This window comes from Eretmochelys imbricata, chromosome 28, assembly GCF_965152235.1.
Source record: "Eretmochelys imbricata isolate rEreImb1 chromosome 28, rEreImb1.hap1, whole genome shotgun sequence".
In the NCBI taxonomy this organism is placed as follows: Eukaryota; Metazoa; Chordata; order Testudines; family Cheloniidae; genus Eretmochelys; species Eretmochelys imbricata.
In genome coordinates, this window is record NC_135599.1 from 2,788,837 (window position 1) to 2,859,767 (window position 70,931).

Sequence of the window (70,931 nt, forward strand, 5' to 3'; positions counted from 1 at the left end):
GTCCCATTGGTAGGGGTACCTATCCGCCTTAATCGAACACTCCAAACTAAGCTATGGGCAAACACTACATTTAACTGGAATGTTACAATCCAAATACGGTCTATTGATATGGTGGCCCAGGGTAATTATGCTTTGTGTGTCACGACGTAAGGGCATAGAAAATTCAATTTTTGTAGGAAATTTTGGATTTTCTACACTATGGTTCTGTTCTCATCGAAAGGTCATTTCCAATTGTTTGCTCAGACCAGCTTACCCAGCACACTCGCCTCTGTGCAGTTCTGTAAGTGTGGCCATGGCTGAACAGCGAGAATTTCTGCCTGTTTCCCTACTGGCTGGAGCATGGTTAAAGTGTGTTTGTGGTTAATGATTTTGCTGTAGATTGTTCACTCCCTGCTTTAACAATTCAGACAGTCCCTTTTCTTGTTGTATCTCCAGTAGCAGGGACGGGTTTTCTTTGGGTCACTGAGATTTTTTGGGGAGTTGGTGGCTCCTTTCTTTCCTCACCCTGAAGTAAACACTAGCTTTTTATTCCATCGGTCATGTTTCATGGAATAACAGCAGCAGCATGAAGAAAGAGGAGAGGGAATATCTCACTGTCAGGGCTGAAGGTGGCCACGTCCCCTCTGTCCGACAGTTGCCATTGCAGGAAAGAAGGTTTCAATGCAATTGAATGCCCTCGCTCAGACTAGAGACACAGAAAAGTTTTGCTGTTCATGGATCTGTGCAAAGGAAATTGTGTCTCTGGGTGAAACTGAGGAGGGAAGTGAAATGCCCACGTGGTGACGCAATGCCCTACGGCATGACTGGAGTGGACTCACCTGGGATTGACATGACATTTCTTTCTGTCAAGTAGTGAGAAATGTGACATTAATTCAGATGCGGAATTGAGACTTCTTTCGCTCCTTGTAAAAACTTGAACTTGATATCCCAGAAGGGAGAGAGGGAAAGCCTGGAGCTGCCTTTAATCCCAGTCTGAAATACAACGGAGAATTCTGGAACTGAAGGAATGGGAAAAAATGGAGAGGAAAGAGAGAGAGAAAACACCTCTTTTCTCTTCTTCCCCCTCCCAGGAAGAAATGTTATCAATGGGGAAATTCCTCCCCAGAACCAGCCTTAGGGAAAATGGCACCCTGGGCAAAACCTGCACTTTGGCACACCCATTGCCCCAGGCCCCTGTGGGCTCCCCACTCCCCCTTTGCCCTTAGTTCCTGCACTCCTAACCCTTGCACCTCCTTCACCCCTAACCCCTGCCCCCTCCTGTGCCCTAACCCCTACACTGTGTCCCCTTTGCTCTTAATTCCCATACTCCCCTCCTTCACCGCTATATGATGTACCCCTCCTGCACCCATGTGGGGAAACTGACCTGTGTGCATAGGGCACCTGGCATTGCTGCCTTCTTCTCTCTGGAATGCTGCTCTTCCGGGCACCCCTAGGGGTTGAGGGTTGTGAGGAGTGACTTCTGAGCTCCTTGCACCCAGGACACTTTCCTCCCCTGGTCTGTATAAGAGGAGGGCAGAGAGAAGCAGCTTCTGATGCTCGCCTCTGAGCACATCCCAGGTGGGGAAAGTGACCAGGATGCATGGAACACTTCATGTTGCTCCTCACTCCCCCGCAACCCTCTATGGGGCCACGGAGGAACATTGTGGGAGGGGTTGAGCTGGGAAGAAGCAGGGAGAAATCTGGGAGCCACCCCACAGGAAGCAGTTTCTGACACTACACTGGGAGAGTGCACAGCCTCCCCAAAGCTGTGTTGCCAAGGGGGCAGTGGCAGGTTGCCACATGGGCCAATGGGGCCCATGATTAGGGCCCCTGGCCAAATTAGACCCCCTGGAACAGTCTCCCCTATGTCAGCCCCAGGGCTGGAGGTGCTCTCACTCCCTGCTATGGCCGGGGGACTGCAGACAGCGCACAGAGCTTCTCTGTTCTAAGGACCATGTTGGGGTTAAGGAGCGAGCAGGGTGGGGCAGTGGGGGAAGGGGTGGAACAGAGATGATGTAGTTGATGGGGCCATGGGTGGAAGGCGTGAAGAGGGTGGGGCTTCAGGCAGAATGGGGGGGCAGGGCCATGGTTCCAGTGCTGGGGTCCCTGCACTTCTTCTACCTTTCTCTGGGCTTTGGCATCACTAGTCTCTGCTTAGCGAGTTGGGTCAGTGGTCCCCAAAATGTGGGGTATGCCTCCTAGGGAGGCACAGAGGAATGTTCATGGGGGCACCTCAGGGCCTGAGCAAGCCCCCATGGAGGGCAGGGAGGGAGCACCACTCAGCTCCACTCTGCCCCTGCTCTTCAGATTCATGATGTGACGGAGGGACTGCCGAGACTCATCAAGCCCTCGGATCGCTATCCCTTCCTGCTTCTCCACGTGAGCACCAATGATACTGCCAAGAATGACCTTGAGCGGATCACTGCAGACTACGTGGCTCTGGAAAGAAGGATAAAGAGTTTGAGGCTCAAGTGGTCTTCTCGTCCATCCTCCCTGTGGAAGGAAAAGGCCCGGGTAGAGACCGTCGAATCGTGGAAGTCAACGAAGAGCTAAGGAGGTGGTGTCGGAGACAAGGCTTTGGATTCTTTGACCATGGGATGATGTTCCATGAAGGAACTGAGCAGAGACGGGCACTGGGCAGAGATGGACTCCACCTAACGAAGAGAGGGAAGAGCATCTTTGCGAGCAGGCTGGCTAACCTAGTGAGGAGGGCTTTAAACTAGGTTCACCGGGGGAAGGAGATCAAGGCCCTGAGGTATGTGGGCAAGTGGGATACAAGGAGGAAGCACAGGCAGGAACGTCTGTGAGGAGAGGGCTCCTACCTCATACTGAGAATGAGGGGCGATCAGAAGGTTATCTAAACAATATACAAATGCACAAAGCCTTGGAAACAAGCAGGGAGAACTGGAGGTCCTGGTAATGTCAAGGAATTATGACGTGATTGGAATAACAGAGACTTGGTGGGATAACTCACATGACTGGAGTACTGTCCTGGATGGTTATAAACTGTTCTGGAAGGACAGGCAGGGCAGAAAAGGTGGAGGAGTAGCACTGTATGTAAGGGAGCAGTATGACTACTCAGAGCTCCAGTAGGAAACTGCAAAAAACCTGAGTGTCTCTGGATTAAGTTTAGAAGTGTGAGCAACAAGGGTGAGGTCATGGTGGGAGTCTGCTGTGGACCACCGGACCAGGGGATGAGGTGGACGAGGCTTTCTTCCGGCAACTAGGAGAAGCTACTAGATCACATGCCCTGGTTCTCATGGGCGACTTTAATCATCCTGATATCTGCTGGGAGAGCAATACAGTGGTGCACAGATAATCAAGGAAGTTTTTGGAAAGCGTAGGGGACAATTTCCTGGTGCAAGTGCTGGAGGAGCCAACTGGGGGGGCGCTTTTCTTGACCTGCTGCTCACAAACCAGGAAGAATTAGTAGGAGAAGCAAAAGTGGATGGGAATCTGGGAGGCACTGACAATGAGTTGGTCGAGTTCAGGATCCTGACACAGGGAAGAAAGGTAAGCAGCAGAATATGGACCCTGGACTTCAGGAAAGCAGACTTTGAATCCCTCAGGGAACTGAAGGGTAGGATCCCCTGGGGGAATAACATGAAGGGGAAAGGAGTCCAGGAGAGCTGGCTGTAATTCAAGGAATCCCTATTGAGGTTACAGGGACAAACCATCCCGATGTGTCGAAAGAATAATAAATATGGCAGGCGATCAGCTTGGCTTAATGGTGAAATCCTTGCGGATCTTAAACGTAAAAAACAAGCTTACAAGAAGTGGAAGATTGGACAGATGACCACGGAAGAGTATAAAAAGATTGCTTGGGCATGTAGGAATGAAATCAGGAGGGCCAAATCACACCTGGAGCTGCAGCTAGCAAGAGATGTTAAGGGTAACAAGAAGGGTTTGTTCAGGTATGTTGGCAACAAGAAGAAAGCCAAGGAAAGTGTGGGCCCTTACTGAATGAGGGAGGCAACCTAGTGACAGAGGATGTGGAAAAAGCTAATGTACTCAATGCTTTCTTTGCCTCTGTCTTCACGAACAAGGTCAGCTCCCAGACTGCTGCGCTGGGCAACACAGCATGGGGAGTATGTGCCCAGCCCTCTGTGGAGAAAGAGGTGGTTAGGGACTATGTAGAAAAGCTGGACGTGCATAAGTCCATGGGGCCGGACGAGTTGCATCAGAGAGTGCTAAAGGAATTGGTGGCTGTGATTGCAGAGCCATTGGCCATTATCTTTGAAAACTCGTGGCGAACGGGGGAAGTCCCGGATGACTGGAAAAAGGTTAATATAGTGCCAATCTTTAAAAAAGGGAAGAAGGAGGATAATGGGAACTACAGGCCAGTCAGCCTCACCTCAGTCCCCAGAAAAATCATGGAGCAGGTCCTCAAGTAATCTATCCTGAAGCACTTACATGAGAGGAAAGTGATCAGGAACAGTCAGCATGGATTCACCAAGGGAAGGTCATGCCTGTCTAATCTAATCGTCTTCTATGATGAGATTACTGGTTCTGTGGATGAAGGGCAAGCAGTGATGGATTGTTTCTTGATTTTAGCAAAGCTTTTGACACGGTCTCCCACAGTATTCTTGTCAGCAAGTTAAAGAAGTATGGGCTGGATGAATGCACTATAAGGTGGGTAGAAAGTTGGCTAGATTGTCGGGATCAGCGGGTACTGATCAATGGCTCCATGTCTAGTTGGCAGCCGGTATCAAGTGGAGTGCCCCAAGGGTCGGTCCTGGGGCCGGTTTTGTTCAATATCTTCATAAATGATCTGGAGGATGGTGTGGATTGCACTCTGAGCAAATTTGATGATGATACTAAACTAGGAGGAGTGGTAGATAGAGTGGCACATAGGGATAGGATACAGAGGGACCTAGACAAATGGGAGGATTGGGCCAAAAGAAATCTGATGAGGTTCAACAAGGATAAATGCAGGGTCCTGCACTTAGGACAGAAGAATCCAATGCATCGCTACAGACTAGGGACTGAATGGCTACGCAGCAGTTCTGCGGAAAAGGACCTAGGAGTGACAGTGGACGAGAAGCTGGATATGAGTCAACAGTGTGCCCTTGTTGCCAAGAAGGCCAATGGCATTTTGGGATGTATAAGTAGGGGCATAGCCAGCAGATCGTGGGACTTGATCGTTCCCCTCTATTCGACATTGGTGAGGCCTCATCTGGAGTACTGTGTCCAGTTTTGGGCCCCACACTACAAGAAGGATGTGGATAAATTGGAGAGAGTCCAGCGTAGGGCAACAAAGATTATTAGGGGACTTGAACACATGATTTATGAGGAGAGGCTGAGGGAACTGGGATTGTTTAGTCTGCAGAAGAGAAGAATGAGGGGGGATTTGATAGCTGCTTTCAACTACCTAAGACGTGGTTCCAAAGAGGATGGTTCTAGACTATTCTCAGTGGTAGAAGAGGACAGCACAAGGAGTAATGGTCTCAAGTTGCAGTGGGGGAGGTTTAGGTTGGATAGTAGGAAAAACTTTTTCACTAGGAGGGTGGTGAAACACTGGAATGCGTTACCTAGGGATGTGGTAGAATCTCCTTCCTTAGAAGTTTTTAAGGTCAGGCTTGACAAAGCCCTGGCTGGAATGATTTAATTGGGGATTGGTCCTGCTTTGAGCAGGGGTTTGGACTAGATGACCTCCTGAGGTCCCTTCCAACCCTGATATTCTATTCCCCAACCCCACCCTCAGCCTGGGCCCCTGACTTCTGGCCCAGCCTCGTCGCCCTTACCCCCGTCCGCACCGCACTTCCTAGGAAACAAGAGCCCCACTCCCAGCCCTGGTTCGCGACTGCAGCTTCCAAGGGGCCGCAGACATGAATAAGAGGGCACAAGTTTGGGGACCACTGGTTTAGGTGAAGTCCTCAATCTCTTTTATGCAGTCCAATGAAAAGTATTCCTCACCCATCTAGCGCCTCCATCAGGATGGACTAGGTATGTTCTGCTGCCCTTCACTCATACAGGAAGGATAATAACATGTCATTTCACTGAATGCTAAAGTGATTTGTAACCTGACACCAGCCAAAACGGGTCATTCTGGCAAAGCGGCTCCATCAGGCTGTGTACCTAGGCAGAGTAGGCGTGTCTATGCAAACGGTCTGTTCCTGAAGTCTTTCCTCCCAGCTCCTCACGAGATGTGAGGGGGGAGCTCATTCAGACCCTGCTTACGCTTAGTATTTAAAAACTCCTTTTTGGCCCTATCTCTGCTGGCCTTAGATTTCTCCTCCTGTCCTTTCCCTGAAGGCTCAGATGAGGTGGGCGAGTGGTTAAGGTGATGGACTGCTAATCCATTGTGTTCTGCATGCATGGGTTCAAATCACATCCTCATCAAAGGCGTTCAGTCTTCTCTCTTCCTTTACAAACAACCATATCCCGCTTTGGTACAATGACAGACCAAACCATGGTGCTTCCTGCATACAAAAACCTTCTCAGGAACTCAGATCCCCTGCTTTAAATGAAAAGTGGTGCTGAAAGAATTGTCTAGCTCTCTATATCTTATCTCAAAAGGTAACATCCTCATAACCTCCCCCAAACACCCTGGGACCTCCCCAAATTATTAAAATGCCCCCGTCCACAGCAAGGCCACGACAGTGACCCACAGCTAGAGTGTCCAGGCCAAGCTGTTCTGAAGGAGGCAACTCAAACATTTTCTCTCTGCTTCCCTTGGCAAGGTCTGACTGGGAAAACAAAATCCCCCAAATTGAAAATTTTCTTCTGAAAAACCAATACTAGTCTCTTTGGGGACTTTGATTTGAGTAAATTATTATTATTCTCTTCTGATCTCTGAATTATTTCAGTTCAGTCTTTGTCCTCCTGATGTGTTTCCAGGTGTTGAGTTGTGGGGGAGCGAGGCCAAGTCGTGATGTCTCTTACCCTCTTTCATAGTTACTTCCAACTTTCTAGAAAGCTCCTTTGCTAGGATTTGGGGGTTGGACTATATGACCTTCAGGGGTCCCTTCCAACCCTGATATTCTATGATTCTATGATTTGAGTCAAGCAGTGTCCATTGTCTCTGTGCTATCTTGGAGAAGTCTGCATTATACACGGTTCCTGGGATAGACCTTGCGAGTGTGGATTCCTTTAATGGGTCAGCAGCGAGCCTAGCTTTTCCATTGTCGCACCTGAAAGGCTGGTGGAGGGCACTTCCCAACCTCAGAACATATTTCAATAACGCACCCAGAGGAAAACTTCATCACTTCCCAGACAAAAAGGTTAGCACACACCATCCAACCAGGTATTAATTTTCAACAAATCACAACTTTTACAATGATACCTCACAAGACACATTTTGTACAAACCATATCATCATTATATTACAGTGGTAACTATGGGGCTTCCTCCTGACACAATTGTTGTCTTCTACCGGAGAAACGGCCTCATTTCGATCGTTTCTATGATTTAAACTCTCCAGTAACATTACAAAACCAACTGCTTAGTATTTTATGGTAGAAGTTGGAGGGAATTCAAAGATCCTCCAAAGCTGTGCATTCAGGCCACCTAGTTGGGTAAATTTCATGCTCCTTATCCAGAAGAGACTTGACATGGCTTGAGGGGAGGCAGGCTTAGCTGTTCAATATACAGGTGGAGGGAGAAGGGCGCAGTACATTGACAATGTAGAACGTGAGACTCATAATCGGTGGGTTTGAGTCGTAAGTGGGTGCCCTACCTACTCTGGCTGTGTGCTCTGAGAGTCATCTCCTTGCTTTCCATTTAAGGTCAGGGTGGGATATTATAACCAAGGGTTCTGGCAAAACTTTTCACCTGGCCTGCTCAGTGAACCCTTTGCTGAGAAACTTTCCATGTATTTGACTGCATGTCGGTTTCCTATATTGTTGGATGAGGCCGAAGGTGCTGGACGGGAAATGTCCATGGAAAACTCAGATATTCCTGTTCTCCGAAAAAAAGGCAGGTATTAGTTAGACACCATTGCTTCTAGTCTTCCTGTGGAATCCAAGGCTAGCTGAGGAATTTCTGTCTATACTAGAAAGAATCATTCCATTGTAAATACAAATGAAATGAGATCTGCAGCTCGAGTCAGTGCCCTTTAAAAATATTTGCTAAGAAAAAAGCCATTCTCTCCCATGTTGATAAGGAAAAGGAGCCCTCTTTTGCTCCCAATTTCAAACGCGGAATGAATGGAGATTTTTGTTTAAAAACTTTCATTGCCCTATGGGAATCGAACCCACGACTCAGCTGTTAAAACCCCAGAGCCCACCACTTAAAGGACCAGGTAGGGCCATTTCTTTCTGACAACCAGCTTTGGCTTTCTCAGGCTCCTACTTCGCCAATCTCAGACGCTGCTCCAGTCTCCATTGCCCTGAAGGGACAAGAAGAGAGAGTGAAGGATCCCCTGTGCTCAGTGTCACAAACCGAGCCCCAAAAATGGACGACATGGCCTCCAATCTCAAATTATTCTTCCAGTTCCTCCATCAGCTTCACAGGAGCAAAACAAAGAAATCACCAGAGGAGCAATTTTCCTCCGCTTTCATTGACTCCAGTGCACTCCTCTCAGCTTCTTCTTCTGTTTATAATCTGGAGCCTCTGTCAGGGGAAAAAAATATTGAGCTGAAAGTATTTCTGGGATAGAAACCGAGAGAGGGGAGTTGATGCCACCTGATGGAAGGCTGATCCATTTTCACACGTCTCATGGCTTTAGCTGCCCCTTAGTATAGCTCTCATTTTGTCAGCGCTGCGCTCTCAGGAAGCTGACAAAGTGCTGAACCCTGCTTCTTTTGGGCCACTGGGAGCGTGTGGATTGCACACAAGCTGCAAGCCCTTCTGTCCTCTCTTTGTCCTGCTCGGCTACCCCAGACTCTTTCCCACAAATGGTTTCATCAGATGCTGGAGGGGTCTAAGGACCTACAGGTTTCCCTCACCTACCTCGTAAGGCAAACTGTGATTATCTTCTCTGACATTCCTCGGGCCACATATTCTTTGAGAAGCTTCTCCGCAGGAGGTCTGATGTCCTGCAAAAATGTGTGTGTGGCTTGGGGGGAACTACTTGTCTACCCCCTCTCTGGGAGCTGAGAAGCTTTTTCTGACTCTCCCCCACTATCTGAGTAAAAGAGCATCTCCCCATGGTGGGAGAACATTAAATTCCACCCTCCCGTGCTTGTTTCTCTGACCAGCTGGTAAATCAACCCCAGCTCTCTGATGTAGAAACCAGCATCTAACCAGCCTTGTAATAGCCCCTGCTTGCTAGCTGGAGAGTGAAGGAATGAAGATAGAAGGCGAATGTCAGAAAAGGAATCTCAACTCACACTGGGACTGTGCCTTTGAAGAAGTGCTACAGACAGCCTGGCTAGCTCAGTTGGTAGAACATGAGACTCTTATTCTCAGGGTCGTGGGTTTGAGTCCCACGTTGGTTGGATGGTTAAAGAAAACTTAGTTTGCCAGCATCCTGTCTGGCAAGAAATCACTTACCAGTGGTTGTGAAACCCTCATTTCTGTATGTTTTATCTTTATGCCCCCCAGTTTTCTATTGTTAATCTGTCTGGTTTGCTAATTGTTTCTGTCTGCTGTATAATTAATTTTGCTAGATGTAAGTTAATTAAGGTAGTGGGATATAATTGGTTAGAGAATTATGTTACAATATGTTAGGATTGGTGAGTTAAATTTCAGTAAAACGATTGGTTAAGGTATAGCTGAGAATATTATTACATAAACTGGGGTCAAACAGGACAAAGAGGAGAAATTGGAATCATGCTTGCTAAGGGGGGGAACGGGAAACAGGGACACAGGCAAGGCTCTGCGGCATCAGAGCTGGTAAGGGGGATACAGGGTAAATGCTCTGTGGCATGAGAGCTTGGAAGGGATCACTGGGGAACAGACTCTATTGGCTTATAGAGATAAGCCCAACTGGTGTGAAGGGCTCCGAAATATGAGTGCTTGGAAACTAACCCCAATAAACATTGCATTGTCTGTGCTTTGGACTTCTGGCCTTTTGCTGCTTGCTGACAAGAACCAGGGAAACGGGAGGGTTGAGGGAAAGCTCTTTAACATGGACCATAGCGTATCCATAGTGTGTCACAGCATGTTGTTGGCCAAGTGATCACAGCACCTGGAGGGGTTTTGCTACTTGTCACTAGCACAGTATTGTAAGAGGCAGCCCAGATTCAACAGCCGTGCATGCAAGATGAGTTACAGGAACCTGTACCTTGTTTCCATGTTCATCCGATGCCTCCTTTCAACACTTGTCAGCAAAAGGACCTGTTCCTTTTGCAAGCATGGGTATGGCTAGTCAAAGGCGGGTTTCTCCGTTAACAAAAAAGATTGACCAAAAGGTGACAAGAGGAGGCATGTTCAGCAAGGCAGCATTGGATGCTGGATCCTGAATTTGCTCTTTATCCAGCAGGTTTATTGGCAAGCTCTGCCACGGTGCCACTCTCTGGGACTTCTCCCGTAACTGCTCCATCTTTCATCAACAATAAAATGAAAGGTGAAAGGACAGTAATTCTCCATTTCCTGCAAGCCCTACAGGGAACCCTCTAGAAGGGTCTCTGTGCATAGACATTTCTAGTGAATTGCATGGGCATGGGACACAAGCTCTGGTGTCATAGCAATTGCAGTCAAAGCAACCTCCTTCCCAAGACCAATAGCCTTTTCATCAACTCCAGGCTGGTGATTTGATTCTCTCCAATGCTCCTCTGCAAAGAAGCCTTTTCCTTAGGAAGCAATTACTTACATGGCCAAGGGAGGTCTCTTCTGTTTCCTAGGAAGACAGAGGAAAACATAAGCAGAGGAGACAAAAGCTGTACAACAAAGCACTACTGGGAGTTGAACCCAGGATCTCCTGTTTACAAGACAGGTGCTTTAACCTACTAAGCCATCGTGCCTTCCTCGACTATCTATTTGCAACTGTTCCCCTTGATGGTCCAAGACAACACCTTCAAATGCCAAAGTACAGACGTTCCCCATTTCCCACAAAACTTGCAGACCTTGAGCGGGCTGGCTCTCTGGATTGGAAAAAGTTCAGAAAAGGGCAACAAAAATGATTAGGGGTATGGAGCATCTGCCATATGAGGAGAGATTAATAAGACTGGGACTTTTCAGCTTGGAAAAAAGACGACTCGGGGGATATTCTAGAGGTCTAGTAAATAAATCATGTCTGTAATAATGTAATATTATAATTATTATAATATTGTAATATTATAATAATGTAATATAATAATGTAATAAATCATGTCTATAAATCATGTCTATAATAATGTAAATAATGTCTATATAATATAATCAGTCTATAAATCATGACTGGTGTGAGTAAGTAAATAAGGCAGTGTTATTGACCCCCTCTCCTAAGACAAGAACTAGGGGCCACCAAATGAAATTAATAGGCAGCACGTTTAAAACAAACAAAAAGAAGTATTTTTTCACACAACCCACAGTCTACATGTGGAACTCCTTGCCAAAGGATATTGTGAAGGCCAAGACTACAACAGGGTTGAAAAAATGAACCAGATATATTCATGGAGGATAGGCCTATCAATGGGTATTAGCCAAGATGGATAGGGATGGTGTTCCTACCCTCTGTTTGCCAGGAGCTGTGAATGGCCGACAAGGGATAGATCACTTGATGATTACGTATTCTGTTCATTCTTTCTGAAGCACTTGACATTGGCCACTATGAGCTATAGGGACCTTTGGTCTGAGCCAGTATGGCCGTTCTTACGTCCTTATGGCCCTATGCTCCTTCCATATATATTCCTGGGATTCTGCCTTACAATGTGTCCCTGAGATCTCACTCAAAATACCCCAGACAGGCAAACACTCTGGGATCCTGAAGCCTCTGCCACTCATGTTGTACCTTGTCGCTCATCACTAAGCCTTGATGCTGCTCATTTCTATAGACTGTGAAAAGCGGGGAGGCAGTGCAGGAGCCTTCTGGGGATGCAGATCCAACACTTTGGGAGAGACAGATTGTTTGAGGCATCAGATTCCTGTAAGCCAGGGGAGGCCAACGTGTGGCTCCAGAGCCACGTGTGGCTCTTCAGAAGTTAATATGCGGCTCCTTCTATAGGTGCTGACTCTGGGGCTGGAGCTACAGATACCAACTTTCCAATGTGCCGGGGGTGCTCACTGCTCAACCTCTAGCTCTTCCACAGGCCCTGCCTCCACTCCAACCCTTCCAGCCCACTCCCCTGAGCCTGCCGTGCCCTCACTCCTCTCCCCTCCGCCCAGAGCCTCCTGCATGCCATGAAACAGCTGATTGGGCGGTGCAATCATATGCGGGGAGGGAGGAGGAGGCACTGATCGGCAGGGCAGTCGGTGGGCAGGAGGTGGTGAGAGCTGGGGGGGTGGAGTTGATGCAGGGCTGCTGACATATTACTGTGGCTCTTCGGCAAAGTACACTGCTAAATTCTGGCTCCTTCTCAGGCTCAAGTTGGCCACCCCTGCTCTAAACCATGCAGCCTCCCCATAAAACAGGGGCTTGTTCCAGCCCTGAGTCTGGGCTACCGGGATCACTCCCACAGGGCAGGGTGACCACAGATTACAGCCTGAAAATAGGTATGTGAAACTAACTCCTGTTCTCCCTGACAGGCTTCCCCTATATCAAAAGGCACCCCAGGCAAGAAGGATCTGCGATGCCCCCCGTCACATGTTAAACTTTGGAATATTTTATTTTTATTGCATTTGCAACTCATTTCATGGTTTTGATGCAGAATTTGTATGCATGATTTTCTCTGTCATATAAGGTGATAAATTTGCAGGCTAGGATCTGTACATCTGTTTTTATTCATGCCAGAAATAATCAAATACAAAAGTTTATTTCCTTTAAGCATACAGAATTTTTTTTTTTTAATTTTAACAGTAACTGAAATGTACTAAGATCTAGAAAATGGCCACCAACACAGGGTGGACCAGTCTTAACTAGTGTTACAGTGAGAAACAGCGTTTGACTGTTAACCCGAGTCCTTTAGTTCAAAGGTCACTTTCTCGACTTTATCCTCATGAACTGAAGCGCAGCATTAGAGAGATCCAAAGACTGGCATTTTCAAGTGATAAAATAACAAGTGATGTCGGTCTCTCATTGGCCATCATAGAATGAACATATGTTTTAATGAGCCTGAACTTCAATGCGAGGGTGGCTCTGTCCACTTCCTTCCCCTTTGCTGCTGGGCACCAAGTCCCTGGCGGCCAGTAGGTAAAGCCGGGAATACAGGGTGGGGTGCCAAGTGGCAGCAGGATTCTTGCCACCAGGGTTCAGCTGCCCAACTTCCTCCCCGTGCCGCTAGGCCCCAGTCGCCTTCAGCCACCAGGTAACCCAGGAACTAAGGCAGGAATGGGGTGAGGAAGCAAGTCAAGCTGAGCAAGGCAGGCAAAAATTCATTTTGCCTTCGTGGGCCACTCACAGTGATGTCCTTTTGGTGTGCCATGGCTGATAAAAACATCCCAGACAGAGAAACAGCAGGCCAAACAGAAACCTCGTAACTCTCAAAGTAGCTCAGCTGGAGCGCATTAGACTGAAGATTTAAAGGTCCCTGCTTCAATCCCAGGCTTCGGCATGTTGTTTTGTCCCTCTGTGTGCGGGGGTGGGCTGTTTTCTGGAAGTGCAGTGGTGCCTTTACCCGCCGTGAGTCCCTCATTTCGGGCTCTGGAGCAGGAAAAGACAGCATTGGCTTGTGCACCCAGGTGGCCCACCTGAGCTTTCTTTCTTCTCTTGCTCTTTCTCGGCAAGGGGAAGAAAAAGAAGCTCTCCTTCAAGCTGGAGTCACAAGGACGACATAAAGACGACTTCCTGAGCGCCGGCTCCAGTCCTTTGCTCTCCCAGCTGACCTACCGAAGGGCTGCCGCCACTTTCTCCAGTCTGCCCATCAGTGTGTGCCAGGGTGAGAGCCAGCCAAGTGGATGGAATTTGAAAGGGGGGGGCAGAGCTCTCTGACAGAGTTTCTGTAGTGTAGTGGTTATCACGTTTGCCTAACACGCAAAAGGCCCCTGGTTTGAAACCAGGCAGAAACATGATGGTTTACTTTTTCTAGCTCTCCAGCAAGGCGCTCCTACTTCTACCACTGGCCTGTCCCTGGGATAACCCCGACCCCCGCAGGACAGAGGGTGGTGAAATGGGCTGAGAAATCTAGAGGGTCTGGGCCAGTCACCTTTTGGAGCCTTGTGGCTTGGCCTCCTCTGCCCTTGGACGTTGGCCTATGGAGGCCGGCTCTTCCGGCTGCCCTCCTTTGCATGACTTGCCAAAAGAGGGAGTGAGGCAGGAATAGGGCAAAGAGGAAAGTCATGCTGAGGAAGGCAGGACAGAAGCTAAGTTCCTCGGTGGGGTTAGCAGAGCGTCACCATTAGTTCTAGCAAAGCCAGGGGCGGTGCGTTTGGCTGCTGGGAGGAGAATCCTGTGCCTGCCTCCTGGTTTGCCAGGGATGGCTACTTGTAGTCCAGGAGAAGAAGGACGGTTCTGGGTGAAAGGAAGACAAGCAAAGCGGAGTTCGAGTTTGTGTGCACCCGTGCTCTTTTCTGGCCAAGATGGGGGTGCGGTGATGGGCTTGAGAGGCTCCCTGCCACACATGGAGCAGCGAGAACCACTCCTGCTTTGTGGCCGACCCAGGGGCGTGATTGACGGCTTTGGAGGCAGGGGTTGGGCTGGCTTTGAAGAACTGGGATCCCTTCTGACGGCCGAACCCATGGTAGTGTGGTTGGCTGCTGGGAGGTAGAATCCTGTGCCTGCCTCTTGGCATCCCAGGGACAGCTACCTGTAGCCCAGAAAAAGAAGTGTGGTTCCAGGTGGAAGGAAAAGAAGCAATGGTTAAGCCGGGTGGGATCCTTTCTCATCAAGATAGTGTGCTGTCGTGGGCCTGGGAATTGCCTGTGAGAAGTGGGTGGACATGTTAAAGTGAGAACCGCTGGTCCTTTCTGGCCTTCACTGCTGTGCCAGTATACAGGGTGAATAAGCCCGGAGTTTCTTGAGCAGATGGTGTCGTTTCTTCTGGTAATCCTCAGTGGGATCAGAGGATAATGGCTTGTAGAATGTGGAGTTAGAGAGCTGCCTAGCAGCCTCTTGTTCATATTCCAACTTTGTCATGATGACGACAGCACATCCTTTTTTAGCGTTTTTTATTATGATGTCAGAGTTGTTCCAGAGGCTGTTGATTTCTATTGTGTGTATAGAGGAAGGTTGAATTTGTAACAGGCACGTTTGGTAAAGCTTAGCTATTTTATGTTTGTAACAGGCTCTTGCCCACCTCCAGCAGAGTTTTCAATCGCGTTCCATGGCAACTTACCAAATGTCATGCAAACTAGTCCATTCCTCCCCATAGTCAATCTCTGACCAGAATGTTAGAATGAGGCAGAGAACTGGGAAAGTATCACAATAGGAATACATTAAAAAGTGGGATTAATCAAAGATGGGATGCAGACAGAGCCTGTTCTCTAGCTGGTGAAGTGACAGGGACACCCCCCCACTCGTGCTGGTTCTGAAATAACAAGAGAAGCAGGTCAAAGAGAATGAGCTCATGTGGGAGCTCTAGGGAGCTGCCCTGTCAGTGCATCACACACCTGGGAGGTGTTACACAAAACACAGCACTTCCCCTCTGGAAGAGAAACCCTTCCCCCCACTGCCACCACTTCATGATACTATCCATGGGGCTGTTTGTTCTGCAGGACTTTGATCTCTCTGGGTGGTCCATGGTGATTCATAAAAGAGCCATTCGGGGAGCAGGAGTCATCCCAATAGAAATCTCTTCACTTCTTTCTCAGTGCACCTTCTTAGCCCTGGATTTGGGTGCTTTGAAGCTGGCTCTCCAGTCTTGATGTTAGGTGGGATCTTGACCACCTTCTGGGGCTTGGCAGATTACACTTTTTGAGGGCTTTTCTCTGCCTTTTTGGTCCCCCCTGCAGTCACCGCATTCTGATGATTATTCCTAGACATGGGCGTGGTGGCCTTCCTGGGGATCTTGGCAGCTTTAGCCAGCTTCTTGGTGGCTATATTCCTGCTCAGAGCCACTGTTTTCTTCTCATGCCATATCCTTGTCCTAGCTGCTGGTTGAATGTGAAGCAGGCAAGGTGCTGGTGACTTTAGCCTGCACCAAGTTGCCTTTGCTCATCAGAATCCTGAACCCCAACTGGACGTGGTTCTTCTTCTTCTGCACAGCATAGCTGTTAGGGGGCTTATTCCTTCCCCCACTTCCTTCCCTGGTCCTTCTCGCATGAACAGAGAGCAACAATACCCAAAGTCCAAAGGTGCAAACAATTCGATGTTTATTGGGGTGAACTTCCAGCAAGCATGATTCCAGTTTCCTTCCTTAGTGTCCCCCTTCCCAGCTCTGACACCACCGAGCCTTACACCTGTGTCCCTGTTCCCATTTCCCCGTTTAGCTAAATATGATTCCAATATCCCCACCCGGGAGTTCGGCTTAGCTGTACCTCAACCAATCATTTTCCTGAAATTTAACTAACCAATCCTAACATATTGTCAGATGATTATGGAACCAATTATATCCCACCACCTTAATTAGTTTACACCCAGCAAAATTAATTATACAGCAGACAGAAACAATCACAGAACTAGACAGAGATGATACAGACAAACAATAGGGAAATGGGGACTACAGTGATAGAACTAAGACAGAAATGAGGATTTCACATCCCAGCTATTGATAAGTCAGTCCTTGCCAGACAGGATGTGATCAAGCTAAGTTTCCTTTACATCTTCTAGGCACCTCCCTTTCTCTGGAGGCGATAGGCATTATCAGGACAGGATTGTATTACTCTCAGCCCAATAGCAGCTGATTTCAATGTGACTAGGTTGGAATGTGAGGAGGTGACCTTTCACTTCCCAGCATATGGCTGCCTTTGCTGCTTAGCCAAAGGCCTTAACCCTAAGCACAGGGGCCTCAGACTGTCACAGTAAAAAAGGCCCTTACACCAGCAGACAGTGATTTTGATTGTTTTATACCTCTAGAACTAGCCAAGTGATAAGAATACACCTAAATTCTTAGAGTACAGGCCTTTACAGACAGGCCTGAATATCTATATCCTAACAATAGCCCCTGGAGAACAGGGATCTTCAAATGTGTATTCATATTATACCTTTGTTTAATTTATGAAAACATAAACTAGACAGAGAAGACTGGAATGATTTCAGTTGATAGCCAGGTTTGCTATGTTTTTATGCATTTGCACAGTGAAACATTGAGGGTTTACATTCATTTCAAGAATCCTCATACAGTGGAATTCATGAACATAATGGAGAATGGAAATGAAAATGTTTTCCTTTTTTTTTTTTTAAAAAAAAGCGCTTATAAAAGGGCACTTGAATTTGAACCACAGACCACTTGATTTGCAGTCAAACACTACCACTGAGCTATACCCCCATAACAACAGTGGGCTGGAGTCATGATCTCCAGGACTTTCATAGAAGCATAGAATCACAGAATATCAGGGTTGGAAGGGACCTCAGGAGGTCATCTAGTCCAACCCCCTGGTCAGAGCAGGACCAATCCCCACTTTGAAGGACAGACCCTGCTTCAGCGAGCTCCTTTTCTACTCCCATTCCACAGGTGGTTTTAATAATAGGGTTTGATTAAACTTCATAAATGTGGTAAACACCACAACTTGCACACCCAATGACATAGGTTCTCCCACTGACATTGCTCCCACCTCCTGGGGAAGTGAATTAACTACACTGACAGGAAAACTCTCTCCCATGGTAAGGAAAAGTTAGCACATGTGACTCCATTTTGGTTTGGGGTCCACCATTGTCTAAAAGCAAGCACATCATGCACCAGGAGGAGTGTTCCTTAGATACTGCATTAATGTGAAAATCCTCCTCCTTGTCTCCAGCCTGCCTTGACTCCTGGTATCTGTTCTTTGTCTGTCCCTAACTCCCTATCTCCTGGTCTTTGATGTGAGGCCTCCCATCCTGATAATAAAAGTTACTGATGCATGTCTTTAGGACCATGCTGTGTATTTAACATACTAGTTTAGCACGAGGAATGCACCAAGCAGGGATAGGTGGTAAATAAGAAAAGGGTTTGTTTATTGGCTAAGGTTTCCGATGCACGAGGGCAACATGCTTTTCTAAAAAGTATATAACCTTTGTACAATCTGTATTCGGGGTCCCCTCCAGGCACCACGCTTGAGCGTAATAATCTTGGTGTTTTTGGGGAACTCTGCAGTTGTGGACTTTGTTTACGTGCCTCAGCCTAGATTCAAACTGTGCGTGTCCTATCAGGTGTAATTCATAGCAGTTCTGTGCGTGTCCTATCAGGTGTAATTCGTAGCAGTTGTGTGCGTGTCCTGTCAGGTGTAATTTGTAACACCCATCAGCACAGAGCAGTGGTTTTCAAACTGTGGGACAAGATCCCAATGTGGGTCGTGACCCTGTTTTAATGGGGTCACCAGGGCTGGCGTTAGACTTGTTGGGACTTGGGTCTGAAGCCAAAGGTCTGATTACCCGCCACCCAGAGCTGAATCCATTAAGCTTTGCTTTTGCCCTCCCCTCAGTGGGGCAGGGCTTGGGCTTCAGCTTTAGCTCCCCCCGGCCCAGTGTGGAGGGACTTGGTGTTTGGTCCCCCTTCCCGGGGTTATGTAGTAAGTTTCTTTGGCAGCAGGGGGTTACAGTGAAATGAAGTTTGAGAAACCCTGGCACAGAGCATCTTCATTACCGAGCTGCAGCAGTGTAGACTCCATGTTTGAAATGTAGACTTGTCCTTGGCCTGAGAGGAAGACGAGACTTGGCTCCGTGGGTGCTCAGGCACTGAAGGTACAGCCATGAAGATACCACACACCAGCCTTCCCTAGTTGGCAAGAACCAAACCTCCACAGAAAGACCCCCATGGTTTCCTAGGCCAGCTCCCTAAGCACTCAGCCACAACCACTTAATACACGGGCTTTTCTACACTGTGGTTCTGTTCTCATTGAAAGGTCATTTCCAATTGTTTGCTCAGACCAGCTTACCCAGCACACTCGCCGCTGTGCAGTTCTGTAAGTGTGGCCATGGCTGAACAGCGAGAATTTCTGCCCATTTCCCTTCTGGCTGGAGCAGGGTTAGAGTGTGTTTGTGGTTAATGATTTTGCTGTAGATTGTTCATTCCCTGCTTTGACAATTCAGACAGTCCCTTTTCCTGTTGTATCTCCAATAGCAGGGGCGGGTTTTCTTTGGGTCACTGAGATTTTTTGGGGAGTTGGTGGCGCCTTCCTTTCCTCAGCCTGGAGTAAACCTAGCTTTTTATTCCATCGGTCATGTTTCATGGAATAACAGCAGCAGCATGAAGAAAGAGGAGAGGGAATATCTCACTGTCAAGGCTGAAGGTGGCCACGTCCCCTCTGTCCGAAAGTTCCCATTGCAGGAGAGAAGGTTTCAATGCAATTGAATGCCCTCGCTCAGACTAGAGACACATAAAGGTTTTGCTGTTCATGGATCTGTGCAAAGGAAATTGTGTCTCTGGGTGAAACTGAGGAGGGAAGTGAAATGCCCACGTGGTGACGCAATGCCCTACGGCATGACTGGAGTGGACTCACCTGGGATTGACATGACATTTCTTTCTGTCAAGTAGTGAGAAATGTGACATTAATTCAGATGCGGAATTGAGGCCTCTTTAGCTCCTTGTAAAAACGTGAACTTGATTTCCCAGAAGGGAGAGAGGGAAAGTCTGGAGCTGCCTTTAATCCCAGTCTGAAATACAATGGAGAATTCTGGAATTAAAGAAATGGGAAAAAATGGAGAGGAAAGAGAGAGAAAACACCTCTTTTCTCTTCTGCCCCGTCCCAGCAAGAAATGTTACCAATGGGGAAACTGCTCCCCAGAACCAGCCTAAGGGAAAATGGCACCCTGGGCAAAACTTGTACTTTGGCACACCCATTGCCCCAGGCCCCTGTGGGCTCCCCACTCCCCCTTTGCCCTTAGTTCCTGCACTCCCAACCCTTGCACCTCCTTCACCCCAACCCCTGCCCCCTCCTGTGCCCTAACCCCTACACTGTGTCCCCTTTGCCCTTAAATCCCATACTCCCCTTCTACACCCCCTTCACCCCTAATTGCTGTACCCCTCCTGCACCCATGTGGGGAAACTGACCTGTGTGCATGGGGCAGCTGGCATTGCTTCCTTCTTCTCTCTGGAATGCTGCTCTTCTGGGCACCCCAAGGGGCTGCGGGGCTTCAGGGGGGTGAGGAGTGACTTCAGAACCTCCTGCATCCAGGTCACTTTCCTCCCCTGGGCTGTATAAGGGGAGGGCAGAGAGAAGCAGCTTCTGATGCTCGCCTCTGAGCATAGCCCAGGTGGGGAAAGTGACCAGGATGCATGGAACACTTTGTGTTGCTCCTCGCTCCCCCGCAACCCTCTATGGGGCCACGGAGGAATATTGTGGAAGGGGTTGAGCTGGGAAGAAGCAGGGAGAAATCTGGGAGCCCCCCCGCCCCAGGAAGCAGTTTCTGACACTACGCTGGCAGAGTGCACAGCCTTCCCAAAGCTGTGTTGCCAAGGGGGCAGTGGCGGGTTGCCACATGGGCCAATGGGGCCCATAATTAGGGCCCCTGGCCAAATAAGGCCCCCTGGAAAAGTCTCCCCTATGTCAGCCCCAGGGCTGGAGGTGCTCTCGGGGGACTGCAGCCAAGGCACAGAGATTCTCTGGTCTCAGGTCCATGGGGGGGTTAAGGAGCGAGCAGGGTGGGGCAGTGGGGGAAGGGGTGGAAGAGAGATGATGTAGTTGATGGGGCCATGGGTGGAAGGCGTGAAGAGGGTGAGGCTTCAGGCAGAAGCGGGGGCAGGGCCATGGTTCCAGTGCCGGGGTTCCTGCACTTCTTTTACCTTTCCCTGGGCTTTGGCATCACTAGTCCCTGCTTAGCGAGTTGGGTCAGTGGTCCCCAAAATGTGGGGTATGCCTCCTAGGGAGGCACAGAGGAATGTTCATGGGGGCACTTCAGGGCCTGAGCAAGCCCCCATGGAGGGCAGGGAGGGAGCACCACTCAGCTCCACCTTGCCCCTGCTCTTCAGATTCGTCATGTGACGGAGAGACTGCCGAGACTCATCAAGCCCTCGGATCGCTACCCCTTCCTGCTTCTCCATGTGGGCACCCATGATACTGCCAAGAATGACCTTGAGCAGATCACTGCAGACTACGTGGCTCTGGGAAGAAGGATAAAGGAGTTTGAGGAGCAAGTGGTCTTCTCATCCATCCTCCCTGTGGAAGGAGAAGGCCCCGGTAGAGATCGTCGAATAGTGGAAGTCAACGAAGAGCTAAGCAGGTGGTGTCGGAGAGAAGGCTTTGGATTCTTTGACCATGGGATGATGTTCCATGAAGGAGGAGTGCTGGGCAGAGACGGGCTCCACCTAACGAAGAGAGGGAAGAGCATCTTTGCGAGGAGGCTGGCTAACCTAGTGAGGAGGGCTTTAAACTAGGTTCACCGGGGGAAGGAGACCAAAGCCCTGAGGTAAATGGGCAAGCGGGATACCGGGAGGAAGCACAGGCAGGAACGTCTGTGAGGGGAGGACTCCTACCTCATAATGAGAATGAGGAACGATCAGCAGGTTATCTCAAGTACCTATATACAAATGCACAAAGACTTGGAAACAAGCAGGGAGAACTGGAGGTCCTGATGATGTTAAGGAATTATGACGTGATTGGAATAACAGAGACTTGGTGGGATAACTCACATGACTGGAGTACTGTCATGGATGGTTATAAACTGTTCAGGAAGGACAGGCAGGGCAGAAAAGGTGGGGGAGTAGCACTGTATGTAAGGGAGCAGTAGGACTGCTCAGAGCTCCGGTATGAAACTGCAGAGAAACCTGAGAGTCTCTGGATTAAGTTTAGAAGTGTGAGCAACAAGGGTGATGTCATGGTGGGAGTTTGCTATAGACCACCGGACTAGGGGGATGAGGTGGACGAGGCTTTCTTCCAGCAACTTGCAGAAGCTACTAGATCGCACGCCCAGGTTCTCATGGGCGACTTTAATCATCCTGATATCTGCTTGGAGAGCACTACAGCCGTGCATAGACAATCCAAAAAGTTTTTGGAAACCGTAGGGGACAATTTCCTGGTGCAAGTGCTGGAGGAGCCAACTGGCGGGGAGCTTTCCTTGACCTGCTGCTCACAAACCGGGAGGAATTAGTAGTGGAAGCAAAAGTGGATGGGAATCTGGGAGGCACTGACCATGAGTTGGTTGAGTTCAGGATCCTGACACAGGGAAGAAAGGTAAGCAGCAGAATATGGACCCTGGACTTCAGGAAAGCAGACTTTGACTCCCTCAGAGAACTGATGGGTACGATCCCCTGGGGGACTAACATGAAGGGGAAAGGAGTCCAGGAGAGCTGGCTGTATTTCAAGGAATCCCTATTGATGTTACAGGGACAAACCATCCCGATGTGTCGAAAGAATAGTAAATATGGCAGGCGACCAGCTTGGCTTAACGGTGAAATCCTTGTGGATCTTAAACATAAAAAAGAAGTTTACAAGAAGTGGAAGATTGGAAAGATGACCAGGGAAGAGTATAAAAAGATTGCTCGGGCATGTAGGAATGAAATCAGAAGGGCCAAATCACACCTGGACCTGCAGCTAGCAAGAGATGTTAAGAGTAACAAGAAGGGTTTCATCAGGTGTATTGGTAACAAGAAGAAAGCCAAGGAAAGTGTGGGCCCCTTACTGAATGAGGGAGGCAACCTAGTGAGAGAGGATGTGGAAAAACCGAATGTAGTCAAGGCTTTCTTTGCCTCTGTCTTCACGAACAAGGTCAGCTCCCAGACTGCTGCGCAGGGCAACACAGCATGGGGAGTAGGTGCCCAGCCCTCTGTGGAGAAAGAGGTGGTTAGGGACTATTTAGAAAAGCTGGACGTGCACAAGTCCTTGGGGCCGGACAAGTTGCATCCGAGAGTGCTAAAGGAATTGGTGGCTGTGATTGCAGAGCCATTGGCCATTATCTTTGAAAACTCGTGGCGAACGGGGGAAGTCCTGGATGACTGGAAAAAGGCTAATGTAGTGCCAATCTTTAAAAAAGGGAAGAAGGAGGATCCTGGGAACTACAGGGCAGTCAGCCTCACCTCAGTCCCCGGAAAAATCATATAGCAGCTCCTCAAGTAATCTATCCTGAACCACTTACATGAGAGGAAAGTGATCAGGAACAGTCAGCATGGATTCACCAAGGGAAGGTCATGCCTGACTAATCTAATCGCCTTCTATGATGAGATAACTGGTTCTGTGGATGAAGGGAAAGCAGTGGATGTATTGTATCTTGACTTTAGCAAAGCTTTTGACACGGTCTCCCACAGTCTTCTTGTCAGCAAGTTAAAGAAGTATGGGCTGGATGAATGCACTATAAGGTGGGTAGAAAGTTGGCTAGATTGTCGGGCTCAACGGGTAGTGATCAATGGCTCCATGTCTAGTTGGCAGGCGGTATCAAGTGGAGTGCCCCAAGGCTCGGTCCTTGGGCCTGTTTTTTTCAATATCTTCAGAAATGATCTGGAGGATGGTGTGGATTGCACTCTCAGCAAATTTGCAGATGATACTAAACTAGGAGGAGTGGTAGATACGGTGGCAGGTAGGGATAGGATACAGAGGGACCTCGACAAATTGGAGGATTGGGCCAAAAGAAATCTGATGAGGTTTAACAAGGATAAGTGCAGGGTCCTGCAGTTAGGACAGAAGAATCCAATGCACCGCTACAGACTAGGGACCGAATGGCTAGGCCGCAGTTCTGCGGAAAAGGAGCTAGGGGTGAGAGTGGACGAGAAGCTGGATATGAGTCAACAGTGTGCCCTTGTTGCCAAGAAGGCCAATGGAATTTTGGGATGTATAAGTAGGGGCATAGCCAGCAGATCGAGGGACATGATCGTTCCCCTCTATTCCACATTGGTGAGGCCTCATCTGGAGTACTGTGTCCAGTTTTGGGCCCCACACTCCAAGAAGGATGTGGATAAATTGGAGAGAGTCCAGCGAAGGGCAACAAAAACGATTAGGGGTCTGGAACACATGACTTATGAGGAGAGGCTGAGGGAACTGGGATTGTTTAGTCTGCAGAAGAGAAGAATGAGGGGGGATTTGACAGCTGCTTTCAACTACCTGTGAGGTGGTTCCAAAGAGGATGGTTCTAGACTATTCTCAGTGGTAGAAAAGGACAGGAGAAGGAGTAATCGTCTCAAGTTGAAGTGGGGGAAGTTTAGGTTGGATATTAGGAAAACTTTTTCACTAGGAGGGTGGTGAAACACTGGAATGTGCTAACTAGGGAGGTGGTGGAATCTCCTTCCTTAGAGGTTTTAAGGTCAGGCTTGACATAGCCCTGGCTGGGATGATTTATTTGGGGATTGGTACTGCTTTGACCAGGCAGTTGGAATAGATGACCTCCTGAGGTCCCTTCCAACCCTGATATTCTATTCCCCAACCCCACCCTCAGCCTGGGCCCCTGTCTTCTGGCCCAGCCTCTTCGCCCTTACCCCAGTCCGAACCGCTTTTCCCAGGAAACAAGAGCCCCACTCCCAGCCCTGGTTCTCGACTGCAGATTCTGAGGGGCCGCAGACACGGATAAGAGGGCAGAAGTTTGGGGACCACTGGTTTAGGTGAAGTCCTCAATCACTTCTATGCAGTCCAATAAAAAGTATTCCTCACCCACCTAGCCCCTCCATCAGGATGGACTAGGTATGTTCTGCTGCCTTTCACTCATACAGGAAGGATAATATTTCATTTCACTGAATGCTAAAGTGATTCATAACCTGACAGCAGCCAAAACGGGTTATTCTGGCAAAGCGGCTCCATCACGCTGTGTACCTAGGCAGAGTAGGTGTGTCTATGCAAACGGTCTGTTCCTGAAGTCTTTCCCCCCAGCTCCTCACTAGATGTGAGGGGGGAGCTCATTCAGACCCTGCTTACGCTTAGTATTTAAAAACTCCTCATTGGCCCTATCTCTGCTGGCTTTAGATTTCTCCTCCTGTGCTTTCTCTGACAGCTCAGATGAGGTGGCCGAGTGGTTAAGGTGATGGACTGCTAATCCATTGTGCTCTGCACGCATGGGTTCGAATCCCATCCTCATCGAAGACGTTCAGTCTTCTCTCTTCCTTTACAAACAACCATATCCCCCTTTGATACAATGACAGACCAAACCATGGTGCTTCCTGCAAACAAAAACCTTCTCAGGAACTCAGATCCCCCACTTTAAATGAAATGTGGTGCTGAAAGAATTGTCTAGCTCGCTATATCTTATCTCAAAAGATAACATCTTCATAATCTCCCCCAAACACCCTGGGACCTCCCCAAATTATTAAAATGCCACCTTCCACAGCAAGGCAACAACAGTGACCCACAGTTAGAGTGTCCAGGCCAAGCTGTTCTGAAGGAGGCAACTCAAACATTTTCTCTCTGCTTCCCTTGGCAAGGTCTGACTGGGAAAACAAAATCCCCCAAATTGAAAATTTTCTTCTGAAAAACCAATACTAGTCTTTTTGGGGACTTTGATTTGAATGAATTTTTATTATTCTCTTCTGATCTCTGAATTATTTCAGTTCAGTCTTTGTCCTCCTGATGTGTTTCCAGGTGTTGAGTTGTGGGGGAGCAAGGCCAAGTCATGATGTCTCTTCCCCTCTTTCATAGTTTCTTCCAACTTTCTAGAAAGCTCGTTTGCTGGGATGTGAGTCAAGCAGTGTCCATTGTCTCTGTGCTATCTTGGAGAAGTCTGCATTATACACGGTTCCTGGGATAGACCTTGGGAGTGTGGATATCTTTAATGGGCCAGCAGCGAGCATAGCTTTTCCATTGTCGCACCTGAAAGGCTGGTGGTGGGCACTTCCCAACCTCGGAACATATTTCAATAACGCACCCAGAGGAAAACTTCATCACTTCCCAGACAAAAAAGGATAGCACACACCATCCAACCAGGTATTAACGTTCAACAGATCACAACTTTTACAATGATACCTCACAAGACACATGTTGTACAAACCATATCATCATTATATGACAGTGGTGACTTTGGGGCTTCCTCCTGACACAATCGTTGTCTTCTACCTGAGGAAACACCCTCATTTCCATCGTTTCTATGATTCTATGATTTCAACCTCTCCAGTAACATTACAAAACCAACTGCTTAGCATTTTATGGTAGAAGTTGGGAGAATTCAAAGATCCTCCAAAGCTGGGCATTCAGGCCATCTAGTTGGGTAAATTCCATGCTCCTTATCCAGAAGAGACTTGACATGGCTTGAGGGGAGGCAGGCTTAGCTGTTCAATATACAGGTGGAGGGAAAAGGGCGCAGTACATTGACAATGTAGAACATGAGACTCATAATCGGTGGTTTTGAGTCATAAGTGGGTGCCCTACCTACTCTGGTTGTGTGCTCTGAGAGTCATCTCCTTGCTTTCCATTTAAGGTCAGGGTGGGATATTATAATCAAGGGTTCTGGCAAAACTTTTCCCCTGGCCTGCTCAGTGAACCCTTTGCTGAGAAACTTTCAATGTATTTGACTGCATGTCGGTTTCCTATATTGTTGGATGAGGCCCAAGGTGCTGGACGGGAAATGTCCATGGAAAACTCAGATATTCCTTTTCTCCGAAAAAAAGGCAGGTATTAGTTAGACACCATTGCTTCTAGTCTTCCTGTGGAATCCAAGGCTAGCTGAAGAATTTCTGTCTATACTAGAAAGAATCATTCCATTGTAAATACAAATGAAATGAGATCCGCAGCTCGAGTCAGTGCCCTTTAAAAATATTTGCTAAGAAAAAAGCCATTCTCTCCCTTGTTGATAAGGACAAGGAGCCCTCTTTTGCTCCCAATTTCAAATGCGCAATGAATGGAGATTTTTGTTTAAAAACTTTCATTGCCCTGTGGGAATCGAACCCATGACTCGGCTGTTAAAACACCAGAGCCCACCACTTAAAGGACCAGGTAGGGAAATTTCTTTCTGAGAACCAGCTTTGGCTTTCTCAGGCTCCTACTTCGCTAATCTCAGAAGCTGCTCCAGTCTCCATTGCCCTGGAGGGACAAGAACAGAGAGTGAAGGATCCCCTGTGCCCAGTGTCACAAACCAAGCCCCAAAAATGGAAGACATGGTGTTGCAATCTCAAATTATGCTTCCAGTTCCTCAGGGTCTCAGGGTCATGGGTCATGGGTTTGAGCCCCTTGTTGGGTGCTTGATCTTACTACATTAAGTATTACCAGCAGGAGAGTGAGTTTGTGTGTGTATGGGTGTGGAGGGGTGAGAAAACCTGGATTTGTGCTGGAAATGGCCCATCTTGATTATCATGCACATTGTCGGAAGAGTGGTCACTTTGGATGAGCTATTACCAGCAGGATAGTGAGTTTCTGTGTGCGGTTTTTGGGACGGGGGTGAGGGGGTGAGAGAACCTGGATTTGTGCAGGAAATGGCCCAACTTGATTATCATGCACATTGTGTAGAGAGTTGTCACTTTGAATGGGCTATCACCAGCAGGAGAGTGAATTTGTGTGGGGGGGTGGAGGGTGAGAAAACCTGGATTTGTGCTGGAAATGGCCCAACTTGATGATCACTTTAGATAAGCTATTACCAGCAGGACAGTGGGGTGGGAGGAGGTATTGTTTCATATTCTGTGTGTATATAAAGTCTGCTGCAGTTTCCACGGTATGCATCCGATGAAGTGAGCTGTCGCTCACGAAAGCTCATGCTCAAATAAATTGGTTAGTCTCTAAGGTGCCACAAGTACTCCTTTTCTTTTTGCGAATACAGACTAACACGGCTGTTACTCTGAAACCCTTCAATCATAGTGTCACCATCCATAAAATTGCTTCAACTTTGTAGTCTACCAAGTGCAAAACTAAACATCTCTTCAAATCCAAGGGCGTGGAGATCTGTCAGTGTTCAGAGTCATCCCACGTGAAAGAACCATGTTGTGGTTCAGACTGTCCCCATCATGTGGCCATCACCTTTCCCTCCTCTACCTTAAAAGTTTTATTATTTTACATCAAAACTTTCTTCCCTCAGGAGAGACCTGGGAACCAGGGCTGCCAGACAGATAAAAACCTTTAAGAGGAGGCATCCCTCTCCCTGTCAAAAAATGATCTCCCTCCTTCAGTTCAGTGACAGCCTGAATTGTTCCTTGTCCCGGAAGAGCCAGAGGATTGAAAGCAGCAACATCAAACCCTTGTATAGCTCGCAGGAATGAACACAAACACTCCCTTGTGTCTGAAGAGATGTTTAGTTTTTACCCTTGGTAAACGACAAGGCTAAAGGGAAAGGCGGTGGCACAAGATATAGAGTGAAACACGACACAATCATCACAGGTTTCAGAGTAACAGCTGAACTTTGTGACTTTGTCCTTACCCATAACTATTTTACATTTGGGGACAATGTATACCTTCAAATCAGCGGTACTGCGATGGGTACCCGCATGGACCCACAGTATGCCAACATTTTTGTGGCTGATTTAGAACAACGCTTCCTACTCTACTTGCACTATATTCATGACATCTTCATCATCTGGACCCATGGAAAAGAAGCCCTTGAGGAATTCCACCATGATTTCAACAATTTCCATCCCACCATCAACCTCAGCCTGGTCCAGTCCACAAAACAGATCCACTTCCTGGACACTACAGTGCTAATAAACGATGGTCATATAAACACCACCCTATACCGGAAACCTACTGACCGCTATTCCTACCTACATGCCTCCAGCTTTCACCCTGACCACACCACACGATCCATCGTCTACAGCCAAGCTCTGCGATACAACCACATTTGCTCCAAGCCCTCAGACAGAGACAAACACCTACAAGATCTCTATCAAGCATTCTTACAACTACAATACCCACCTGCGGAAGTGAAGAAACAGATTGATAGAGCCAGAAGAGTTCCCGGAAGTCACCTACTACAGGACAGGCCTAACAAAGAAAATAACAGAACGCCACTAGTCGTCACCTTCAGCCCCCAACTAAAACCCCTCCAACGCGTTATTAAGGATCTACAACCTATCTGAAGGATGACCCAACACTCTCACAAATCTTGGGAGACAGGCCAGTCCTTGCCTACAGACAGCCCCGCAACCTGAAGCAAATACTCACCAGCAACTACATACCACACAACAGAACCACTAACCCAGGAACTTATCCTTGCAACAAAGCCTGTTGCCAACTGTGCCCACATATCTATTCAGGGGACACTATCACAGGGCCTAAGAACATCAGCCACACTATCAGAGACTCCTTCATCTGCACATTCACCAATGTGATATATGCCATCACATGCAAGCAATGCCCCTCTGCCATGTACATTGGTCAAACTGGACAGTCTCTACGTAAAAGAATAAATGGACACAAATCAGATGTCAAGAATTATAACATTCATAAACCAGTCGGAGAACACTTCAATCTCTCTGGTCAGGCGATTACAGAATGAAAGTTGCTATTTTACAACAAAAAAACTTCAAATCCAGACTCCAGCGAGAAACTGCTGAATTGGAATTCATTTGCAAATTGGATACAATTAACTTAGGCTTGACTAGAGACTGGAAGTGGTTTAGTCAGTATGCAAGGTAGCCTATTTCCCCTTGTTTTTTCCTACCCCCCCCCGCCCTCAGACGTTCTTGTTAAACCCTGGATTTGTGCTGGAAATGGCCCACCTTGATTATCATACACAATGTAATGAGAGTGGTCACTTTGGATAAGCTATTACCAGCAGGAGAGTGAGTTTGTCTGTGTTGCAGGGGGGTGAGAAAACCTGGATTTGTGCTGGAAATGGCCCAACTTGATTATCATACACATTGTAAGGAGAGTGATCACTTTAGATAAGCTATTACCAGCAGGAGAGTGGGGTGGGAGGACGTATTTTTTTATGCTTTGTGTGTATATAAGATCTTCTAAACTTTCCAGAGTATGCATCCGATGAAGTGAGCTGTAGATCACGAAAGCTTATGTTCAAATAAATTGGTTAGTCTCTAAGGTGCCACAAGTACTCCTTTTCTTTTTACAATCATCACAGTTATGCCCATAGTGACTGCAAAATTTTTTCTATACTTATTATCATCAGTGTATTATTTTCTCTGGAATCTAGACCATGACTATACCTTGACCAAGAAATTTGGACCTTGATAAAATAATTGACTACCCCTGGTTAAGGCAATGGACTTGACATCCACCCGGGTGTCCCTACACAGGTACAAGTACTAACAACTGCTGCCTTTTAGCCATAGTTTTTAATCAGGGCAAGAAATTGATACAAACCCATTAAATCATTTCTCAGCCCGAGTCCTTCACCCACATTCCTTAGGGCATTGCGCCACTGCGTGAATGTTTCATTTCCCTCCTCAATTTCACACAGAGACACAATTTCCTTTGCACAGATCCATGAAGAGTAAAACCTCCCTGTGTCTCTTGTCTGAGTCAGGGCATTCAATTCCATTGAAACCTTCTCTCCTGCAATGGCAATAGTCAGACAGAGGGGATGTAGCTACCTGCATCCCTGACAGTGCCCCACAGAAATCCTGACCCCTGCTCTTGAAGAGATGTGCTGGAGATTTGAATAGGAAAGGGACTGTCTGACTTGTCGAAGTGGGGAATGAACAACAATCTATTGCAAAGTCATTAACCACAAACATACTCCGATCATGCTCCCGCCGGAAGAGAAATGGGCAGAAATTCTCGCTTTCCGCCATGGACACACTTGTGTTGGGGAAGCTGGTCTGAGCAAGCAATTTGAAGGGACAATTCTGTGAGAACAGAATCATAGTGTAGCTAAGCAGCTGTCCATCAAGTAGTTGTGGCCGAGTGGTTAAGGTGATGGATTTAAAATCCCTTGTGGGGGTCCCCCCCACGCAGGTTCAAATCCTGTCAACTACAGAAATGTTAGCATGTTGTCTTGCTGTTGTTTTTGTGTGTGAGCATCCACAGTGCGAACCGGAGCCAGCTCTGGCCTCGCTCCATCTACATGTGAGACTGCTTTTGCACTTAGGTGTATTTTTATCACTTAGCTAGTTACAGGGGTATAAAAACGAAGAATCAAAATCACAGTCCACCTGTGTATGGGCCTGCTCTCACTAGGATAGTCGGAGGCGTTGTTCTTAGGCTAAGCTCTTTGGCTAAGCAGCAGGGGCAGCTATAAGCTGGGAAGCGTACGGTCACATTGTCACATCCCAAACCAGACACACTGAAATAAGGTGGTATTGAGCAGTTAGGAAGAAGATCCTGTCCAGAGAGTGCCCATCACCACTAGATAAAGGAACGGGATCTTAAGATGGTTAAAGAAAACTTAGTTTGCCAGCATCCTGTCTGGCAAGAAATCACTTATCAATGGTTGTGGTTGTGAAACCCTCATTTCTGTATGTTTTATCTTTATGCCCCCCAGTTTTTTATTGTTAATCTTTCTGGTTCGCTATTTGTTTCTGTCTGCTGTACTATTAATTTTGCTAGATGTAAGTTAATTAAGGTAGTGGGATATAGTTGTTTAGAGAATTATGTTACGATATGTTAGGATTGGTTAGTTAAATTTCAGTAAAACGATTGGTTAAGGTATAGCGGAGAATACTATATAAACTGTGGTCAAACAGGAAGTGGAGGGGAAATTGGAATCATGCTTGCTATGGGGGGGGACGGGAAACATGGACACAGGCAAGGCTCTGCGGCATCAGAGCTGGGAAGGGGGATACAGGGTAAATGCTCTGTGGCATGAGAGCTTGGAAGGGAACACTGGGGAACAGACTCTATTGGCGTATAGATATAAACCCAACTGGTGTGAAGGGCTCCGAAATATGATTGCTTGGAAACTAACCCCAGTAAACATCGCATTGTCTGTGCTTTGGACTTCTGGCCTTTTGCTGCTTGTCTGACAAGAACCAGGGAAGTGGGAGGGTTGAGGGAAAGCTCTTTAACATGGACCATGCGTGTCCATAGTGTGTCACGGCATGTTGTTGGCCAAGTGATCACAGCACCTGGAGGGGTTTTGCTACTTGTCACTGGCACAGTATTGTAAGAGGCAGCCCAGATTCAACAGCCGTGCCTGCCAGATGAGTTACAGCAACCTGTCCGTTGTTTCCATGTTCATCTGATGCCTCCTTTTAACACTTGTCAGCAAAAAGACCTGTTCGTTTTGCAAGCATGGGTATGACTAGTCAAAGGCGGATTTCTACGTGAAGAAAAAAGATTGACCAAAAGGTGAAAAGAGGAGGCACGTTCAGCAAGGCAGCACTGGATGCTGGATCCTGAATTTGCTCTTTATCCAGCAGGTTTATTGGCAAGCTCTGCCACGGTGCCACTCTCTGGGACTTCTCCCGTAACTGCTCCATCTTTCATCAACAATAAAATGAAAGGTGAAAGGACAGTAATTCTCCATTTCCTGCAAGCTCTACAGGGAACCCTCTAGAAAGGTCTCTGTGCCTAGACATTTCTAGTGAATTGCATGGGCATGGGACACAAGCTCTGGTGTCATAGCAAATGCAGTCAAAGCAACCTCCTTCCCAACACCAATAGCCTTTTCATCAACTCCAGGGTGGTGATTTGATTCTCTCCAATGCTCCTCTGCAAAGAAGCCTTTTCCTTAGGAAGCAATTACTTACATGGCCAAGGGAGGTCTCTTCTGTTTCCTAGGAAGACAGAGGAAAACATGAGCAGAGGAGACAAAAGCTATACAACAAGACACCACTGGGAGTTGAACCCAGGATCTCCTGTTTACAAGGCAGGTGTTTTAACCTACTAAGCCGTGGTGCCTTTCTCAGCTATCGATTTGCAACTGTTCCCCTTGATGGTCCAAGAAAACACCTTCCTATGCCAAAGTACAGACTTTCCCCATTTCCCACAAAACTTGCAGAGCTTGAGTGGGCTGGCTTTCTGTGCATGGAAAGCCACAGCTGAGTTGACAGAGGGCTTCTAACATGCACTTCTCCCACAAGCTGCTGTGATCCTAGAGTGGTTAGTGCTCTGGGTTTCAGTCACAGCAACTTCAACTCAAATCTGAGTCATGGTACCTTTCCATCAGCTTCAGACTTAGCATTGGCCACTTTCCAAGGCTTCGCCACAAGGAAGCTCTCTCCGTCCTGAATGAGCACTTGCAAGGATTGTGCTGTGAGGTCTTTTCTTTTTATGAGAAGAGATACAAAAAGAGGAGCCTAGCAGACAAGCCAGGTTCAGCAAGGAAGAACTGGCAGGCCAAGCCATGATCTCCTGGTTCGTAGGAAGGCTCTTCAGCCAGCTCTTCCCAAAGATCACTATCTAGAGGCCACTTCCCACAGAGAACGATTATGGTTACAGACCCATCCTGAAATTAGAGCAGGATATTTTCAAGCTTTATCTCATCATAAAGTAACATAATTCAAACATGGCATCAGAGAGGGGAAAGCAGTCCTTCATTTCATATTTATTGCTACTGATCTCACTGACAAACTTCCTTTTCTCGGTGCTGCTTTGAGCACTTCAGGGAGTTTTTCCTCTTCTCCCTTCCAGCTGTGGTTATGGGACTGCAGCAGCTCCCCAGGTGGCCAACTTTCTTCTTTCGCTTACATCCTTCACTTCTTTGGATGAAGCTGTGTGTGCCACCAGCTTACTTCATAGCTGAGACCTCAGGTACCAGCAGCTAGTTACAAAGACTAAATTCCCATTGCCATCAGTGGGAGGTTATCCTGGGCTGCCAGGGCTGCAGGATGTGGCCCATGATCAGTGAAGCTGCTACAGCAGCTGCGCTCTTATGTGGTGAGTCCGGCAGCCTATTACCAAAAAGCTCTGCCATCACCTGCAGGGCGGCCGCACTGGCCAAGAATCTGGCAGAAGAGAGACCCAGGAGGAGAGAAGGAAAATGTCCTCAGCAGTCACAGCCGGCAGGAGCAGCAAAGGCTGAGTATCAGACACACTTTTTCACTAGGACAATAAATGTGTACAACCTCCTGATATGTTCTCAGTTTACTCCCCCTTCCAAGGAAACCCGCTGGTAAATAGTGGTGTCCCCCAGGGTGTCGGTACTGGGATCAGTAATCTTCAACATATTCATAAATGATCTGGAAAAAGGGGGTAAACAGTGAGGTGGCAAAAATTTGCAGATGATCCAAAATTACTCAGGAGAGTTAAGTACAAGGCAGACTGCAAAGAGTTACAGAAAAACCTCACAAAACTGGGTGAAAGGGCAACAAAATGGCAGAGGAAACTCAATGTTGATAAATGCAAAGTCATGCACATTCGAAACCATAATCCCAACTATACATATAAAATGATGAGGTCTAAAATAGCTGTTGCCACTCAAGAGAGGGATCTTGGGTCACGGTGGATAGTATTCTGAAAACATCCACTCAATGTGCAGCGGCCGTCAAAAAAGCAAAGAGAATCTTGGGAATCATTAAGAAAGGGATAGATAGTAAGACAGAAAAGATCATTTTGCCTAAATATAAATCCATGGTACACCTACATCTTGAATACTGCATGCAGATGTGGTCGCCCCACCTCAAAGACACATTGGACTGGAAAAAGTTCAGAAAAGGGCAACAAAAAGGATTAGGGGTATGGAGCATCTGACATAGGAGGAGAGATTAATAAGACTGGGACTTTTCAGCTTGGAAAAATGATGACTAAGGGGGGATATTCTAGAGGTCTATAAAATCATGACTGGTGTGAGTAAGTAAATAAGGCAGTGTTATTGACTCCCTCTCCTAACACAAGAACTAGGGGCCACCAAATGAAATTAATAGGCAGCACGTTTAAAACAAACAAAAAGAAGTATTTTTTCACACAACCCACAGTCTACATGTGGAACTCCTTGCCAAAGGATATTGTGAAGGACAAGACTTTAACAGGGTTCAAAAAATGCACCAGATATATTCCTGGAGGTTAAGCCTATGATTGGGTATTAGCCAAGATGGATAGGGATGGTGTTCCTACTCTCTGTTTGCCAGGAGCTGTGAATGGGCGACAAGGGATAGATCACTTGATGATTAGGTATTCTGTTCATTCCTTCTGAAGCACTTGACATTGGCCACTATGGGAAGACAGGATACTGGGCTACAGGGACCTTTGGTCTGACCCAGTATGGCCGTTCTTATGTCCTTATGGCCCTATGCTCCTTTCATATATGTTCCTGGGATTCTGCCTTACAATGTGTCCCTGAGATCTCATTCAAAATGCCCCAGACAGGCAAACCCCACTCTGGGATCCTGTAGCCTCTGCCACCCATGTTGTACCTTGTCGCTCATCACTAAGCCTTGATGCTGCTCCTTTCTATAGACTGTGAAAAGGGGGGAGGCAGTGCAGGAGCCTTCTGGGGATGCAGATCCAACACTTTGGGAGAGACAGATTCTTTGAGGCATCAGATTGCTGTAAGCCAGGGGAGGCCAACCTGTGGCTCCAGAGCCACGTGCGGCTCTTGAGAAGTTAATATGCGGCTCCTACTATAGGTGCTGACTCCGGGGCTGGAGCTACAGATACCAACTTTCCAATGTGCCGGGGTTGCTCACTGCTCAACCTCTGGCTCTTCCACAGGCCCTGCCTCCACTCCAACCCTTCCAGCCCACTCCCCTGAGCCTGCCATGCCCTCGCTCCTCTCCCCTCCGCCCAGAGCCTCCTGCATGCCACGAAACAGCTGTTCAGGCGGTGCGGGGAGGGAGGAGGAGGCACTGATCGGCTGAGCACTCGGTGGGTGGGAGGCGGTGAGAGCTGGGGGGTGGAGTTGATGCAGGGCTGCTGACATATTACTGTGGCTCTCTGGCAATGTATACTGGTAAATTCTAGCTCCTTCTCAGTTTCAAGTTGGCCACCCCTGCTCTAAACCATGCAGTCTCCCTATAAAACAGGGGCCTGTTCCAGCCCTGAGTCTGGGCTACTGGGATCCCTCCCACAGGGGAGGGTGCCCACAGATTACAGCCTGAAAATAGGTATGTGAAACTAACTCCTGTTCTCCCTGACAGGCTTCCCCTAGATCAAAAGGCACCCCAGGCAAGAAGCGTCTGCGATGCCCCCCCTCACATGTTAAACTTTGGAATATTTTATTTTTATTGCATTTGCAACTCATTTCATGATTTTGATGCAGAATTTGTATGCATGATTTTCTCTGTCATATAAGATGATACATTTGCAGGCTAGGATCTGTACATCTGTTTTTATTCATGCCAGAAATAATCAAATACAAAAGTTTATTTCCTTTAAGCATATAGAATTTTTTTTTAATTTTAACAGTAACTGAAATGTACTAAGATCTAGAAATTGAATGGCCACCAACACAGGGTGGACCAGTCTTAACTAGTGTTACAGTGAGAAACAGCGTTTGACTGTTAACCCGAGTCCTTTAGTTCAAAGGTCACTTTCTCCACTTTAAGAAAAGGAGTACTTGTGACACCTTAGAGACTAACCAATTTATTTGAGCATGAGCTTTCGTGAGCTACAGCTCACTTCAGATGCATCTGATGAAGTGAGCTGTAGCTCACGAAAGCTCATGCTCAAATAAATTGGTTAGTCTCTAAGGTGCCACAAGTACTCCTTTTCTTTTTGCGAATACAGACTAACATGGCTCTTACTCTGAAACCTTTCTCCACTTTGTCCTCATGAACTGAAGCACAGCATTAGAGAGATGCAAAGACTGGCTAATGCATTTTCAAGTGATAAAATAACAAGTGATGTCGGTCTCTCATTGGCCATCATAGACTGAATATGTTTTAATGAGCCTGAGCTTCAAGGTGAGGGTAGCTCTGTCCACCTCCTTCCTCTGTGCTGCTGGGCACCAAGTCCCTGGCGGCCAGTAGGTAAAGCCGGGAATGCAGGGTGGGGTGCCAAGTGGCAGCAGGATTCTTGCCAGCAGGGTTCAGCTGCCCAAATTCCTCCCCATGCCGCTAGGCCCCAGTCGCCTTCAGCCACCAGGTAACCCAGGAACTAAGGCAGGAATAGGGTGAGGAAGCAAGTCAAGCTGAGCAAGGCAGGCAAAAATTCATCTTGCCTTCGTGGGCCACTCACAGTGATGTCCTTTTTGTGTGCCATGGCTGACAAAAGCATCGCAGACCGAGAAACAGCAGGCCAAAGAGAAACCTCGTAACTCTCAATTAGCTCAGCCAGGAGCACATTAGACTGAAGATTTAAAGGTCCCTGCTTCAATGCCAGGCTTCGGCATGTTGTTTTGTCCCTTTGTGTGCAGGGGTGGGCTGTTTTCTGGAAGTGCAGCGGTGCCTTTACCCGGCGTGAGTCCCTCATTTCGGGCTCTGCAGCAGGAAAAAGCAGCGTGGGCTTGTGCACCCAGGTGGCCCACCTGAGCTTTCTTTCTTCTCTTGCTCTTTCTCGGCAAGGGGAAGAAAAAGAAGCTCTCCTTTCAAGCTGGAGTCACAAGGGAGACATAAAGACGACTTCCTGAGCGCCGGCTCCAGTCCTTTGCTCTCCCAGCTGACATACCGAAGGGCTGCTGCCACTTTCTCCAGGTCTGCCCATCAGTGTGTGCCAGGGTGAGAGCCAGCCAAGTGGATGGAATTTGAAGGGAGGGGCAGAGCTCTGTGACAGAGTTTCTGTAGTGTAGTGGTTATCACGTTTGCCTAACACGCAAAAGGCCCCTGGTTCGAAACCAGGCAGAAACATGATGGTTTACTTTTTCTAGCTCTCCAGCAAGGCGCTCCTAGTTCTACCACTGGCCTGTCCCTGGGGTAACCCTGACCCCCGCAGGACAGAGGGTGGTAAAATGAGCTGAGAAATCTAGAGGGTCTAGGCCAGTCACCTTTTGGAGCCTTGTGGCTTGGCCTCCTCTGCCCTTGGACGTTGGGCTATGGAGGCCGGCTCTTCTGGCTGCCCTCCTTTGCGTGACTTGCCAAAGGAGGGAGTGAGGCAAGAATAGGGCAAAAGAGGAAAGTCATGCTGAGGAAGACAGGGCAGAAGCTAAGTGCCTCAGTGGGGTTAGCAGAGCGTCACCGTTCGTTCTGGCAAAGCCAGGGGCGGGGCGGTTGGCTGCTGGGAGACTTCTTCTCCTGTGCCTGCCTCCTGGTTTCCCAGGGATGGCTACTTGCAGTCCAGGAGAAGAAGGACGGTTCTGGGTGAAAGGAAGACAAGCAAAGCGGAGTCCGAGTTTGTGTGCGCCCGTGCTCTTTTCTGGCCAAGATGGGGGTGCGGTGATGGGCTTGAGAGGCTCCCTGCCACACATGGAGCAGCGAGAACCACTCCTCCTTTGTGGCCGACCCGGGGGCATGATTGACGCCTTTGCAGGCGGGGGTTGGGCTGGCTGTGAGCAACTGGGATCCCTTCTGAGGGCCGAACCCATGGTAGTGTGGTTGGCTGCTGGGAGGTAGAATCCTGTGCCTCCCTCTTGGCAACCCAGGAAGAGCTACCTGTAGCCCAGAAAAAGAAGCGGGGTTCCGGGTGGAAGGAAAAGAAGCAATGTTTAAGCCGAGTGGGATCCTTTCTCATCAAGATAGTGTGCTGTGGTGGGCCTGGGAATTGCCTGTGAGGAGGGGGTGGACATGTTCCAGTGAGAACCGCTGCCCCTTTCTGGCCTTCAATGCTGTGCCAGTATACAGGTTGAATAAGCCTGAAGTTTCTTGAGCAGATGGTGTCATTTCTTCTGGTAATCCTCAGTGAGATCAGAGGATAATGGCTTGTAGAATGTGGAGTTAGAGAGCTGCCTAGCAGCCTCTTGTTCATATTTCAACTTAGTCATGATGACGACAGCACATCCTTTGTTAGCCTTTTTTATTATGTTGTCAGAGTTGTTCCAGAGGCTGTTGATTTCTATTGTGTGTATACAGGAAGGTTTGAAGGTGTAACAGGTACGTTTGGTAAAGCTTAGCTATTTTATGTTTGTAACAGGCTCTTGCCCACCTCCAGCAGAATTTGCAATCACATACTATAGCAACTTACCAAATGTCATGCAAACTAGTCCATTCCTCCCCATAGTCAATCTCTCACCAGAATGTTAGAATGGGGCAGAGAACTGGGAAAGTATCACAATAGGAATACATTAAAAAGTGGGATTAATCAAAGATGGGATGCAGACAGAGCCTGTTCTATAGCTGGTGAAGTGACAGGGACACACTCCCACTTGTGCTGGTTCTGAAATAAGAAGAGAAGCAGGTCAAAGAGAATGAGCTCATGTGGGATCTCTAGGCAGCTGCCCTGTCAGTGCATCACACACCTGGGAGGTGTTACACAAAACACAGCACTTCCCCTCTGGAAGAGAAACCCTTCCCCCCACTGCCACCACTTCATGATACTATCCATGGGGCTGTTTGTTCTGCAGGACTTTGATCTCTCTGGGTGGTCCATGGTGATTCATAAAAGAGCCATTAGGGGAGCAGGAGTCATCCCAATAGAAATCTCTTCACTTCTTTCTCAGTGCACCTTCTTAGCCCTGGATTTGGGTGCTTTGAAGCTGGCTCTCCAGTCTTGATTTTAGGTGGGATCTTGACCACCTTCTGGGGCTTGGCAGATTACACCTTTTGAGGGCTTTTCTCTGCCTTTTTGGTCCCCCCTGCAGTCACCGCATTCTGATGATTATTCCTAGACGTGGGCGTGGTTGCCTTCCTGGGGATCTTGGCAGCTTCAGCCAGCTTCTTGGTGGCTATATTCCTGCTGAGAACCACTGTCTTTTTCTCATGCCATGTCCTTGTCCTAGCTGCTGGTTGAATGTGAAGGAGCCAAGGTGCTGGTGACATTAGCCTGCACCAAGTTGCCTTTGCTCATCAGACTCCTGAACCCCACCTGGATGTGGTTCTTCTTCTTCTGCACAGCATAGCTGTTAGGGGGCTTATTCCTTCACCCACTTCCTTCCCTGGTCCTTCTCACATGAACAGAGAGCAACAATACCCGAAGTCCAAAGGTGCAAACAATTCGATGTTTATTGGGGTGAACTTCCAGCAAGCATGATTCCAGTTTCCTTCCTTAGTGTCCCCCTTCTCAGTTCTGACACCACCGAGCCTTATACCTGTGTCCCTGTTCCCATTTCCCCCTTTAGCTAAATATGATTCCAATTTCTCCACCCGGGAGTTCTGCTTAGCTGTACCTTAACCAAGCATTTTCCTGAAATTTAACTAACCAATCCTAACATATTGTCAGATGATTATTTAACCAATTATATCCCACCACCTTAATTAGTTTACACCCAGCAAAATTAATTATACAGCAGACAGAAACAATCACAGAACTAGACAGAGATGATACAGACAAACAATAGGGAAATGGGGACTACAGTGATAGAACAAAGACAGAAATGAGGATTTCACATCCCAGCTATTGATAAGTGAGTTCTTGCCAGACAGGATGCTATCAAACTAAGTTTCCTTTTACATCTTCTGGGCACTTCCCTTTCTCTGGAGGTGATAGGCATTATCAGGACAGGATTGTATTCCTATCAGCCCAATAGCACCTGATTTCAATGTGACTAGGTTGGAATGTGAGGAGGTGACCTTTCACTTCCCAGCTTATGGCTGCCTCTGCTGCTTAGCCAAAGGCCTTAGCCCAAAGCACAGGGGCCTCAGACTGTCACTGTAAGAGAAGGCCCTTACACCGGCAGACAGTGATTCTGATTCTTTCTTTTATACCTCTAGAACTAGCCAAGTGATAAGAATACACCTAAATTCTTAGACTACAGGCCTTTACAGACAGGCCTGAATATCTATATCCTAACAATATCTCCTGGAGAACACGGATCTGCAAATGTGTATTCATATTATACCTTTGTTTAACTTATGAAAACATAAACTAGACACAGAAGACTGGAATGATTTCAGTTGATAGCCAGGTTTGCTACGTTTTTTACATTTGCACCATGAAACATGGAGGGTTTACAGTCATTTCAAGAAGCCTCATACGGTGGAATTCATGAACATAATGGAGAATGGAAATGAAAATGTTTTCCTTTTTTTTTAAAAAAAGCGCTTATAAGAGGGCACTTGAATTTGAACCACAGACCACTTGATTTGCAGGCAAACACTCTACCACTGAACTATTCCCCCATAACAACAGTGGGCTGGAGTCATGATCTCCAGGACTTTGAAGGACAGACCCTGCTTCAGGGAGCTCCTTTTCTACTCCCAGACCACAGGTGCTTTTAATAATGGGGTTTGATTAAACTTCATAAATGTGGTAAACACCACAACTTGCACACCCAATGACACAGCTTCTCACACTGACATTGCTCCCAACTCCTGGGGTAGTGAATTAACTACACTGACAGGAAAACTCTCTCCCATGGTAAGGAAAAGTTAGCACATGTGACTCCATTTTGGTTTGGGGCCCACCATTCTCTAAAAGCAAGCACATCACGCACCACGAGGAGTGTTCCTTAGATACTACATTCCTGTTTAAATCCTCCTCCTTGTCTCCAGCCTGTCTTGGCTCCCGGTATCTGTTCTTTGTCTGTCCCTAACTCCCTATCTCCTGGCCTTTGATGTGAGGCCTCCCACCATGATAATAAAAGTTACTGATGCATAGCTTTAGGACCATGCTGTGTAATTAACATATTAGTTTAGCAGGAGGAATGCACCAAGCAGGTATAGGTGGTAGATAAGAAAAGGGTTTGTTTATTGGCTAAGGTTTCTGATGCACGAGGGCAACATGCTTTGCTAAAAAGTATATAACCTTTGTACAATCTGTATTCGGGGTCCCCTTCTGGCTAGCAGGGGGGCACCATGCTTGAGCATAATAAACTTGGTGTTTTTGGGGAACTCTGCAGTTGTGGACTTTGTTTATGTGCCTCAGGCTAGATTCAAACTGTGCGTGACCTATCAGGTATAATTTGTAGCAGTTGTGTGCGTGTCCTACGAGGTGTAATTTGTATCATTTGTGTGCATGTCCTATCAGGTGTAATTCGCAGCAGTTTTGGCGACCACGAAGGGACCCTGGGCTCACCGCGACAAGCGAGACCACACTCCTCCTCTCGGACAGCTCCAGCCGGCACAGGGTGAGTTCACCTTTGAGAACTCGAAGGGGGGGAGGGTGTTTGCCGTTGCATAGGCGATAAGGTGGCACATTTGGTGTCCTTTTGGTAGCCCATTATGGGTTCTGGGCAGCGTGTAAGTAGGGGGAGCCCTTTGGTTGAAATTCTCGAGAATTGGGAGAATATTTCTGGTACCCATGGGTTAGGTAAAAAAAAAAAAAAGTTGTAATCTTGTGCGAGGTTGAGTGGCCAGCACTAACAACTCAAACACCTTTTTAATGGCCACCGGATGGTTCCTTTGCTGGGCAAAAATTTACAGCGCTTATTAAAAGGCTGGAGAACAAAGCTCCAGCCCAGATGGATTATTGGTATGTATGGGGAACTGGGTTTATGCACATGCAAAAGGATGTCCTCTTTCCTCCTCCTTTACTAATTCATCTCAGTGGTCTCCAGCCCCACTCTGTGCTATGCCTGCTTCTGCTGCTCCTCCGGCTTACCCTCGGCTTTCTGACTTATGCCCGTCACCTCCTTGCTTGCCAATTGGCCGTGCGTTCTGTCCAGGTGACAAGCCCCATGGGGGAGGACTTGGGTGGCCCTTGTGAGTGAGAATATTTAAGAGAAGAGACCAGGAGGGCTGGGGGGCTAGTTAAGAAGCCCAAGCTCCTTGTTAAATTGGTAGTGAGTGAAACAAAGCTGGTGCTCATGGAAGGGACATTTTAGAGAGAAAACAGGATCGGGCCCAAGCGGGCAGGCAACAGAGAGAGATTGGAAAACAGGTTGAAAACGTGGAGGTCATAGTGGAAAAAGAGGAGTAAATAATTACAGGAATGGGAAACATAAATCCCGGAATAATACTTGAAATGGTAAAATCTGAGTTAATTGGGTGTCGTTCTGGGAAATAAGCAAGTGATTTAAGAAAGAAAAGTGAGAAGTTAACTCTGTAGTTGCTGGAAAGAATTAAGCAGTTGAACTTGGTGAAATACTGGAAAGAAAAAGAATTCTTGGTTTCTTTGCAGCCATTTTAAGGAAAATGGGCCCTTTTCCAAAGAAATGCAATTATACAGTGCTACTTAATTAATAGCCTACTAGGCTCCAAGGGGCTACAATAGGTGGTGTCTTCCTTTTCAGGTCGCTGTGTGTTTAACAGCAGGAGTTAAAAGGAAAAGGCAATCAAAAGTCTGGAAAAGTTTATTGTGCCCTTTTAAAAGTAAGAATCTTTAAGCTGTGCATCCAAAAGCAAGCCGGAAAGCATTTGTTTTAATGGAAATTACCTAACTGATAAGGTAGAAGCCACTAAAACCTGGGCTGCCTATGAAACAAATACAAAAAAAAAATATGTGTAATTCCTGTTTTGCCTGGAATTAACAAGGGTATTTGTATAAAAAGGAAATATTTTAAGCAATGACTGACTGCCCAGAAGGGGTAGATCTCTGTTCTTTTTTGTCTTTCAGAAAATCAGAGAAAACTGATGCCAGCTAAAAAGCAATTCAACATCTCATGAATTTACTGGCACAATAGGAATTCTGTTCTGTGTTCTATGTCCTGTCTTGCGGTGTTTGTCTTGTGGCCAGAATTGCTGTGTTTAATTTTTCATAGGACAGTTTAGTTTAAAACTAAATAGAAGGGTTAAATCAAAATGCAGATACTTGTTTTATTCAACCTGGAATACAAAGTGTTTGGATAATATCAGAAAAATGTGATATACTCAAGTTTAATAAATTTGCTTAAGTAAAAAAAAAAATAAAATTTCATTGGCCAGATCTTTTAATTGAAAAAAATTGTTGTTAAAATTCGCACACCAACAGTCTTTGGAAGCAATGACATGAAAGGGTAAACCACTCCCCATATTATACATGAGATCCTTCTGGCTACCTCAAATTTCTAGCCAGAGGGCTGGGGAGGGAGGAAAGCTATTGGACACCAGAGGTTGTACCAAGTGGACTCCTCAAAAGTGGGTGTGCTTGTCCCGGCTTGTTGCTCCAAAGCTCTGTAATAAAGTCATTTTCCTAGAAGGGTGTATGTGACACACATTGAACAATAAGACTAAAGTGCTGTATAATGGGCAATGTATATGTGTTCATTTTTAAACAAGGGTTTATAAGTAAAAAGTAAGTTTCCTTTGCAGGTTAATAAAAGCCAAGAAGGGAAGAAAAAAAAACAAAACCAAAAAATGAGCTAATTCAACGCTGCAGCTGGCTGGCTCGGTCCAAAGATAAGACACCGGCCTGCCCAAGGACACCACTCACAGCTAGGATTTGGCTAACAGCCAAGAAAGAGGGGGCTTGAATGTGCCCAAGCAGCTGTGAGATCTGCAACACACTGCCAGACATTAATGAAATGTGTTAGGTCTCTGTATTTACAGGTGAAAGAAGTCCTGCTTCAAGAATCCTGAGCAAACCTGCCATTTGTTAAAACCAGGTGACTGGGTCTACATAAAGGTCCATCAACAAAAGACTACTCTGGCCCCATGCTGGAAAGGCCCTTATTAAGTCCTGTTATCTACCAACACTGCTGTGAAGTGCCAAGGACTGACTGCCTGGACCCATGCTTCTTAGTGCAAAAAGACCCCTCCACCTCGAGATAACTTCACTTCGACTACTGATCAGCCTGTCCCTCCTTCTGGTTTTTTTTTCTTTCCTCCTTTTGGACAGCAGGGAAAAGGACAAGGTGAAGTGCTAGTAACCTAGACAGAGCTAATCTGCATTCAGTATTTGCTAAAGAAACCAAAGCACTACAGGGTGACATGCTAGTAACCTCTCCCCTGTATAATGCAAAACCATGACTCTTCCAAGAGAGAAGAAGGAACGCCTGCTCTGCTGAAACCACCAAGATCCAAGCATTCCTAAATGCAAGAGACACTGAGAATTGGCCTTGGTGGCAAAGACGGAGCATTGTACATTGGCAGGGAGGAAGTTGTGGGATGTATTCTTGGGAATGTGAAGTGAAGTGGTGGGGTGGGTTTATTCCAGGGGCTGGAATCTGTGCTTGTGGGCAAGTATGATACCAAAAACGCCTTACAGCCACGAACATTACTCCCACCATCTGCACCATTCCTTTGCAGGTAAAGGTTCCTGGATCCACCATAGCTACGTTAAGTTGGCACTGGGACCCCCACCTGACCCTGACAAGCCATTGGACAAGCCACTTCACAAATGAACACCACGACCAACCCATGGACTAAGCTTTCCAGCTATTGGGACATTTATAGCCCACCAGGACTTCTTGTGTTCCTGTTTATCGGATTTACATTGGTGGTGTTTTTTTGTATGGTATAAAGGAGGATGCCAACATTGGTAGGGTTTGCCTGAGGGGTTCCTCTCCCTATTCCCAAGTCCAGTACAAGGATGGGAGGACAATAGGTTCTTCAATTTAACCCGCGCTATCAAACAGGGTGTAAATCAAATGCAGTGTTGGATTTGTATTCATACCCCCACATATTTGGGTCAGGGGGTCCCGTTGGTAGGGGTCCCTATCCGCCTTAATCGAACACTACAAACTAAGCTATGGGCAAACACTACATTTAACTGGAATGTTACAATCCAAATATGGTCTATTGATATGGTGGCCCAGGGTAATTATGCTTTATGTGTGTCACGATGTAAGGGCATAGAAAAAACATTTTTTTGTAGGAAATTTTGGATTTTCTACACTATGGTTCTGTTCTCATCGAAAGGTCATTTCCAATTGTTTGCTCAGAACAGCTTACCCAGTACACTCGCCGCTGTGCAGTTCTGTAAGTGTGGCCATGGCTGAAGAGAGAGAATTTCTGCCCGTTTCCCTACTGGCTGGAGCATGGTTAGAATGTGTTTGTGGTTAATGATTTTGCTATAGATTTTTAACTCCCTGCTTTGACAATTCAGACAGTCCCTTTTCTTGTTGTATCTCCAATAGCAGGGACGGGTTTTCTTTGGGTCACTGAGATTTTTTGGGGAGTTGGTGGCTCCTTTCTTTCCTCACCCTGGAGTAAACCCTAGCTTTTTATTCCATCGGTCATGTTTCATGGAATAACAGCAGCAGCATGAAGAAAGAGGAGAGGGAATATCTCACTGTCAGGGCTGAAGGTGGCCACGTCCCCTCTGTCTGACAGTTGCCATTGCAGGAGAGAAGGTTTCAATGCAATTGAATGCCCTCGCTCAGACTAGAGACATAGAAAGGTTTTGCTGTTCATGGATCTGTGCAAAGGAAATTGTGTCTCTGGGTGAAACTGAGGAGGGAAGTGAAATGCGCACGTGGTGACGCACTGCCCTACGGCATGACTGGAGTGGACTCACCTGGGATTGACATGACATTTCTTTCTGTCAAGTAGTGAGAAATGTGACATTAATTCAGATGCAGAATTGAGGCTTCTTTCGCTCCTTGTAAAAACTTGAACTTGATTTCCCAGAAGGGAGAGAGGGAAAGCCTGGAGCTGCCTTTAATCCCAGTCTGAAATACAAGGGAGAATTCTGGAACTGAAGGAATGGGAAAAAATGGAGAGGAAAGAGACAGAGAAAACACCTCTTTTCTCTTCTGCCCCCTCCCAGCAAGAAATGTTATCAATGGGGAAACTCCTCCCCAGGACCAGCCTTAGGGAAAATGGCACCCTGGGCAAAACTTGTACTTTGGCACACCCATTGCCCCAGGCCCCTGTGGGCTCCCCACTCCCCCTTTGCCCCTAGTTCCTGCACTCCCAACCCTTGCACCTCCTTCAACCCTAACCCCTGCCCCCTCCTGTGCCCTAACCCCTACACTGTGTCCCCTTTGCTCTTAATTCCCATACTCCCCTCCTTCACCCATAGTTGCTGTACCCCTCCTGCACCCATGTGGGTAAACTGACCTGTGTGCATGGGGCAGCTGGCATTGCTGCCTTCTTCTCTCTGTAATGCTGCTCTTCTTGGCACCCCTAGGGGCTGTGGGGGTTTCGGGGGGTGAGAAGTGACTTCAGAGCTCCTTGCACCCAGGTCACTTTCCTGCCCTGGGCTGTACAAGAGGAGGGCAGAGAGAAGCAGCTTCTGATGGTCGCCTCTGAGCACAGCCCAGGTGGGGAAAGTGACCAGGATGCATAGAACACTTCGTGTTGCTCCTCACTCCCCCGCAACCCTCTATGGGGCCACGGAGGAACATTGTGGGAGGGGTTGAGCTGGGAAGAAGGAGGGAGAAATCTGGGAGCACCCCCCAGGAAGCAGTTTCTGACACTACACTGGCAGAGTGCACAGCCTCCCCAAAGCTGTGTTGCCAAGGGGGCAGTGGCCGATTGCTACATGGGCCAATGGGGCCCATGATTAGGGCCCCTGGCCAAATTGGGCCTCCTGGAAAAGTCTCCCCTATGTCAGCTCCAGGGCTGGAGGTGCTCTTGCTCCCTGCTATGGCCGGGGGACTGCAGCCAGGGCACACAGCTTCTCTGGTCTCAGGGCCACGGGGGGGTTAAGGAGCGAGCAGGGTGGGGCAGTGGGGGAAGGGGTGGAACAGAGATGATGTAGTTGATGGAGCCATGGGTGGAAGGCATGAAGAGGGTGGGGCTTCAGGCAGAAGGGGGGGGCAGGGCCATGGTTCCAGTGCTGGGGTCCCTGCACTTCTTCTACCTTTCCCTGGGCTTTGGCATCGCTAGTCTCTGCTTAGCGAGTTGGGTCAGTGGTCCCCAAAATGTGGGGTATGCCTCCTAGGGAGGCACAGAGGAATGTTCATGGGGGCATCTCAGGGCCTGAGCCAGCCCCCATGGAGGGCAGGGAAGGAGCACCACTCAGCTCCAGTCTGCGCCTGCTATTCAGATTCGGGATGTGACGGAGAGACTGCCGAGACTCATCAAGCCCTCGGATCGCTACCCCTTCCTGCTTCTCCACGTGGGTACCAATGATACTGCCAAGAATGACCTTGAGCAGATCACTGCGGACTACGTGGCTCTGGAAATAAGGATAAAGGAGTTTGAGGTGCAAGTGATCTTCTCGTCCATCCTCCCTGTGGAAGGAAAAGGACCGGGTAGAGACCGTCGAATCGTGGAAGTCAACGAATGGCTAAGCAGGTGGTGTCGGAGAGAAGGCTTTGGATTCTTTGACCATGGGATGATGTTCCATGAAGGAACTGGGCAGAGACGGGTGCTGGGCAGAGACGGGCTCCACCTAACGAAGAGAGGGAAGAGCATCTTTGAGAGCAGGCTGGCTAACCTAGTGAGAAGGGCTTTAAACTAGGTTCACCGGGGGAAGGAGAGCAAAGCCCTGAGGTAAGTGGGCAAGTGGGATACAAGGAGGAAGCACAGGCAGGAACGTCTGTGAGGGGAGGGCTCCTACCTCATACTGAGAATGAGGGGCGATCAGAAGGTTATCTAAAGTACATATATGCAAATGCACAAAGCCTTGGAAACAAGCAGGGAGAACTGGAGGTCCTGGTGATGTCAAGGAATTATGACATGATTGGAATAACAGAGACTTGGTGGGATAACTCACATGACTGGAGTACTGTCATGGATGGTTATAAACTGTTCAGGAAGGACAGGCAGGGCAGAAAAGGTGGAGGAGTAGCACTGTATGTAAGAGATCAGTATGACTGCTCAGAGCTCCGGTATGAAACTGCAGAAAAACCTGAGTGTCTCCGGATTAAGTTTAGAAGTGTGAGCAAAAAGGGTGATGTCATGGTGGGAGTCTGCTATAGACCACCGGACCAGGGGATGAGGTGGACGAAACTTTCTTCCAGCAACTCACAGAAGCTACTAGATCGCACGCCCTGGTTCTCATGGGAGACTTTAATCATCCTGATATCTGCTGGGAGAGCAATACTGCGGTGCACAGATAATCCAGGAAGTTTTTGGACAGCGTAGGGGACAATTTCCTGGTGCAAGTGCTGGAGGAGCCAAATGGGGGGGACCTTTTCTTGACCTGCTGCTCACAAACCGGGAAGAATTAAAAGGGGAAGCAAAAGTGGATGGGAATCAGGGACGCACTGACCATGAGTTGGTCGAGTTCAGGATCCTGACAAAGGGAAGAAAGGTAAGCAGCAGAATATGGACCCTGGACTTCAGGAAAGCAGACTTTGACTCCCTCAGAGAACTGATGGGTGGGATCCCCTGGGTGAATAACATGAGGGGGAAAGGAGTCCAGGAGAGCTGCCTGTATTTCAAGGAATCCCTATTGAGGTTAGAGGGACAAACCATCCCGATGTGTCGAAAGAATAATAAATATGGCAGGCGATCAGCTTGGCTTAACGGTGAAATCCTTGCTGATATTAAATGTAAAAAAGAAGCTTACAAGAAGTGGAAGGTTGGACTGATGACCAGGGAAGAGTATAAAAATATTGCTCGAGCATGTAGGAAAAAAATCAGGAGGGCCAAATCACACCTGGAGCTGCAGCTAGCAAGAGATGTTAAGAGTAACAAGAAGGGTTTCTTCAGGTATATTGGCAACAAGAAGAAAGCCAAGGAAAGTGTGGGCCCCTTACTGAATGAGGGAGGCAACCTAGTGACAGAGGATGTGGAAAAAGCTAATGTACTCAATGCTTTCTTTGCCTCTGTCTTCACGAACAAGGTCAGCTCCCAGACTGCTGCGCTGGGCAACACAGCATGGGGAGTAGGTGCCCAGCCCTCTGTGGAGAAAGAGGTGGTTAGGGACTATTTAGAAAAGCTGGACGTGCACAAGTCCATGGGGCCGGACGAGTTGCATCCGAGAGTGACAAAGGAATTGGCGGCTGTGATTGCAGAGCCATTGGCCATTATCTTTGAAAATTCGTGGCGAACGGGGGAAGTCCCGGATTACTGGAAAAAGGCTAATATAGTGCCAATCTTTAAAAAAGGGAAGAAGGGGGATAATGGGAGCTACAGGCCAGTCAGCCTCACCTCAGTCCCCAGAAAAATCATGGAGCAGGTCCTCAAGGAATCTATCCTGAAACATTTACACGAGAGGAAAGTGATCAGGAACAGTCAGCATGGATTCACCAAGGGAAGGTCATGCCTGACTAATCTAATCACCTTCTATGATGAGATTACTGGTTCTGTGGATGAAGGGCAAGCAGTGATGTATTGTTTCTTGATTTTAGCAAAGCTTTTGACACGGTCTCCCACAGTATTCTTGTCAGCAAGTTAAAAAAGTATGGGCTGGATGAATGCACTATAAGGTGGGTAGAAAGTTGGTTAGATTGTTGGGCTCAACGGGTAGTGATCAATGGCTCCATGTCTAGTTGGCAGGCGGGATCAAGTGGAGTGCCCCAAGGGTGGTCCTGGGGCCGGTTTTGTTCAATATCTTCATAAATGATCTGGAGGATGGTGTGGATTGCACTCTCAGCAAATTTGCGGATGATACTAAACTAGGAGGAGTGGTAGATATGGTGGCAGGTAGGGATAGGATACACAGGGACCTCGACAAATGGGAGGATTGCGCCAAAAGACATCTGATGAGGTTCAACAAGGATAAATGCAGGGTCCTGCACTTAGGATGGAAGAATCCAATGCACCGCTACAGACTAGGGACCGAATGGCTAGGCAGCAGTTCTGTGGAAAAGGACCTAGGAGTGACAGTGGACGAGAAGCTGGATATGAGTCAACAGTGTGCCCTTGTTGCCAAGAAGGCCAATGGCGTTTTGGGATGTATAAGTAGGGGCATAGGATGGAGGGACGTGATCGTTCCCCTCTATTCGACATTGGTGAGGCCTCATCTGGAGTACTGTGTCCAATTTTGGGCCCCACACTACAAGAAGGATGTGGATAAATTGGAGAGAGTCCAGCGAAGGGCAACAAAGATGATTAGGGGACTGGAACACATGACTTATGAGGAGAGGCTGAGGGAACTGGGATTGTTTAGTCTGCAGAAGAGAAGAATGAGGGGGGATTTCATAACTGCTTTCAACTACCTAAGAGGTGGTTCCAAAGAGGATGGTTCTAGGCTATTCTCAGTGGTAGAAGAGGACAGGACAAGGAGTAATGGTCTCAAGTTGCAGTGGGGGAGGTTTAGGTTGATGGTAAGAAAAACTTTTTCACTAGGAGGGTGGTGAAACACTGGAATGCGTTACCTAGGGAGGTGGTAGAATCTCCTTCCTTAGAAGTTTTTAAGGTCAGGCTTGACAAAGCCCTGGCTGGAATGATTTAATTGGGGATTAGTCCTGCTTTGACCAGGGGGTTGGACTAGATGACCTCCTGAGGTCCCTTCCAACCCTGATATTCTATTCCCCAACCCCAGCCTCAGTCTGGGCCCCTGGTTTCTGGCCCAGCCTCTTCGCCGTTACCCCCATCCGCACCCCACTTCCCAGGAAACAAGAGCCCCACTCCCAGCCCTGGTTCTCGACTGCAGCTTCCGAGGGGCCGCAGACACGGATAAAAGGGCACAAGTTTGGGGACAACTGGTTTAGGTGAAGTCCTCAATCACTTATATGCAGTCGAATGAAAAGTATTCCTCACCCACCTTGCCCCTCCATCAGGATGGACTAGCTATGTTCTGCTGCCCTTCACTCATACAGGAAGGATAATAACATTTCATTTCACTGAATGCTAAAGTGATTTGTAACCTGACACCAGCATTTCCCAACATCGGAACATATTTCAATAACGCACCCAGAGGAAAACTTCATCACTTCCCAGACAAGGCTAGAACACACCATCCAACCCGGTATTAACGTTCAACAGATCACAACTTTTACAATGATACCTCACAAGACACATGTTGTACAAACCATATCATCATTATATGACAGTGGTAACTATGGGGCTTCCTCCTGACACAATTGTTGTCTTCTACCTGAGAAACGGACTCATTTCTATCGTTTCTATGATTCTATGATTTAAACTCTCCAGTAACATTACAAAACCAACTGCTTAGCATTTTATGGTAGAAGTTGGAGGGAATTTAAAGATTCCCCAAAGCTGTGCATTCAGGCCATCTAGTTGGGTAAATTCCATGCTCCTTATCCAGAAGAGACTTGACATGGCTTGAGGGGAGGCAGGCTTAGCTCTTCAATATACAGGTGGAGGGAGAAGGGCGCAGTACATTGACAATGTAGAACGTGAGACTCATAATCGGTGGTTTTGAGTCATAAGTGGGTGCCCTACCTACTCTGGTTGTGTTCTTTGAGAGTCATCTCCTTGCTTTCCATTTAAGGTCAGGGTGGGATATTATAACCAAGTGTTCTGGCAAAACTTTTTCCCTGGCCTGCTCACTGAACCCTTTGCTGAGAAACTTTCCATGTATTTGACTGCAGGTCGGTTTCCTATATTGTTGGATGAGGCCGAAGGTGCTGGACGGGAAATGTCCATGGAAAACTCAGATATTCCTGTTCTCCGAAAAAAAGGCAGGTATTAGTTAGACACCATTGCTTCTAGTATTCCTGTGGAATCCAAGGCTAGCTGAAGAATTTCTGTCTATACTAGAAAGAATCATTCCATTGTAAATACAAATGAAATGAGATCTGCAGCTCGATTCAGTGCCCTTTAAAAATATTTGCTAAGAAAAAAGCCATTCTCTCCCATGTTGATAAGGACAAGGAGCCCTCTTTTGCTCCCAATTTCAAATGCGCAATGAATGGAGATTTTTGTTTAAAAACTTTTATTGCCCTGTGGGAATCGAACCCACGACTCGGCTGTTAAAACACCAAAGCCCACCACTTAAAGGACCAGGAAGGGCCATTTCTTTCTGACAACCAGCTTTGGCTTTCTCAGGCTCCTAATTCGCCAATCTCAGACGCTGCTCCAGTCTCCACTGCCCTGAAGGGACAAGAGGAGAGAGTGAAGGATCCCCAGTGCTCAGTGTGAAAAACCGAGCCCCAAAATGGACGATATGGTGTCACAATCTCAAATTATGCTTTCAGTTCCTCCATCAGCATCACAGGAGCAAAACAAAGAAATCACCAGTGGAGCAATTTTCCTCTGCTTTCATTGACCCCAGTGCACTCCTCTCCGCTTCTTCTTCTGTTTATAATCTGGAGCCTCTGTTAGGGGAAAAAATCATTGAGCTGAAAGTATTTCTGGGATAGAAACCCAGAGAGGGGAGTTGATGCCACCTGATGGGAGGCTGATTCATTTTCACAGGTCTCATGGCTTTAGCTGCCCCTTAGTGTAGCTCTCATTTCGTCAGCGCTGCGCTCTCAGGAAGCTGACAAAGTGCTGAACCCTGCTTCTTTTGGGCCATGGAAGTCTGGGGATTGCACACCAGCTGCAAGCCCTTCTGTCCTCTCCTTGTCCTGCTCGGCTACCCCAGACTCTTTCCCACAAATGGTTTCATCAGATGCTGGAGAGACCTAAGGACCTACAGGTTTCCCTCATCTACCTCGTGAGGCAAACTGTGATTCCCTCCTCTGACATTCCTGGGTCCGCATATTCGTTGAGAAGCTTCTCCGCAGGAGGTCTGATGTTCTGCAAAAATGTGTGTGTGGCTTGGGGGGAACTACTTGTCTACCCCCTCTCTGGGAGCTGAGAAGCTTTTTCTGACTCTCCCCCACTATGTGAGTCAAAGAGCATCTCCCCATGGTGGGAGAACACTAAATTCCACCCTCCCGTGCTTGTTTCTCTGACCAGCTGGTAAATCAACCCCAGCTCTCTGATGTAGAAACCAGCATCTAACCAGCCTTGTAATAGCCCCTGCTTGCTAGCTGGAGAGTGAAGGAATGAAGACAGAAGGCAAATGTCAGAAAAGGAATCTCAACTCACACTGGGACTGTGCCTTTGAAGAAGTGCTGCAGACAGCCTGGCTAGCTCAGTTGGTAGAACATGAGACTCTTAGTCTCAGGGTCATGGGTTTGAGCCCCATGTTGGGTGCTTGATCTTACTACCTGAAGTGTACTTTTTTGTTTATATGGTAAGCCTAAAATGAAATGCACTTTCTTGCCTCTCAACAATCTTATGAAGGAAATGTCTCTTCCTCTTAGCTTAGATAGCACAGGAAGAAAGAACATACTGACATTTCCACATATTCAAGGGACACCATCATAGGACCTAACCACATCAGCCACACCATCAGGGGCTTGTTCACTTGCACATCTACCAACATGATCATAGAATATCAGGGTTGGAAGGGACCTCAGGGAGGTCATCTAGTCCAACCCCCTGCTCAAAGCAGGACCCATTCCCAATTTTGGCCCCAGATCCCTAAATGGCCCCATCAAGGAGTGAACTCACAACCCTGGGTTTAGCAGGCCAATGCTCAAACCCTGACTTATCCCTCCCTCTGAGAGATACCATCATGTGCCAGCAATGCCCCTCTGCCATGGACAAACTAGACAGTCTCAATGCAAAAGAGTAAATGGACACAAATCAGATATCAAAAATTGTAACATTAAAAAACCAGTAGGAGAGCACTTCAATCTCCCTGGACACTCAATAACAGACTTAAAAGTGGCCATTTTTAACGAAAAAACCCTTCAAAAACAGAGTTCAATGAGAACCTGCAGAACTGGAATTAATTTGCAAACTTTACATCATCAAGTTAGGCCTGAATAAAGACTGGGAGTGGCCAAGTCACTACAAAAAATAATTTTCCCTCTGTTGATACTCACACCTCCTTGTCAACCATTGGAAACGGGCCACATCCACCCTAACTGAATTGGACTCGTTAGCATTGACCCCCCTCCACACACAATCTGTAAGGTATCTCCCATCTTTTCATGTGCTGTGTATTTATACCTGTCTACTGTATTTTCCACCCCATGCATCTGATGAAGTGGGTTATAGCCCACAAAATTTTATGCCCAAATAAATTTGCTAGTCTTTAAGGTGCCACAAGGACTCCTTGTTGTTTTTAAAAATATTAAGGGCGCAGTAAGGAAATTAGTATCTCAGAGCTTGTGGTAACATCGTTTGAAGAAGAACAAGAGGTTGATGTGAAAAAGGTCTAAGGAAATGATGGTATTTCAAAAGGGAAAAGTGGTGTTGTGTGTGTTGAAAGGCTGGCTTAGAAATTTCCAATTGTTATTTTCTGATCCATCCCACCCTTCAGCAGCTAGACTTCAGAATGGAAGAGGCTACTGATCCTTCTCTCCAGCTGCTTAATTCTGAAGACTAGTCTATGGAGCTGGGTGAATAGTTTCTGGATGAATATTTTATTTACTGAAATATTTTGGTGGACCAAAAATGAATTTTTTAAATTTTGTTTCAACAAGACAACTGAAAAAAATTAATCTTGGGTCAAGCTGGATGATTATTAATTAGTATTATTATTATATAGGTTAGGCTAGCTAGCAAGCAAGGAAATAAATGATTTGCACAGCTCTACTTGTATGAAAGGTCCACAATCGGAACATGCCTATGCTCTGTTCTGAGGCCGTTTGAGTTTCACGGAGTATCCAAAACCCATCTGAGCATGATGAAGTACCAGTTGAGGGAACAACAGGTGAAGATATGTGTTGAAACCTCGTTGGCACCTGACCAAAATGACCAATGAGGAGACAAGATACTTTCAAAAGCTGGGAGGAGGGAGAGAAACAAAGAGTCTCTGTCTGTCTATTTGCTGCTTTTGTCGGGGATAGACCAGGAATGGAGTCTTAGAACTTTTAGTAAGTAATCTAGCTAGGTATGTATTGGATTATGATTTCTTTAAATGGCTGAGAAAAGAATTGTGCTGAATAGAATAACTATATCTGTCTGTGTCTCTTTTTTGTAACTTAAGGTTTTGCCTAGAGGGATTCTCTACGTTTTGAATCTAATTACCCTGTAAGGTATCTACCATCCTGATTTTACAGAGAGGATTTCTTTACTTCTATTTACTCCTATTTCTATTAAAATTCTTCTTGTAAGAAAACTGAATGCTTTTTCATCGTTCTCAGATCCAAGGGTTTGGGTCTGCCGTCACCTATGCAAATTGGTGAGGTTTTTTATCCAAGATTTCCCAGGAAAGGGGGGGTGCAAGTGTTGGGAGGATTGTTCATTGTTCTTAAGAGCCAAGGTTCTGGGCCTGTAGTCACCTAGGCAAATTGGTGAGGCTTTTTACCAAACCTTGTTGAGGAAGTGGGGTGCAAGGTTTTGGGAAGTATTTGGGGGAAAAGATGTTTCCAAACAGCTCTTCCCCAGTAACCAGTATTTGTTTGGTGATAGTAGCAGCCAATCCAAGGACAAAGGGTAGAATATTTTGTACCTTGGGGAAGTTTTGACCTAAGCTGGTAAAGATAAGCAAAGGAGGTTTTCATACAGGTCCCCACATCTGTACCCTAGCGTTCAGAGTGGGGGAGGAACCTTGACACAACCCTCTCTGCTTCTTCTTCCTCCTACCTCGAGGCTCTTCCAGGAAAACACGTGGAGCCAATCCTAACTCTATCCTAGAACCCAGGGAGGGGTTTTGATAGCACCTCACATGAGCTGATAGGAGTTAGATTCCGTGTAATGGGGCCCTTAGCTTTGCCTGCTCCCTAGCCTTGCTCTCTCAAGGCTCTTAGGCAGGAAATGTCTTCTCCTGTCTTTGAGCTTTAGTGGAACAGAAAGAGAGGACAAATTGACATTTCCATCATCCTCCGAGAGTGAGAGAGAATTTTCTCCTCTTCTATTCTAGCCTAGCTAAGAGAGGGAAACATAACCCTTCAGGGGCTCACTGTCCCCTTCAGCGATCTGTAGCTTCTCTACTTTTTCCAACATTGGTGCCAGCTCTGCATTGGGCATATAAGTACTTCCGTGTCAGATCCTTCCCAGCCCTCTTTATTGTCACAGAGATTGCTTCAGGCTGCGGATGGAGTCAGCTCTCTGTCTATCAACTGGGTCACACTGTATCCATTCCTTGTATATTTCTGTAACTCCTCATTACTGCATTTGTGATGATTTACAAAAACCGGCCAGAGAGTAAAACGAGATGGCATTAAAACTGAAAAAAAAAAAAAGTCCTGTCCTCAATGTATAATATTGAAAATTGTTTTGTTTTCTGTTTCTTTTATATCAATTTACTGTGCTAAAAAAATCAAGGGAACAGGGAGGAAATTTGTAGCTCAGAGCTTGTGTTAACATGGTTTGAAGATGAGCAGGTTGTTGAGCGTTAAAAAATATTATGGGAAAAATGTTATTTAGAAAGGGAAAAGTGATGTTGTATAGCCAGCAGCTGTGAAGTTATCCTTATAGCGATCCATTTTAATGTCCTGGAGCCAATCCCCCCCAGAAACAACGGCTGAGAATTCCGGAGAACTCGGATCCAACAGGGCAGTGTTTGGTCTAGGAACAGAAAATACATGGGCAGATAACAGATATTAGCTGGATTACAGAACAAAGTTTAAGCTCCAGAATGATTACGCTGTGACAACGCTAGCGATTTCCAATTATTATGTTCTGAGTCCTCCCATCACAACCCTGCCTAGCCAGGAAAGGAGGGGAAATGTGATCATCAGGAAACAGATTTTTCTGACATGGAAAGGGTAAACGAGGCTGTTTGCGGTTAGCTCAAAATAAACAAAAGCGAGGGGGAACACTGCTGGCTGGGAGGTCACTAGGCAGGACAAAGGGTTGGGATTCTTCTATGCTCAGATTTGATATGTAGCTGGCAATCTCCCAAATGATGGTCTATTCCGTCCCTCAACATACAGGCTAACGTTCTCCTTTGGAACTTCAAGTTTCATGAAAGGAAAAAAAAACAACGAGGAAGAAAGCATAGAAGCTATGGATGTATTTGAGAAAGGAGTTGGATGGAAAGAAGACAACAGGAGCCACAAGAGAGAAAGCAGCACTGTTTCTGCCTGGTTTGGAACCAGGGACCTTTTGCGCATTAGGCAAATGTGATAACCACTACATTACAGAAACCGGCTACTCTCACTTTTGGGGCCCTTTTTGAAGGCTCTCTCAGTAGCCACTCCATCAGCTGGTGTCCCTTTGAAGAACAGGGAAGCAAACGACTCCAAGAACTTCTGTTTTAACTCAAACAGTCCTCACAAATGCTGCAAGGGCACCTCCAATTTGCGCATCTCACAATGACACAAAACACAGACAAATCTCACAACCAACAAAGCTCACATCCACTCTACTTTTTCATGGACGTTTCCCTGACAGCTTCCAGTGACAACCATACAAAACACTGAAATGCAGTATAATAAAGATGAGTGAGGGAAACCTGCAGGTCCTTGGGTCACTACAGTTTCTGATGGAAGTATCTGTGGGAAAGGGTTTGGCTTACTGAGGAGGACAAGGAAGTGAAGATGGACATGCAGATGCTGTGCAAACACCATGATCCCGTAACCAATGCGCCGGTAAATCAGCACTTTGGCTGCTTCCTGCCTACACAGTGTTGACAAACGGGGCAGCCAAAGCTGAGAAACCTGATACAATGAATCGGGGGAAAAGGAGATCTAGTTCTATAAAAGGGCATAGAGCCTGGGCTTTAAGGTACAGAGTTTTCCAGCAGCATGAAGAAGGATGGGGAGTTGGGGTGGGGGGAATATGGTATTTTTTCTTTGACTTGCAAGTGAAGAATGGAAAGTAAATTTTTGTTAGAAAAAGTCCTTCCCCAACTGTGAATTGAGAGTAAGAGCACAAAATTCTAACCACTGGGGAATGCACGCACACAGATTTGTGTCAGCCATACTAGGCTTTCTCCAGCTACTTTGTCTCCATGTGACAAAGCTGATCGAAATGAGCCAATGGAGTGTGATTTAAACAGACATCTCTATACAGAGACCAGAACACTGACTTGAGATATAGAGTCTTGTGCCTTAGACCACTCAACCGTGCTGACGGTACAGAAAAACCTCTTCGATCTACCCTAGCGAGACCTGGGTTTCATTTATGGCCAGTAAAAAGCTGAGTATTATTGTCTAGATGTAGGAGTTAAAGAATTTAAACTAGGAGGAAGGGCCATTTTTCCCATCACTTCACACTTTTTACATCCAAAACTCATGACTTTCTGAATGAACCGTGCTCATTCAACCAGAAGACGTTGGGGTAGATGTAGGAGTCACTGGGGAAAATTCTCTGGACTCTGTTACGAATGAGGTCAGACCGGATGTACATAGTGATCTAGTCTGGCTGTAAAATCTAGGAATCAACACCAAATATGATGTGAAATTAATCCTCTGAAATGGCTGTTCCCCATCCATTCTGATCCCAGCAAAGGGTTATCCAAGGAAGGGGGCTGTTTAGGACAAAGAGAAGAAAGAGGTCTTCCTCTCCTCGGAGGAATTAGACTCCAGTTTCATCATGGGCTGAGCTGGCTTCTCTTTTCCCACCTACCCAGAGGGTCGCACAATGTATTTCAATGTATTCAAGCTACAGCTTCCTGTAGAGAAGGGGGTCTGAATCCCATTTCTGTCCATAGCACAGACATTTTCTTGAATGTGTTCAAAGAGGCAGCATTTCAGCTCTGAACTGAGTCAGGCTCCAAGCGTGATGAAAAGTGTGGGAGGAAGAAAAATCTAACCTGCGAAGGAAGGAGACAGCTCCTTCTAAAGGAACTCTTTGTGTTCGTTCCTGCTATGTACAGAAGTGGCTGGATACAGCAGATTCCAACCCTTGGTCTTTTCAAGGATAAGGAAAGATCCAGAATGTCCTTTACCTGAAGAAGGGAGATGATTTCTGTGAGGGATGGAGGCCTCATCTAATGGGTTTAATCTGTCACCAGAAGCTGGGAATGGGCAACAGGGGATGGATCACTTGATGAGTCCCTGTTCTGTTCATTCCCCCAGAAGTACCTAGCATTGGCCACTGTCAGAAGACAGGATACTGGTTAGCTGGACCATTGGTCTGACATAGCGTGGCTGTTCTGATGTTCATTTTCCAGTGATTGTTCATTAAGTGAATGCAGCTCCCTTTACCTCCTCAGGAAATACCTTTACTGTGCAAAATACCAGCGCTTTGCACAGAAAGGAGGGAAAGGTTTCACAGTAACAGCCGTGAAAGTAACAAGAATGTCGGGGGGGGGTAGGGGGTATGAAAAAACAAGGGGAAATAGGTTACCTTGTATAATGACTTAGCCACTCCCAGTCTCTATTCAAGCCTAAGTTAATTGTATCCAATTTGCGAATGAATTCCAATTCAGCAGTCTCTCGCTGGAGTCTGGATTTGAATTTTTTCTGTTGTAATATCGCAACTTTCATGTCTGTAATCGTGTGACCAGAGAGATTGAAGTGTTCTCTGACTGGTTTATGAATGTTATAATTCTTCACATCTGATTTGTGTCCATTTATTCTTTTACGTAGAGAATCCTTACAATGTGTATGATAATCAATTTTGGCCATTTCCAGCACAAATCCAGGTTTTCTCCTCCCCCCAAACCCAAAACCCACTCTCCTGCTGGTAATAGCTTGTCTCCTTACAATGTGTATGATAATCAAGTTGGGCCATTTCCCGCACAAATCCGTGTTTTCTTCCCTCCCCCCCGCAACCCACTCTCCTGCTGGTAATAGCTGATCCACCTTACAATGTGTATTAAATTCAAAGATACTGTTGAATTGGAATTTATTTGCAAATTGGATATAATTAACTTAGGCTTGAATAGAGACTGGGAGTGGCTAAGTCATTATGCAAGGTAACCTATTTTCCCTTGATTTTTCCTACCCCCGCCCCCCTCCTGACATTCTTGTTAAACCCTGGATTTGTACTGGAAATGGCCCACCTTGATTATCATACAGATTGTAAGGAGAGTGGTCACTTTAGATAAGCTATTACCAGCAGGAGAGTGGGGTGGGGGGAGGAGAAAACGTGGATTTGTGCTGGAAATGGCCCAACTTGATTATCATACACATTGTAAGGAGATAAGCTATTACCAGCAGGAGAGTGGGTTTGTGTGTGGGGGGGTTTTCATGCTTTGTGTGTATAAAAAGATCTTCTACACTTTCCACAGTATGCATCCGATGAAGTGAGCTGTATCTCACGAAAGCTTATGCTCAAATAAATTGGTTAGTCTCTAAGGTGCCAAAGGAGGGGAAGGAAATGGACACATGATGGTGTTGTAAACTAAGAAATGAAACACAACAGGCTTGTGTGTACATTGATTCTGAACAGCAAATGAATCTGATTCCCATATCATGAAAAGTCAAAAAGCCATTTCTTTCTATGGCCAGGAACACTAAGAAAAAAGAGTTCCAATAATTCCTGCCCGTTTACTTATGAATTCTTTTATGTTCTAAATAAATTTGCCACAAGATTTGTCTGAACGTGAGCTGCCTGTTATTAAAAGCTGGTTCCCCAATTCAGTGCCAACTCCTCTGCTAGAAACAACCCCAGGTCGCTGCTCACCCCAGTAGGGGCAAAAAGAGAAACCCCCACTGGGTGCTGCCCTTAACTCCAGCCTGCTGTACCAGGGTGGGGCTGGGGACTGATTCTTTGCTGCTGGGGAGGGAGGCAGTATAGGCCTCTGGTGCGGAGCTCCTAGCACTTGCCCAGCCCAGGCTGTCCTCTGCGTCAGCGGCTGCTCCCCGCATGCTCTCGAGTCAGACATGCAGGGCCCCCAGGGGACAGAGGCTGGGACAGGGCAGCAGCCTGGCTTGGGCTGGGATGATGCTGGGAGTTCTCATTCCCTGAGAACTGGCCTGGCTCCCTTCTCAACAGCAAACAAATCAGTTCCACGTCCCCCCCCAGGAAAAATCAGTCTGGAGCCAAGGGCAGCACTGGACATTTCCCTTTACTTCCCACTGAGGCGTGAGGGAACCCAGGGCGTTTCTAGAAGAACTTTTGGAACTGATGTGGGGAAAACAGCCTTTAATAACAGGCAGCTCTAATTTAAACTAACTGGGTTTGTTTGTGTTTTACAATTCACTATCGCACTAAATAATCCTTCAATCCTAGCGTCACCACCAGGGCCATCCTTACCCATACACAAAGTACGCAGCTGCAAATTTCCTGGCGCCCTGTGCAGCTGGGTGCTGCTCCAGCCCCTGCTCCACGTCCTCTCCATAGCCCCCACCCCACTTAACCCCTTCCCGAAATCTCCACCAGTTATCTGCCCCACCCCGCCTCTTCCCAACCCCTGCTCCGTCCCAGGCCCTCCCCCACTCCCCTGAGGACTGTCGGGGTTACCAATCCCCCTTCAAGTCTGGCCTGCAGAGCCTCCTGGCTGAGGCGTCTCCCTGTGCTGGGCCCACTGCCCAGGGTCCCCCTCGGTCCTCTCAGCTGCTCACCGCACCCAGCTCCGGACTGCTCCAGCTCCAGCCCCAGCCCCAGCCCCACCACTCGGTCTCTGCTGCTCTGCCTCCAGCTCCCTGGGCTGCTCCTCCGGACTGCTCCAGCTCCAGCTTCATTCTGCCTCAGCACAGCCGCTGCTCTGCCTCCAGCTCCCTGAGCTCCGCACCCAGCTCCGGACTGCTCCAGCTCCAGCCCCAGCCCCAGCCCCACCACTCAGTCTCTGCTGCTCTGCCTCCAGCTCCCTGGGCTGCTCCTCCGGACTGCTCCAGCTCCAGCTTCACTCTGCCTCAGCACAGCCGCTGCTCTGCCTCCAGCTCCCTGAGCTCCTTCTCTGGCCCCTCTGGCTCCGGTTGCTGCAGCTCTGCTCCCAGGAGAGTTGTCACGAAGTCCCCGGGCAATGCTCTGGAACTGCTCCCCATGAAGCCAGTCAGGACTCTGGGGCAGTCGCCTTCCTGTGAGCAGCCTTTCTTCAGGACACACAGCTCACACAGCTTCCACCTTGCAGGGGGGAAGGACCAGGCCATCAGTTGCCAGGAAACAGGGTGGCAGCCATTCTCTGTGTCCAGACCCCTGCACACACCTGCCCTCTAGGGCTCTGCAATGATCATACACCCTTACCCCACCACCTAGAGACTTAAGAATTGCATAGGGGAAACTGAGGCACCCCCACAATATTCAGAGGAAACATTAAGAATAGTCCCACTTCGTCACATCTGTCCCTCCTTCAAGATTGAACTGAGCGGGGTCACTTTAGCCGGTGACCTGGGGAAGTCCAAAGCCACCAAGACCTTCTCAAAGCTCTCCACACTGCATCTTTCAACAGGAAAGTCAGTGGATCCATTCACAACAGAAAATTTCTGGCTGTTAGGAACTGAAGCTTTCTTGATTAAATCACTTTCACACTCTTCAGCTGCAGTAAACTGCTTGCAAAAACTCCATGAGGATTCCTTTCCCTACGGGTTTTCTATGCAACAATTCACCCTTCACAGAAATTCTGCTCTTACCCTCTTCACCTAGGGCTTGCTCTAGAGGAACACTTCCCTGAGCAACAACAGACTCTTTCTGGGTCTCCCTTACATCCAGAATTACCTCTGGCCCATCTGGAGGATTCCTACACCATCCCCTTTCAGGCAAACTTACAGACTTCTTAGATAAAAGGTTAGAAGCATTCTCCTTCCCTGTGCCACACACAAGTTCAGAAATCTTTTCCTTCTTGCTACAGGTTTCCACACCCTCAGGAGGTAACACAATCAAATCACCTTTCTGCTCTCCTTGTGCCCTGGCTAGGATATCACCCTGATTAGACAGAGTTGCTGCACCCTTTCCAACAACACACTAGCAACAGGCAAAATACAAGCACCAGAATTGTCTCGTCTCTGGGATTTTACATAGACACTAACTGGATGCAACCTAGTTCCAGGGCCATTCTCCCGAGCAGACACAAACTTAGGACCCTTCCCTTCCTGGGCTTTAGCTGAATCCAGAACCAGCTCTGAGACAACTGCAGTACCCTCAACCATCAGAGGCTGAAAGGGCCCTTTAAGAGCCGGAGACACATTCTCCTTTCCCAGACACCCAGCTTGGGATCTCTTTCCCCTTGTCCAAGCACACAGGGCTGGTCACAGACAACTGCTTGGAGATCAGGGTAGCTCCCTCCATAGGCAAGTCAATACCCCTGGCAGACACAGGCACGTTTCCTTCCCTGTCACAATCCTCCACCCAGCTAACAGGTAAGGTCCAGGGACACTCATCTTCCACTCTCCTCGCCTTCCCACCCTGCTGACTAGACACAGCCATCAGCTCACAAGGCTGCCTAGGATCATCCAGACTTTCCATACCAAGCACCATGCCACTCCCAACAGATCACCTGCCTGCCTGTGTCTCCCCCGCCTCAGCTTGGGTCTCAGCTCCCACTGTGCTCAGTGCTGCCCTTGCTGTCCCAGTAGGGGTAGGCAGTGAGCTCGCTGCTTTCCTTGCTGCTTCAGAGCCAGCGTGAGCCCCCTAAGCCCCCCTCTCCAGTTTGCAATCGAGCAATAGGGCAAGGAGCGTCTCTCTGTCCCACCCAGCCCCAGGGGTCTGGTTACAGGCAGGCAGGTATCCTGAGCCTAGAAGCTCCTCCCTGCTGCCAGCCAGGTCATCTGCATTTTCACTGACCATTTCCCTCTCCACCGATTGGTTCCCTGGATTCAAATTCAAACCCTCGGCAGTTACCGGAGCAGGGCCTGGATCCTATCACAAAGAGACACAGTCACCCCTCAACAGGGTCTCACAGCCGATATCCCGGAGAACCCCAACGGCCAGCCAGCCCCACCCCTCCTGGGTCTGCACAGGGATCTGGGCCATAGGCAGGGCGAGGGGCTTCGTCCCTGGGACCCTCACCCAGCTCAAACAGCCCCTCAGCATCTGAGGCTCACCGCCCGGGGCCTGACAACAGTTCTCTCTGTCCCAGGATCTCGCCACCCCACAAATGTCTCCCCATTGACCATCACCTTCCGCTCCCACTGGAGGTTCGAGGGGCTTGGCCCCAGGGAAATCCACACAGACATACAGGTTGGGGTCAGGAGTGGGAGCTTGTCCACCTCCCCACCCATCTGGCTGACGGAGTCTATGGCCTTGGAACCCAGCAAGGGAGCTAGATACTGGGGCTTTTCCGCAGGGTCCCCCTGGTTCAAATCTCCAGCCTGCTCAAAGGCAGCGAGGTGGGCATCCACATTCCCCGCCATCCTTAACCAGGGGCAGAAATTTAGTCTCGAGGTTCCCTGTGGAACTGGCCCCCCGGGGTCTATCCCCACTCACCCCTGGGAGGTCCCCTAGGCCTCTCCGCTCCCCCACTGCCAGTTCATGCTGCTGCTGCTTCTGCAGCTTTTTCTCGGGCTCTCACTGTCTCTCACAGTCCTCTGGCTCTCTCGGACTCAGCTCCAATCCCGTCCATCCCCGTTCCCCCGATGGGGAACCTGATCGTGAAAACCCCCGGTCTGGTCGGGGACAGGAGTCTCGGCGATGCCTGGCTACTACTCCAGCTGCTCCCAGATGCTGCTATAGCCCAATTTGGAGTCAGGAATCTGCTCCTTCGAGGGATCATCCTCCTCCAGCTGCATGATTAACTGTGCTTTGGTGAACTTTCCAATGCTCAACCCTCTCTTTCTGCACCGGGTTACAATGTCCTTCTTAAGGAGATGGTGATAGGCCGTCACTCCGCTCTTCCCAAGTGGTTCTGGACTCACAGGCCTGTGTGCTCTCAGCTCCCCACGGTTTCCAGAGAGAACCCCTAGTGTGCCAGCCCTTCTCGAGGTCACCACCTCTTTGCCAGGGTCGAGCTGCATCCTCCTCCGGTCCCAGCGCTCGATGCAATCCCCAGGGGAACCCTGTTACTGGAAAAGTCCTTCTCTCTCCCAGGGCCAAGCCGTAGGCTCCTCCGCACCTGAGACTGCTCACCACAGTCCCCAGGGGGACCCCATTACTGCACAGTCCTTCTCGCTGGTCACACACTCCCAGGGGTTAACCGTCCCCTGAAACCGCTCCTCTCTGAGCCTTCAGCACGCCTGGTCCTCATCAATCCCCCTTCGTTTTATTGCTCCCCAGTCACTTACTGCAGGAAGTGCCATCCATGGGGGGCAGTATATCCCACAACTGCCACCAGTTGTCACAGAGTCCCTGGGCGATATTCTGGAACTGCTCCCCATGAAGCCAGGCAGGACTCTGGGGAAGTCTCCTTTCTGTGAGCAGCCTGCCTTCAGGACACACAGCTCACACAGCTTCCACCTTCCTGGATCTGACCTCGGAGCATTCAGCATCCTCTGCCCCTCCGTGCGCTTCCCACAGTGAGTCCGCTCAGGTGGGGTTCCTGGGGAAGCCAGAGGGTCCTGCACCCCAACTTCGCAGTCGGACGTGACTCTCAGCCAGCCAGCAAAACAGAGGTCCATTAAACGACAGGAACACAGTCTAAAACAGAGCTTGTAGGTGCAGAGAATGGGACCCCTCAACTGGGTCCATTTTGGGGGGCAGTGAGCCAAACAACCATGTCTGCCCTTCACTCCATGTCCCAGCCAGCCCCAATCTGAAACTCTCTCCAGCCCCTCCTCCCCTGGGCTTTGTTCCTTTCCCAGGCCAGGAGGTCACCTGATTCCTTTGTTCTCCAATCCTCTAGCTCTCACCTTGCAGGGGGGAAGAGCCCAGGCCATCAGTTGCCAGGAAACAGGGTGTCGGCCGTTCTCTGTGTCCAGACCCCTGCACACACCTGCCCTCTACGGCTCTGCAATGATCATACACCCTTACCCCACCACCTAGAGACTTAAGAACTGCCTAGGGGAAACTGAGGCACGCCCACATTATTCAGAGGAAACATTAAGAACAGTCCCACTTCATCACACCTGTTACTGCAAAACTTGTTCTCTCTCCCAGGGCCAAGCCGCAGGCTCCTCCACCCCTGAGACTGCTCACCGCAGTTCTCAGGGGGACCCCATTACTGCACAGTCCTTCTCACTGGTCACACACTCCCAGCGGTTAACTACCCCCCGAAACCGCTCCTCTCTGAGCCTTCAGCATGCCTGGTCCTCGTCAATCCCCCTTCGTTTTACTGCTCCCCAGTCACTTACTGCAGGAAGTGCCATCCATGGGGTGCACTACATCCCACAGCTGCCACCAGATGTCACGGAGTCCCTGGGCGATGCTCTGGAACTGCTCCCCATGAAGCCAATCAGGAGTCTGGGGCAGTCGCCTTCCTGTGAGCAGCCTGTTCAGGACACACAGCTCACACAGCTTCCACCTTGCAGGGGGGAAGGGCAAGGCCATCAGTTGCTAGGAAACGGTGTGGGCCATTGTCTCTGTCCAGACCCCTGCACACACCTGCCTCTAGGGCTCTGCAACGATCATACACCCTTACCCCCTACCTAGAGACTTAAGAATTGCATAGGGGAAACTGACGCCCCCTCCCCCAACAATATTCAGAGGAAACATTAAGAACAGTGCCACTTCGTCACAACAGGGTCTCCTCTCTCTGGGCTGTGCCTCTGGCTTTGGGGCTGCAGCTCTGCTCCCAGGACAGGGTCTGCTCTCTCTGGGCTGCTTTTCTGGTCCCTATGGATCTGGCCCAGCTCTGCTCCCCACCTAAGCTTGGGCCCCTGCTTTCTCCTTAGCTCGGCCCCACTCTGTCTGATCCAGGCAATTCCAGCTCACATGGAGGATGGGACCTCCCTGGCCTCCTGACTCCCTGATTAGCCTGCCCGCCCTGTCACTCAGGCTGACCTGGAGTATTGGCCTCTCCATTGTTCCTGGGGACTGTTAGTCTCAGGGTCCTGATTCCCCATCGACCCTTCCCCTGTGAGTACTGGGAATTAGCAACTAAAAAACGCCCACTGAATGCTAGTAAGGGGGCAACAGTCCCCTTACAGTAGAGTTGAATCATAGAATCATAGAATATCAGGGTTGGAAGGGACCTCAGGAGGTCATCTAGTCCAACCCCCTGCTCAAAGCTGGACCAATCCCCAACTAAATCATCCCAGCCAGGGCTTTGTCAAGCCTGACCTTAAAAACTTCTAAGGAAGGAGATTCCACCACCTCCCTAGGTAACGCATTCCAGTCTTTCCCCACCCTCCTGGTGAAAAAGTTTTTCCTAATATCCAACCTAAACCTCCCCCACTGAACTTGAGACCATTACTCCTTGTTCTGTCATCTGCTTCCACTGAGAACAGTCTAGAGCCATCCTCTTTGGAACCCCCTTTCAGGTAGTTGAAAGCAGCTATCAAATCCCCCCTCATTCTTCTCCTAGACTGTCCTCTGCGTCAGCTGCTGCTCCCCGCACGCTCTCGAGTCAAACATGCAGGGCCCCCAGGGGAACAGAGGCTGGGACAGGGCAGCAGCCTGGGTCGGGCTGGGAATCATAGAATATTAGGGTTGGAAGGGACCTCAGGAGGTCATCTAGTCCAACCCCCTGCTCAAAGCAGGACCAATCCCCAATTAAATCATCCCAGCCAGAGCTTTGTCAAGCCTGACCTTAAAAACTTCTAAGGAAGCAGATTCTACCACCTCCCTAGGTAACGCATTCCAGTGTTTCACCACCCACCTAGTGAAAAAGTTTTTCCTAATATCCAACCTAAACCTCCCCCACTGCAACTTCAGACCATTACTCCTTGTCCTGTCATCTTCTGCCACTGAGAATAGTCTAGAACCATGCTCTCTGGAACCCCTTTCTGGTAGTTGAAAGCAGCTATCAAATCCCCCCTCATTCTTCTCTTCTGCAGACTAAGCAATCCCAGTTCCCTCAGCCTCTCCTCATAACTCATGTGTTTCAGACCCCTAATCATTTTTGTTGCCCTTCGCTGGACTCCCTCCAATTTATCCACATCCTTCTTGTAGTGTGGGGCCCAAAACTGGACACAGTACTCCAGAGGAGGCCTCACCAATGTTGAATAGAGGGGAACGATCACATCCCTCCATCTGCTGGCTATGCCCCTACTTATACATCCCAGATTGCCATTGGCCTTCTTGGCAACAAGGGCACACTGTTGACTCATATCCAGCTTCTCGTCCACTGTCACCCCTAGCTCCTTTTCCGCAGAACTGCTGCCTAGCCATTCAGTCCCTAGTCTGTAGCAGTGCATGGGATTCTTCCGTCCTAAGTGCAGGACCCTGCACTTATCCTTGTTCAACCTCATCAGATTTCTTTTGGCCCAATCCTCCAATTTGTCGAGGTCTCTCTGTATCCTATCCCTACCTGCCACCATATCTACCACTCCTCCTAGTTTAGTATCATCCACAAATTTGCTGATAGTGCAATCCACTCCATCCTCCAGATCATTTATGAAGATATTGAACAAAACCAGCCCCAGGACCGACCCTTGGGGTACTCCACTTGATACCAGCTGCCAAATAGACATGGAGCCATTGATCACTACCCGTTGAGCCTGACAATCTAACCAACTTTCTACCCACCTTATAGTGCATTCATCCAGCCCATAGTTCTTTAACTTGCTGACAAGAATACTGTGGGAGACTGTGTCGAAAGCTTTGCTAAAGATGCTGGGAGTTCTCGTTCCCTGAGAACTGGCCTGGCTCCCTTCCCAACAGCAAACAAATCAATTCCACGTCCCCTTCCCCGATAAATCAGCCTGGAGCCAAGGGCAGCATGGGACGATTCCCTTTACTTCCCACAGAGGCATGAGACAACCCAGAGCAATACTAGAAGTGCTGATGGAACTGACGTGGGGAAATCAGCCTTTAATAACAGGCAGCTCAAGTTTAAGCGAAGTGTATTTACCAATTTTTACAACATTAAATAACCCTTCAATCATAGTGTCACCATCCATAAAATTGCTTCAGCTTTGTAGTCTACCAAGTGCAAAACTAAACATCTCTTCAAATCCAAGGGCGTGGAGATCAGTCAGTGTTCAGAGTCATCCCACGTGAAAGAACAATGTTGTGGTTCAGACCGGCCCCATCATGTGGCCATCACCTTTCCCTCCTCTACCTTAAAAGTTTTATTATTTTACATCAAAACTTTCTTCCCTCAGGAGAGACCTGGGAACCAGGGCTGCCAGCCAGACAAACACCTTTCAGAGGAGGCATCCCTCTCCCTGTCCAAATATGATCTCCCTCCTTCAGTTCAGTGACAGCCTGAATTGTTCCTTGTCCCGGAAAGGCCGGAGGATTGAAAGCAGCAACATCAAACCCTTGTGTAGCTTGCAGGAATGAACACAAACACTCCCTTGTGTCTGAAGAGATGTTTAGTTTTTACCCCTGGTAAATGACAAGGCTAAAGGGAAAGGCGGTGGCACAAGATATAGAGTGAAACACGACACAATCATCACAGGTTTCAGAGTAACAGCTGAACTTTGTGACTTTGTCCTTACCCATAACTATTTTACATTTGGGGACAATGTATACCTTCAGATCAGCAGCACTGCGATGGGTACCCATATGGCCCCACAGTATGCCAACATTTTTATGGCTGATTTAGAACAACGCTTCCTCAGCTCTCGTCCCCTAACGCCTCTACTCTACTTGCGCTATATTGATGACATCTTCATCATCTGGACCCATGGAAAGGAAGCCCTTGAGGAATTCCACCATGATTTCAACAATTTCCATCCCACCATCAACCTCAGCCTGGTCCAGTCCACACAAGAGATCCACTTCCTGGACACTACAGTGCTAATAAACGATGGTCATATAAACACCACCCTATACCGGAGACCTACGACCGCTATTCCTACCTACATGCCTCCAGCTTTCACCCTGACCACACCACACAATCCACCGTCTACAGCCAAGCTCTGCGATACAACCGCATTTGCTCCAACCCCTCAGACAGAGACAGACACCTACAAGATCTCTATCAAGCATTCTTACAACTACAATACCCACCTGCGGAAGTGAAGAAACAGATTGATAGAGCCAGAAGAGTTCCCAGAAGTCACCTACTACAGGACAGGCCTTACAAAGAAAATAACAGAACGCCAATAGCCGTCACCTTCAGCCCCCAACTAAAACCCCTCCAACGCATTATTAAGGATCTACAACCTATCCTGAAGGATGACCCAACACTCTCACAAATCTTGGGAGACAGGCCAGTCCTTGCCTACAGACAGCCCCACAAACTGAAGCAAATACTCACCAGCAACCACATACCACACAACAGAACCACTAACCCAGGAACCTATCCTTGCAACAAAGCCCGTTGCCAACTGTGCCCACATATCTATTCAGGGGACACCATCACAGGGCCTAAGAACATCAGCCACACTATCAGAGGCTCCTTCACCTGCACATCCACCAATGTGATATATACCATCATGTGCCAGCAATGCCTCTCTGCCATGTACATTGGTCAAACTGGACAGTCTCTACGGAAAAGAGTAAATGGACACAAATCAGATGTCAAGAATTATAACATTCATAAACCAGTCGGAGAACACTTCAATCTCTCTGGTCACGCGATTACAGACATGAAAGTCGCTATTTTACAACAAAAAAACTTCAAATCCAGACTCCAGCGAGAAACTGCTGAATTGGAATTCATTTGCAAATTGGATACAATTAACTTAGGCTTGACTAGAGACTGGGAGTGGCTTAGTCATTATGCAAGGTAGCCTATTTCCCCTTGTTTTTTCCTACCCCTCCCCCCCCCGCAGACGTTCTTGTTAAACCCTGGATTTGTGCTGGAAATGGCCCACCTTGATTATCATACACAATGTAAAGAGAGTGGTCACTTTGGATAAGCTATTACCATCAGGAGAGTGAGTTTTTGTGTGTGGGGGGGGGTGAGAAAACTTGGATTTG

General features: G+C 47.9%; 9 non-coding genes across 9 annotated transcripts; 7 read left to right on the forward strand and 2 right to left on the reverse strand.

The window, feature by feature from the left end:
• The first annotated feature begins 6,239 nt into the window (after positions 1-6,239).
• On the forward strand, positions 6,240-6,321 carry TRNAS-GCU (transfer RNA serine (anticodon GCU)). Its single transcript has one exon. It is a non-coding gene; the product is annotated as a tRNA-Ser (tRNA).
• A 2,964-nt stretch (positions 6,322-9,285) lies between these two features.
• Positions 9,286-9,359, forward strand: TRNAK-CUU (transfer RNA lysine (anticodon CUU)). Its single transcript has one exon. It is a non-coding gene; the product is annotated as a tRNA-Lys (tRNA).
• Positions 9,360-10,752: 1,393 nt separating this feature from the next.
• TRNAT-UGU (transfer RNA threonine (anticodon UGU)) lies at positions 10,753-10,826 on the reverse strand. The gene has a single exon. It is a non-coding gene; the product is annotated as a tRNA-Thr (tRNA).
• A 3,048-nt stretch (positions 10,827-13,874) lies between these two features.
• TRNAV-AAC (transfer RNA valine (anticodon AAC)) lies at positions 13,875-13,947 on the forward strand. Its single transcript has one exon. It is a non-coding gene; the product is annotated as a tRNA-Val (tRNA).
• A 10,919-nt stretch (positions 13,948-24,866) lies between these two features.
• TRNAS-GCU (transfer RNA serine (anticodon GCU)) lies at positions 24,867-24,948 on the forward strand. The gene has a single exon. It is a non-coding gene; the product is annotated as a tRNA-Ser (tRNA).
• A 5,683-nt stretch (positions 24,949-30,631) lies between these two features.
• On the forward strand, positions 30,632-30,717 carry TRNAL-UAA (transfer RNA leucine (anticodon UAA)). The gene has a single exon. It is a non-coding gene; the product is annotated as a tRNA-Leu (tRNA).
• Positions 30,718-37,330: 6,613 nt separating this feature from the next.
• Positions 37,331-37,403, forward strand: TRNAV-AAC (transfer RNA valine (anticodon AAC)). Its single transcript has one exon. It is a non-coding gene; the product is annotated as a tRNA-Val (tRNA).
• A 15,917-nt stretch (positions 37,404-53,320) lies between these two features.
• On the forward strand, positions 53,321-53,393 carry TRNAK-CUU (transfer RNA lysine (anticodon CUU)). Its single transcript has one exon. It is a non-coding gene; the product is annotated as a tRNA-Lys (tRNA).
• Positions 53,394-57,271: 3,878 nt separating this feature from the next.
• On the reverse strand, positions 57,272-57,344 carry TRNAI-AAU (transfer RNA isoleucine (anticodon AAU)). The gene has a single exon. It is a non-coding gene; the product is annotated as a tRNA-Ile (tRNA).
• Between the last annotated feature and the right edge of the window lie 13,587 nt (positions 57,345-70,931).